Source organism: Carassius carassius, unplaced genomic scaffold, assembly GCF_963082965.1.
Source record: "Carassius carassius unplaced genomic scaffold, fCarCar2.1 SCAFFOLD_61, whole genome shotgun sequence".
NCBI classification, from domain to species: Eukaryota; Metazoa; Chordata; class Actinopteri; order Cypriniformes; family Cyprinidae; genus Carassius; species Carassius carassius.
In genome coordinates, this window is record NW_026775074.1 from 51,946 (window position 1) to 112,893 (window position 60,948).

Consider the following 60,948-nt stretch of genomic DNA (forward strand, 5'->3'; position numbering starts at 1 on the left):
ACTCCAGAGAAGCTTTCTGTGCTGCTTTGGGTGGGACTGGGCCAAATACCTGGCGCTAGGTTGCAAAAGAAGGTTTTCGACAAAATCCCAAATACCCAAAAATTCTGTCAGAGCGACGAGCCAATCTGAGACCTGCGTCTGGTTCGGCTCGAGCCAAGGATTCCCATTACATAAGGGTACTACCATCCCCCAGCGTTTTTAGGTCCCCCAGACTTACCAAAGCCGAGATGGGCATCGCCGTGTCCGGCTTCCTGCCCGCTGCGTCTTAGCGGCATCACTTCTCGGCCTTTTGGCTAAGATCACGTATCTTGTCAGACGGTTTAGACTGCGATCGCCTCTTGGAGGTTTCCTGACTCGAGATCTTTTTATATCTTGAGTCACACAACTTCGAGAGGTACATTGAACTCTGCTGCTTCGGGCTCCAACACGTTTTAAGGTAAGGTCTTTTAATTATTTATTTGGTTATTTATTATTGTATTTATTGTTGTTTTAAGTTTCTAGGCTGTTGGTGCCTCCATCATGTCGGCTGCCCGTGCCGGCGTGCGGAGGCACCACAGCGTGCGCTTTTATTTTAAAGAGGTGAATGGCAAGCTCCTAGGGATGTCACGTCTTGACTTCTCCAGAAAGTCCTTTTTTTTTTGGAGCGTCCATTCAGGTATAAGTTTGAGGGCTCGTGTACGTGGGTTAAGGGGACCTGCGCGCTGACCCCAAAAAATTTTTGACGGACGCGGCGTCGATGTCTGCCGGACCGCGTCGGCCCACGGGAGACCCCTGACCGGCGCAGGAGGATCTGGACCCCCGAGGGGCCCCGCGGAAGCCCACCCAAATTTGAGGCCCCTACATGCCATTCAGCACTTCTCCATAGGGTGGCGCACGGAGCAGTACACCTCAGGTTTAAAACAGTGGCATTTACCCGAATGGGGGGTGTACGATTTTTTTGCCCACGAAACCTATATTTGTCCATTTGACCTTTAAAGTTACAGAATGACCACGGAACCGATGCGGACCCCCGTCGGACCCCCAACCCGGGTCTCACGAACCCATTATTTGTCCATTTGACCATTATATTCACACAATGACTGCGGATCATCTGCAGACCCCTTGCGGACCCCCACCCTGGGTCCCACGAACCCCGTATTTGTCCATTTGACCATTATATTCACACAATGACTGCGGATCATCTGCGGACCACTTGCGGACCCCCACCCTGGGTCCCACGAACCCACTATTTGTCCATTTGACCATTATGTTCACAAAATGACTGCGCATCATCTGCGGACCACTTGCGGACCCCCACCCTGGGTCCCACGAACCCACTATTTGTCCATTTGACCATTATATTCACGGAATGACCACGGATCACATCCGGAACATTTGCGGACATATCCAAAATTGTGGTGAATGTTAACCAAAATGTCACAGATTTTGCCAAGCTGTAACTCTGCCAAAACGGGGCCAAACTGCACCAAACTCGGGTCAGAGTAAGACCTCCAGAAGGCCTACCGAACACCGCTGCCCCCCCATCCATAACACCCCGGGGGGCGAAGTTATTGCCCCACACATTTTTAATAGTCAAATGGAAGGAAGAGACCTAGCAACTTGAAACTCTGGGACTTGATAGCCCTCAAAGGGCCCTCTCTGAAGCCACCTCCCCCAAGTCGATAGACCCCCGGGGGCCAGAGATACGGGCCCGCAAATGCAAAAAGTCCCAAAATTTGACCGGCAATAACTCACCCAAAAAGAGAGGAAAAAACACCAAACTCAGGTCAAAATTAGACCTTTGGGAGCTCTATCCGACTACACCAGCCCCATGTTCCTATGACCCCGGGGGTCCGAGTTACGGCCCCACAAAATGTGAAGTGAAGTGAAGTGAAGTGACATTCAGCCAAGTATGGTGACCCATACTCGGAATTTGTGCTCTGCGTTTAACCCATCCAAAGTGCACACACACAGAGCAGTGAACACACACACACACACTGTGAGCACACACCCGGAGCAGTGGGCAGCCATATATGCTGCGGCGCCCGGGGAGCAGTTGGGGGTTCGATGCCTTGCTCAAGGGCACCTAAGTCATGTTATTGAAGGTGGAGAGAGAACTGTACATGCACTCCCCCCACCCACAATTCCTGCCAGCCCGGGACTCGAACTCACAACCTTTCGATTGGGAGTCCGACTCTCTAACCATTAGGCCACGACTTCCCCAAAATGTGGAATTTGAACCGTTATAACTCAGGAACCGGAACACCCAGGAACTCGAGGGTGGTCGCATACGGTAGGCCCCTCGATCCTCTAGGGATCCCCCGAATTTTAGCCTCGGGGTCCACCGCTTCGCGGAGATATTAGCAAAAAATAGTACCATCCACCCCCCTTATACCTACTCATCCATGCCGGCCAGGGTGCACCCTCCCTGGCTAGAAAAGGCAGCTCGAGGGGGTGGAAGTCGGAAGAAAATTTTTTTATGAGGCCTAGAGAAAACACTTGTACTGTACTCAGGGCACTCAGAGGAATCCGTTTTTGTAAGTTTTATCCCATTATACTGTAGAAATATGCATAGAAAAAATTTTGGATTTTGGTTATTTGGTAACCAAAATGTCACAGACTTTGCCAAGCTGTAACTCCGCCAAAACGGGGCCAAACTGCACCAAACTCGGGTCAGAGTAAGAACTCCAGAAGGCCTACCGAACACCGCTGCCCCCCCCATCCATAACACCCCGGGGGCGGAGTTATGGCCCCCACATTTTTGATAGTCAAATGGAAGGAAGAGACCTAGCGACTTGAAACTTGGTGACTTGATAGCCCTCGAAGGGCCCTCTCTGAAGCCACCTCCCCCAAGTCGATAGACCCCCGGGGGCCAGAGATATGGACCCGCAAATGCAAAATTTGACCGGCCATAACTCACTCGGAAAGAAGGGAAACAACACCAAACTCTGGTCAAAATTAGACCTTTGGGAGCTCTATCCGACGACACCAGCCCCATGTTCCTATGACCCCGGGCGTCCGAGTTACGGCCCCCAAAATGTGGGATTTGAACCGTTATAACTCAGGAACCGGACCACCCAGGAACTCGAGGGTGGTCGCATTTATATAAATGCATTATATAAGAAAAATAAAATAAATAAATAAACATGTTCAGAAAGATTCAGAGCAAACTGATATTAACCTTAACTATAACTATTTACAAAAAAAAAGAAAAAAGAAAAATGGAACAGGCTATCAAAACAAATAAAAAGATAACCTTACTTTTTTATCGTAGAAATAAAAGGAGTAGAACAATTATCATAACAAATATCAAAACAAACAATTTAAATAGCTACATAAATTATTTACGGGGATTTTTTTTTTTATTTCTCCAGTCTCTTTTTTTTCTTGCTGCACCAGCTTTTTAGACGCTATTTCCTGTGGTGATTTAAGTGGGGAGTTCTTCACCATCAGTCTGCGTCTGAGGACCATCTTCATTAATGTGCTTCTTTCCTTATAGAAATAATAAGAAAGGCAAAGTGTTAGTGAACATGTCTACTTGTCACAAACAGTTAAACCAATCCATGGGAAATTGTACTTACTGAAGCAGATTTCCCAGACTTCTGGCCTTCTTCGGCATCGGGAGGGCTGTCGGAGAGCGTTGGGCTGGTGGATGAGGACTTTTCCTCAGCTGGCATCTTGTGGGGTTTTGTCGTCTTTCTTCTCTTGGCACCTTGCTGCCTTGGACTATCAGCTTCCTCACCCACCACAGCTGTATCAAAGAGGCGACGGTGTTCTGCTGCCTGCTTTGCATTAAGGTTGAGGGCATAAAACCTGTCAGCTGTGGTGGTGTCGTGGCACATGAACTGTGCCACTTTGTGCCTATCTTCCGGGCAGTGAGTGTTCTTTGCCTTTTTGGAGAGAGAACAGCATAGGCAAAGAGTTAGAAAAAAACACACCAGAAACTCATAAAGCCGGAACAAGTACAGGAATGCTTACATGGGTGGCGATGGCAGTCCTCACATCAGTAAATGTGGGTGTGCCTGGTAACCCCATGCTCGCCCACGCATCCTGAAAATACTTGTTCAAGTTTTTGCAGGAGCTGGCCTTTGAGGTAAAGAAGAAATAGTTTGCAACTCGTCCCCCTACCAAGTTGGACCGGAGTGAAAGGAATTCCTCAAGCCACCCATACTCCTCCTGGTCCAGGGCCAGCTGGGCTGATCCAAAGGCCTGGTTGGTCTTGTGGGCTGATATCTTTAGAAACAGTGAGAAGTGGCATAAGCTGAGTTTTATTTTAAAGAAAACCATGTGGACAACGAGAGACAGAGAGAAAGAGAACCACTCACATTAATGACAAAGTGGCCTTCTGTAGCTGTCGCACGGGCATCCTCCACCTCTTTAATTGTTACATTTTGGAACACCCCTCCACGGTGACCATAAATGCTGGCCCAGTAAGTGGTGAGGTGTCCATAAAAAGACCATTGGTCCTTTTTCTCAGGACTAGTCTTCAGACGATCTTCACAGAAAAAAAGAGAAGCATAAAGGATCACATTGATCGCCAAATAATGAGAGGAGAAAGGATTCAAAAACTTACCCAGAATCTCAGAAAAAATTTTTTTGGCAGAGTCCCGGCAAGCTCGCAGTGTGGCTTTAGGGATCAGGCGGGCCTCCTTGGCTTGTTTTACAGCCAGCTCGTGGACTGCCATGCTGCGCTTTACTGGGCGGGTCAAGTTCTGGATTTCCCTCCTAATCCCAATGAAAGCCACACGGGAGAGCCGGCATGTGGGCGGCGGGGTCTCATTAAGATATTTGAGGAACTGTGCCACATTTTTTAGGTAATGGTGCACAGTTGGCTCTGCAATGTTGCATTTCCTTAAAAAAGACAGCCAGGACCGGACCTTTGCCCTGTTGTCCAAAAACATCAAGCTGGCCAGATTGGTCTGGCCAGCTGACATATATGAAATAAAAATTTTTATTCTAAAAATCTTTGAGGACACATTATTTATTAATTTCGGAGTGGGGTTGATGCCCTCCCAGTGGGCCCTGGACTCCTCAATGAGCTGATCTGCAAAAAGAAAGCACAAGAGAAGGACCAGGTGAGTCAGGTCGATAACTAAGAGGTAAACACTAACAAACATTATTATTATTATTATTATATTAAATTAAATTAAATATATAATAAATTATATATATATATATATATATATATATACATACATAATATGTGTGTGTATATGTATAATTATATTACTATAATTTTCTAGTCTAATAAACTACAAATGGTACTATTTCCTTGGTCACTTATCAGTCTATTTCTCATTTCTCTTGTAGTCTAACAAAACTATAAATGGGGCTATTTCCTTGGTTCACTTACCAGTCTATTTCTAATTCAACTTCTAGTCTAATGAACAACAAATGAGATTATTTCCTTGGTTCACTTACCAGTCTATTTCTCAGGTAACTTCTAGTCTAATAATCTACAAATAGGAGATTTATTAATGAAAGTTATTGTATGGTGTTATCAAAGTGACAAGTGTCATACTCACTTAGGGCTGGCAAGTGGTCCGGAAAGGGGTATGGTGCATCGGAGGAGTGGGCCTTCTTTGAAGGCCCGGCGACCTCCTCCTCGGGTCCTGTGGCTGGCTCTGCCTCAGGCCTGGTGGCTGGCTCTTCATCTAGTCTGTCAACCTGCGACTCTGAGCACTCCTCCTCCCCAGGGCTATTGAGGGCCGATAGCAGACTATGTGTTGCCCGTGCAACCTGCCTAGAGGGGGTGGGATTTGACCGCTTCCTCAGCTGCCGGTACCGCCGTGAGAAGCTCTCCCAGAAGCAATGGATAGGAGAAGCTTGCGCTCCTTCACATTCCGCACCTTGTGAAAGACACGAAGGTGTTGGCTTAGCTGATTATAGCCACGAAAGCACAAGGGACAGTCGTCCAAAGCCATATCTACTTTTGTTAAAACACTAAAGGATGAATAGCAAAAGGATGAAAGCAAGGGACACTGCCCAAGCATTGGTTACTTATATAACTTTTTAGGTCCCATTTGTAGTCTGTTAATACAACTTTGAGTCTAATACATTAGAGAGCACAATTTGCAGTCTATTTCTCATTACACTTCTAGTTTAATAAACTACAAATTTGACTATTCCTTTGATTCACTCACCAGTTTTTTTTCATTCTTTTTCTAGTCTAATAAACTACAAATGGGACTATTCCCTTGGATCACTTACCAGTCTATTTCTCATTCAACTTCTAGTCTAATAAACTACAAATAGTACTATTTCCTTGGTCACCTACCAGTCTATTTCTCATTCATTTTCTAGTCTGATAAACTACAAATATGACTCTTTCCTTGATTCAGTTACCAGTCTATTTTTCATACCACCTCTAGTCTAAGAAACTACAAATGGAACTATTTTCTTGGTCACTTACCAGTCTATTTCTCATTCCACTTTTGTTCTAATAAACTGTAAATTACCTTGGTCCCTTACCAGTCTATTTCCCATTCATTTTCTAGTCTAATGACTAATGACATCCACCCCCCTCGCACCTTTTCATCCATGCCGGCCAGGGTGCACCCTCCCCGGCTAGAGAAGGCAGCTTGAGGGGGGTGGAAGTCGGAAGAAATTTTTTTTTTATGAGGCCTAGAGAAAACACTTGTACTGTACTCAGGGCACTCAGGGAATCCATTTTTGTAAGTTTTATCCCATTATACTGTAGAAATATGCATAGAAAAAAGTCAGACCAGGGGGCCGTCTATCCGACGACACTAGCCCCATGTCCCTATGACCCCGGGGGTCAAAACGGCCAAAACGGGGCCAAACTGCACCAAACTCGGGACGGAGTAAGACCTCCAGAAGGCCTACCGAACACAGCTGTCCCCCCATCCATAACACCCCGGGGGGCGAATTTATGGCCCCCCACATTTTTGATAGTCAAATGGAAGGAAGAGACCTAGCAACTTGAAACTCGGTGACTTGATAGCCCTCAAAGGGCCCTCTCTAAAGCCACCTCCCCCAAGTCGATAGACCCCCGGGAGCCAGAGATATGGACCCGCAAATGCAAAAAGTCCCAAAATTTGACTGGCCATAACTCACTCGAAAAGAGGAGAAACAACACCAAACTCTGGTCAAAATTAGACCTTTGGGAGCTCTATCCGACGACACTAGCCCCATGTCCCTATGACCCTGGGGGTCCGAGTTACGGCCCCCCAAAATGTGGAATTTGAACCATTATAACTCAGGAACTGGACCACCCAGGAACTCGAGGGTGGTTGCATACGGTAGGCCCCTCGACCCTCTAAGGATCCCCCGAATTTCAGCCCCGGGTTCCACCGCTTCGCGGAGATATTAGCAAAAAAATAGTACCATCCACCCCCCTCGTACCTACTCATCCATGCCGGCCAGGGTGCACGCTCCCTGGCTAGAAAAGGCAGCTCGAGGGGGGTGGAAGTCGGAAGAAATTTTTTTATGAGGCCTAGAGAAAACAGTTGTACTGTACTCAGGGCACTCAGAGGAATCCATTTTTGTAAGTTTTATCCCATAGTACTGTAGAATTTGCATAAAAATGAGCGTTGAATTTTGGCACACATGTGCACCACATGTGGTGCGTATCTCACTTTTCATTAAATAGCAACTGTATTTGCAACAAGGAATGAGATCTGCCATGCTGTGGTGTATTGCGAACTTTTTTCCTGATGCGCCCTCCTGTGGTCTTGGACTCTTCCATGAACGATGCACCCACCTGAGGTCTTTCACAGACGAGGTGATGCACCGAATCAGGTGTGTTTGGTTAAAGAGAGTCATCTAAAACCGGCGTTGGGAAGCCCCGGCCCATGAGCTTGGCAGTTTCCAGGCCAGTAACGGAAGGCACCCATCCTTCCTTTCCTGGAGGGGGGCTAACCGTTGGTGTGGACGGTAGAGACGCAAATCATACCTCTGGCTGACCGCCTGGGCCTTCATACTTACCTGGCAGGGGAGACACCATGATCAAGAAGGCGGTTCACCCAGGGCGAGGCTTGCCCATTGCACTCCGGCCATGCTGACCCCTGCGAATTCCCCAAATGCGTGAATCTCGACTGCATAATTTATGGTAGTGGGGGACTGCGTTCGCGCTCTCCCCTGAAATTGTTGGTGAAACAAAGCAGAAGAGGTTTTTTTTGCGTTTTGCGGTTTTTTTTGCGTTTCAGAATGTGGAGTTCTGTCACATGCGAGGTATGTGTTGTGCGCCTGTGAAACAAAGTCAGTTACGCTCTTGAAAAATCGAACCCTGGTGGGTGGTTCAGTTCGAATATAGCACAGACCTTACTTTGAAAGTCGATTGGACTGACTGCAGCCTAGCTGTAGCTGTCTCCATGTTGTTTGGTTGTCCTTTTTCAATTGGTATTAATTTTGTTGTCGCTTACAGCGCCACCGAGTGGCCTGTCGCAGCGCCCTTTTTCACCTTGCTTCTGACTGAGCCCCTGCACAGGTGTGCCGATTTGGGTGAAGGGATCTCATTCCTTGCTGGAGTTATAGCCATTCGAGCCATCTCGGACACGCCACGTTAGCACGTTTTGAGGTCCCCTCGCCAAGGTGAATGGAAATTTCCACTTTTTTGGGATGATTATTGACAGGCAGACTCCAGAGAAGCTTTCTGTGCTGCTTTGGGTGGGACTGGGCCAAATACCTGGCGCTAGGTTGCAAAAGAAGGTTTTCGACAAAATCCCAAATACCCGAAAATTCTGTCAGAGCGACGAGCCAATCTGAGACTTGCGTCTGGTTCGGCTCGAGCCAAGGATTCCCATTACATAAGGGTACTACCATCCCCCAGCGTTTTTAGGTCCCCCAGACTTACCAAAGCCGAGATGGGCATCGCCGTGTCCGGCTTCCTGCCCGCTGCGTCTTAGCGGCATCGCTTCTCGGCCTTTTGGCTAAGATCACGTATCTTGTCAGACGGTTTAGACTGCGATCGCCTCTTGGAGGTTTCCTGACTCGAGATCTTTTTATATCTTGAGTCACACAACTTCGAGAGGTACATTGAACTCTGCTGCTTCGGGCTCCAACACGTTTTAAGGTAAGGTCTTTTAATTATTTATTTGGTTATTTATTATTGTATTTATTGTTGTTTTAAGTTTCTAGGCTGTTGGTGCCTCCATCATGTCGGCTGCCCGTGCCGGCGTGCGGAGGCACCACAGCGTGCGCTTTTATTTTAAAGAGGTGAATGGCAAGCTCCTAGGAATGTCACGTCTTGACTTCTCCAGAAAGTCCTTTTTTTTTTGGAGCGTCCATTCAGGTATAAGTTTGAGGGCTCGTGTACGTGGGTTAAGGGGACCTGCGCGCTGACCCCAAAAAATTTTTGACGGACGCGGCGTCGATGTCTGCCGGACCGCGCCGGCCCACGGGAGACCCCTGACCGGAGCAGGTGGATCTGGACCCCCGAGGGGCCCCGCGGAAGCCCACCCAAATTTGAGGCCCCTACATGCCATTCAGCACTTCTCCATAGGGTGGCGCACGGAGCAGTACACCTCAGGTTTAAAACAGTGGCATTTACCCGAATGGGGGGTGTACGATTTTTTTGCCCACGAAACCCATATTTGTCCATTTGACCTTTAAAGTTACAGAATGACCACGGAACCGATGCGGACCCCCGTCGGACCCCCAACCCGGGTCCCACGAACCCATTATTTGTCCATTTGACCATTATATTCACACAATGACTGCGGATCATCTGCAGACCCCTTGCGGACCCCCACCCTGGGTCCCACGAACCCTGTATTTGTCCATTTGACCATTATATTCACACAATGACTGCGGATCATCTGCGGACCACTTGCGGACCCCCACCCTGGGTCCCACGAACCCACTATTTGTCCATTTGACCATTATGTTCACACAATGACTGCGGATCATCTGCGGACCACTTGCGGACCCCCACCCTGGGTCCCACGAACCCACTATTTGTTCATTTGACCATTATATTCACGGAATGACCACGGATAACATCCGGAACATTTGCGGACATATCCAAAATTGTGGTGAATGTTAACCAAAATGTCACAGACTTTGCCAAGCTGTAACTCTGCCAAAACGGGGCCAAACTGCACCAAACTCGGGTCAGAGTAAGACCTCCAGAAGGCCTACCGAACACCGCTGCCCCCCATCCATAACACCCCGGGGGGCGAAGTTATTGCCCCACACATTTTTAATAGTCAAATGGAAGGAAGAGACCTAGCAACTTGAATCTCGGTGACTTGATAGCCCTCAAAGGGCCCTCTCTGAAGCCACCTCCCCCAAGTCGATAGACCCCCGGGGGCCAGAGATACGGGCCCGCAAATGCAAAAAGTCCCAAAATTTGACCGGCAATAACTCACCCAAAAAGAGAGGAAAAAACACCAAACTCAGGTCAAAATTAGACCTTTGGGAGCTCTATCCGACTACACCAGCCCCATGTTCCTATGACCCCGGGGGTCCGAGTTACGGCCCCACAAAATGTGGAATTTGAACCGTTATAACTCAGGAACCGGAACACCCAGGAACTCGAGGGTGGTCGCATACGGTAGGCCCCTCGATCCTCTAGGGATCCCCCGAATTTTAGCCTCGGGGTCCACCGCTTCGCGGAGATATTAGCAAAAAATAGTACCATCCACCCCCCTCATACCTACTCATCCATGCCGGCCAGGGTGCACCCTCCCTGGCTAGAAAAGGCAGCTCGAGGGGGTGGAAGTCGGAAAAAAATTTTTTTTATGAGGCCTAGAGAAAACACTTGTACTGTACTCAGGGCACTCAGAGGAATCCGTTTTTGTAAGTTTTATCCCATTATACTGTAGAAATATGCATAGAAAAAATGTTGGATTTTGGTTATTTGGTAACCAAAATGTCACAGATTTTGCCAAGCTGTAACTCCGCCAAAACGGGTCCAAACTGCACCAAACTCGGGTCAGAGTAAGAACTCCAGAAGGCCTACCGAACACCGCTGCCCCCCCCATCCATAACACCCCGGGGGCGGAGTTATGGCCCCCCACATTTTTGATAGTCAAATGGAAGGAAGAGACCTAGCGACTTGAAACTTGGTGACTTGATAGCCCTCGAAGGGCCCTCTCTGAAGCCACCTCCCCCAAGTCGATAGACCCCCGGGGGCCAGAGATATGGACCCGCAAATGCAAAATTTGACCGGCCATAACTCACTCGGAAAGAAGGGAAACAACACCAAACTCTGGTCAAAATTAGACCTTTGGGAGCTCTATCCGACGACACCAGCCCCATGTTCCTATGACCCCGGGCGTCCGAGTTACGGCCCCCAAAATGTGGGATTTGAACCGTTATAACTCAGGAACCGGACCACCCAGGAACTCGAGGGTGGTCGCATTTATATAAATGCATTATATAAGAAAAATAAAATAAATAAATAAACATGTTCAGAAAGATTCAGAGCAAACTGATATTAACCTTAACTATAACTATTTACAAAAAAAAAGAAAAAAGAAAAATGGAACAGGCTATCAAAACAAATAAAAAGATAACCTTACTTTTTTATCGTAGAAATAAAAGGAGTAGAACAATTATCATAACAAATATCAAAACAAACAATTTAAATAGCTACATAAATTATTTACGGGGATTTTTTTTTTTATTTCTCCAGTCTCTTTTTTTACTTGCTGCACCAGCTTTTTAGACGCTATTTCCTGTGGTGATTTAAGTGGGGAGTTCTTCACCATCAGTCTGCGTCTGAGGACCATCTTCATTAATGTGCTTCTTTCCTTATAGAAATAATAAGAAAGGCAAAGTGTTAGTGAACATGTCTACTTGTCACAAACAGTTAAACCAATCCATGGGAAATTGTACTTACTGAAGCAGATTTCCCAGACTTCTGGCCTTCTTCGGCATCGGGAGGGCTGTCGGAGAGCGTTGGGCTGGTGGATGAGGACTTTTCCTCAGCTGGCATCTTGTGGGGTTTTGTCGTCTTTCTTCTCTTGGCACCTTGCTGCCTTGGACTATCAGCTTCCTCACCCACCACAGCTGTATCAAAGAGGCGACGGTGTTCTGCTGCCTGCTTTGCATTAAGGTTGAGGGCATAAAACCTGTCAGCTGTGGTGGTGTCGTGGCACATGAACTGTGCCACTTTGTGCCTATCTTCCGGGCAGTGAGTGTTCTTTGCCTTTTTGGAGAGAGAACAGCATAGGCAAAGAGTTAGAAAAAAACACACCAGAAACTCATAAAGCCGGAACAAGTACAGGAATGCTTACATGGGTGGCGATGGCAGTCCTCACATCAGTAAATGTGGGTGTGCCTGGTAACCCCATGCTCGCCCACGCATCCTGAAAATACTTGTTCAAGTTTTTGCAGGAGCTGGCCTTTGAGGTAAAGAAGAAATAGTTTGCAACTCGTCCCCCTACCAAGTTGGACCGGAGTGAAAGGAATTCCTCAAGCCACCCATACTCCTCCTGGTCCAGGGCCAGCTGGGCTGATCCAAAGGCCTGGTTGGTCTTGTGGGCTGATATCTTTAGAAACAGTGAGAAGTGGCATAAGCTGAGTTTTATTTTAAAGAAAACCATGTGGACAACGAGAGACAGAGAGAAAGAGAACCACTCACATTAATGACAAAGTGGCCTTCTGTAGCTGTCGCACGGGCATCCTCCACCTCTTTAATTGTTACATTTTGGAACACCCCTCCACGGTGACCATAAATGCTGGCCCAGTAAGTGGTGAGGTGTCCATAAAAAGACCATTGGTCCTTTTTCTCAGGACTAGTCTTCAGACGATCTTCACAGAAAAAAAGAGAAGCATAAAGGATCACATTGATCGCCAAATAATGAGAGGAGAAAGGATTCAAAAACTTACCCAGAATCTCAGAAAAAAATTTTTGGCAGAGTCCCGGCAAGCTCGCATTGTGGCTTTAGGGATCAGGCGGGCCTCCTTGGCTTGTTTTACAGCCAGCTCGTGGACTGCCACGCTGCGCTTTACTGGGCGGGTCAAGTTCTGGATTTCCCTCCTAATCCCAATGAAAGCCACACGGGAGAGCCGGCATGTGGGCGGCGGGGTCTCATTAAGATATTTGAGGAACTGTGCCACATTTTTTAGGTAATGGTGCACAGTTGGCTCTGCAATGTTGCATTTCCTTAAAAAAGACAGCCAGGACCGGACCTTTGCCCTGTTGTCCAAAAACATCAAGCTGGCCAGATTGGTCTGGCCAGCTGACATATATGAAATAAAAATTTTTATTCTAAAAATCTTTGAGGACACATTATTTATTAATTTCGGAGTGGGGTTGATGCCCTCCCAGTGGGCCCTGGACTCCTCAATGAGCTGATCTGCAAAAAGAAAGCACAAGAGAAGGACCAGGTGAGTCAGGTCGATAACTAAGAGGTAAACACTAACAAACATTATTATTATTATTATTATATTAAATTAAATTAAATTAAATATATAATAAATTATATATATATATATATATATATATATATATATATATATATATATATATATATATATACGTACATAATATGTGTGTGTATATGTATAATTATATTACTATAATTTTCTAGTCTAATAAACTACAAATGGTACTATTTCCTTGGTCACTTATCAGTCTATTTCTCATTTCTCTTGTAGTCTAACAAACTATAAATGGGGCTATTTCCTTGGTTCACTTACCAGTCTATTTCTAATTCAACTTCTAGTCTAATGAACAACAAATGAGATTATTTCCTTGGTTCACTTACTAGTCTATTTCTCAGGTAACTTCTAGTCTAATAATCTACAAATAGGAGATTTATTAATGAAAGTTATTGTATGGTGTTATCAAAGTGACAAGTGTCATACTCACTTAGGGCTGGCAAGTGGTCCGGAAAGGGGTATGGTGCATCGGAGGAGTGGGCCTTCTTTGAAGGCCCGGCGACCTCCTCCTCGGGTCCTGTGGCTGGCTCTGCCTCAGGCCTGGTGGCTGGCTCTTCATCTAGTCTGTCAACCTGCGACTCTGAGCACTCCTCCTCCCCAGGGCTGTCGAGGGCCGATAGCAGACTATGTGTTGCCCGTGCAACCTGCCTAGAGGGGGTGGGATTTGACCGCTTCCTCAGCTGCCGGTACCGCCGTGAGAAGCTCTCCCAGAAGCAATGGATAGGAGAAGCTTGCGCTCCTTCACATTCCGCACCTTGTGAAAGACACGAAGGTGTTGGCTTAGCTGATTATAGCCACGAAAGCACAAGGGACAGTCGTCCAAAGCCATATCTACTTTTGTTAAAACACTAAAGGATGAATAGCAAAAGGATGAATGCAAGGGACACTGCCCAAGCATTGGTTACTTATATAACTTTTTAGGTCCCATTTGTAGTCTGTTAATACAACTTTGAGTCTAATACATTAGAGAGCACAATTTGCAGTATATTTCTCATTACACTTCTAGTTTAATAAACTACAAATTTGACTATTCCTTTGATTCACTCACCAGTTTTTTTTTCATTCTTTTTCTAGTCTAATAAACTACAAATGGGACTATTCCCTTGGATCACTTACCAGTCTATTTCTCATTCAACTTCTAGTCTAATAAACTACAAATAGTACTATTTCCTTGGTCACCTACCAGTCTATTTCTCATTCATTTTCTAGTCTGATAAACTACAAATATGACTCTTTCCTTGATTCAGTTACCAGTCTATTTTTCATACCACCTCTAGTCTAAGAAACTACAAATGGAACTATTTTCTTGGTCACTTACCAGTCTATTTCTCATTCCACTTTTGTTCTAATAAACTGTAAATTACCTTGGTCCCTTACCAGTCTATTTCCCATTCATTTTCTAGTCTAATGACTAATGACATCCACCCCCCTCGCACCTACTCATCCATGCCGGCCAGGGTGCACCCTCCCCGGCTAGAGAAGGCAGCTTGAGGGGGGTGGAAGTCGGAAGAAATTTTTTTTTTATGAGGCCTAGAGAAAACAGTTGTACTGTACTCAGGGCACTCAGGGAATCCATTTTTGTAAGTTTTATCCCATTATACTGTAGAAATATGCATAGAAAAAAGTCAGACCAGGGGGCCGTCTATCCGACGACACTAGCCCCATGTCCCTATGACCCCGGGGGTCAAAACGGCCAAAACGGGGCCAAACTGCACCAAACTCGGGACGGAGTAAGACCTCCAGAAGGCCTACCGAACACAGCTGTCCCCCCATCCATAACACCCCGGGGGGCGAATTTATGGCCCCCCACATTTTTGATAGTCAAATGGAAGGAAGAGACCTAGCAACTTGAAACTCGGTGACTTGATAGCCCTCAAAGGGCCCTCTCTGAAGCCACCTCCCCCAAGTCGATAGACCCCCGGGAGCCAGAGATATGGACCCGCAAATGCAAAAAGTCCCAAAATTTGACTGGCCATAACTCACTCGAAAAGAGGAGAAACAACACCAAACTCTGGTCAAAATTAGACCTTTGGGAGCTCTATCCGACGACACTAGCCCCATGTCCCTATGACCCTGGGGGTCCGAGTTACGGCCCCCCAAAATGTGGAATTTGAACCATTATAACTCAGGAACTGGACCACCCAGGAACTCGAGGGTGGTTGCATACGGTAGGCCCCTCGACCCTCTAAGGATCCCCCGAATTTCAGCCCCGGGTTCCACCGCTTCGCGGAGATATTAGCAAAAAAATAGTACCATCCACCCCCCTCGTACCTACTCATCCATGCCGGCCAGGGTGCACGCTCCCTGGCTAGAAAAGGCAGCTCGAGGGGGGTGGAAGTCGGAAGAAATTTTTTTATGAGGCCTAGAGAAAACAGTTGTACTGTACTCAGGGCACTCAGAGGAATCCATTTTTGTAAGTTTTATCCCTTACAAAAATGAGCGTTGAATTTTGGCACACATGTGCACCACATGTGGTGCGTATCTCACTTTTCATTAAATAGCAACTGTATTTGCAACAAGGAATGAGATCTGCCATGCTGTGGTGTATTGCGAACTTTTTTCCTGATGCGCCCTCCTGGGGTCTTGGACTCTTCCATGAACGATGCACCCACCTGAGGTCTTTCACAGACGAGGTGATGCACCGAATCAGGTGTGTTTGGTTAAAGAGAGTCATCTAAAACCGGCGTTGGGAAGCCCCGGCCCATGAGCTTGGCAGTTTCCAGGCCAGTAACGGAAGGCACCCATCCTTCCTTTCCTGGAGGGGGGCTAACCGTTGGTGTGGACGGTAGAGACGCAAATCATACCTCTGGCTGACCGCCTGGGCCTTCATACTTACCTGGCAGGGGAGACACCATGATCAAGAAGGCGGTTCACCCAGGGCGAGGCTTGCCCTTTGCACTCCGGCCATGCTGACCCCTGCGAATTCCCCAAATGCGGGAATCTCGACTGCATAATTTATGGTAGTGGGGGACTGCGTTCGCGCTCTCCCCTGAAATTGTTGGTGAAACAAAGCAGAAGAGGTTTTTTTTTGCGTTTTGCGTTTTTTTTTGCGTTTCAGAATGGGGAGTTCTGTCACATGCGAGGTATGTGTTGTGCGCCTGTGAAACAAAGTCAGTTATGCTCAGCCAGTTAGCACAGACCTTACTTTGAAAGTCGATTGGACTGACTGCAGCCTAGCTGTAGCTGTCTCCATGTTGTTTGGTTGTCCTTTTTCAATTGGTATTAGTTTTGTTGTCGCTTACAGCGCCACCGAGTGGCCTGTCGCAGCGCCCTTTTTTTACCTGGCCTCTGACTGAGCCCCTGCACAGGTGTGCCGATTTGGGTGAAGGGATCTCATTCCTTCCTGGAGTTATAGCCATTCGAGCCATCTCAGACACGCCACCTTAGCACGTTTTGAGGTCCCCTCGCCAAGGTGAATGGAAATTTCCACTTTTTTGGGATGATTATTGACAGGCAGACTCCAAAGAAGCTTTCTGTGCTGCTTTGGGTGGGACTGGGCCAAATACCTGGCGCTAGGTTGCAAAAGAAGGTTTTCGACAAAATCCCAAATACCCGAAAATTTTGTCAGAGCGACGAGCCAATCTGAGACCTGCGTCTGGTTCGGCTCGAGCCAAGGATTCCCATGACATAAGGCACGTGGCTCTGCGACGAACCGTTTGGGAATTACGAGCGATGCCGTACTTTCCGTCGCTGCAGTGCCAGCGTCAGGCCGAGCGTGACGAGGCCCGGTGACGTTGCAGACAGGGGAGGGTACTACCATCCCCCAGCGTTTTTAGGTCCCCCAGACTAACCAAAGCCGAGATGGGCATCGCCGTGTCCGGCTTCCTCCCCGCTGCGTCTTAGCGGCATCGCTTCTCGGCCTTTTGGCTAAGATCACGTATCTTGTCGGACGGTTGAGACTGCGATCGCCTCTTGGAGGTTTCCTGACTAGAGATCTTTTTATATCTTGAGTCACACCACTTCGAGAGGTACATTGAACTCTGCTGCTTCGGGCTAAAACAAGTTTTAAGGTAAGGTCTTTTAATTATTTATTTGGTTATTTATTATTGTATTTATTGTTGTTTTAAGTTTTTAGCACCACAGCGTGCGTTTTTTATTCAGGCAGGTTGAGGGGAAGCTCCTTGGAATGTCCCGTATGGACTTTTCCAGCAAGCTGATCCAAAAGACCTTAGCTTTTAGATCTGACGACCTGAATTGTTTGATGACTCTGCCCTTGAACAAAGGATTTGATGTTTAATCAAATTAAACAAACCGCTTCCCTGCTTAATGACTTTTGGCAAAGGTTTGATTCAGTTAACCCTATCAAGTCGATTAACGCGGATACGCGTTTTGAGTCATTTTCTCCTGATAACCCCGAAAAGAACTTAAATTACACTTTCAGTTTTAATCGTACAGATAAGAGCAATACATCAATCGAATCTGTAAAGGGTCTACTTTTTTTTGGATACATACATAATAACAACAAAACTTTGTGCACTTATAAAATAAAGATAACAAACAAGGTGCGCTGTCTGCAGCCTTTGTCTGCGCTGATCTTCTTTTACAAACACGTCATTTAAATGAACTGTAACTCCGTGAATACTCAACGAAAATACATGAGAGAGATATCTATAGAAAGCTTGACATGTCTATTTTTAAACTAAACAAGTGCCGCCGAAAACAGATATTCTGTGATAAAGTAATCCATATGAAAACAACGCGATGTCTGTTTTTCATGTCTCCCTTCATTATATCTAATGTGACCACGCCCCCGCGCTGAACGCGCTATTCAGATTCAAACTGAAGCGCGCAGCTTGAATACGCCCACACAGAAGAAAAAGCAGCCAGACTGTTCAAGTTTTTTTTATTTTACTGTTTGCTTCGCGATGATAGGAATAACACATAATTCACCCCAAAAAGATGTGATGTGGTTGAGGATTTGAGAAATGGATTTCCTCAGAAAAAAAGAATGAAGCACTTTATTCAGCAGAGATCATAAACACGAGTAAGTCTCTTTTTATTTATTTATATACTTGTACTAGTTTTCACATAACGTGTAAACGTTTTACTAGTTAGACTTTTTCCGAACTATAATTCCTGACTAAATATATAATCAAGTGAAACATTATGAAGTTTCAATAACAATATACAACACTATACCCTTCGAAAGCTTGATGTAAATAATATAAATGTAACAAATAGATAACTGTAACAAATGTAAAAACAATGCTTTTCTTTCCATTTATTCCCCCTAAAAACCCAGAAAAATATTCTCAGCTCTTTTCAACATTAATAATAATGATGATAATAATAACAACAAACGTTTTTTTTTTTTTTTGTAGAAAATAAGATTGTTAAAAGGATTTCTGAAGGATTGTGTGACTGGAGTAAGCATGCCAAACAATTTGTTTGAAAGTCAGCTTTGATTGTTTCTAATAAACTGTTTAACTGCTCCCCCAAGTGGATATTAAATTATGTTGTGGGATAATTAAATATATTCTTAATAAACTACAAACATAAAATTATATAGATTTATTTTGTTCTCACATTCTCTCTTGTAACTCCTCACTCACAGTGGCACAGATGACTGAGAGGCTCATCATGCAGCTCATTATGCAGGCCTTTGTCTTCTCAGGTGTAAATCACAATGATATTTATGGTAGTTGACGCCTACTCGCATTTGACTTTTACCAACAAAAAGTGTCTTAGAAAATTTTAAGCAATATATTGTTTTCTGTGAGTGAGTAAACAAGATGATTTTCACATCATTTAGAAAGAAAAATTCTAGGCTACAAGCTCCAGTTCTCAAAAATCCCGGGAACCATTGTTCTTTATGTGTTTTTTTGCCTTATTCAAGCGTTTTAACATTTTTAGTTTTTCACTAACCACGCATAATATTTTTTTTCTCAAAAACACAATCATGTACATACATGCATTTCACATATTATTACAGCCCAGTTTGTGCTGATTACAGTGAGATTAGTCTTTACCCATTTAGATATTTATAAGAAACTGAAAAAAGCACAAATGTCAAGGCATGACAAAACTTCTCCAGGCCCCAAAAATACCCTTAGACTCCAGAGGGTTAAAGCCCAGTTCTCCATGTTCACTGTCGAGAAACTTTCTGATAACACACTTAAAACTGTGATTGTAAGGATGTTCAATGAAACAGTGACTGGAGATGATATTTATGTTTGGTTGGGTAGATTTTGCACTGTTCGAGGCCAGCCTGTCAAAGTGTTAGATGAAGATGGCATTTGGACATGCTTCTGGCGAATTCCCATTAAACAATGGGAAGACGCTGGGGGCTACCAGGGCCTGAAACATCTGCCTTCCATGATTGTGCTCGGAGAGAACAGAGGCTACATACCAAACTCTGCAGGAAGGGTTGCAGGTTTGGTCATCTCGCTGAAGCATGCCAAGAGTTAGTATGTGGGAAGTGTAGAGAAATTGGTCACAGTTTGATGATTGTACCAATGGCAGACGGTGCAATCTTTGTGGAGAAACAAACCACCTCTACAGAGACTGCCCTAAAAGTTTTGCCAACAAGCTCAAAATGGCCGCCCCACATGGGCAACAAACGAATGAACAAAGGAAAGAGGAGGCGGTCCCTGAGGTTTTGGCGGGAATTTCAAATTCCCAGCCGGCCTCAGGGATTGGGCAGGAAGGAGGAAGTGGGACGGCCACAGGGGCGGAGGCAACGGAACAGGAAATGGTCATGGAAGGAGAGGAAAGTGAGGAAAAAAACAATTCCTCACTAGTAACAGTTTCGGATGGGGTGCAGGAATCTACCGGGAGTGAGACAGAGTGTTCACTCCCTAACGCTCAGGTGCAAAAAAGACCTGCGGGGTCTCCTCTGATTGTAACGGAGGAGAAAAAATCTAGGGCAGCATATAAGCTTGATAGTATCGATTCGGTAGATCTGGAGCGCATGTGGCCCCTAGAGTCCCCCAATGAGGTATCCTTTTTGCACATTAAGCTAACAGCATCATCGCCAAAAGAGCCACAAGAGGTTTCCTCTGTGGCCTCTGAAGCGACAGGCATTTGCCCTCCTGATCCCAGCTCGTCTGAGGAAAAGGAAAGGCAAATGCAACAAGATATAACATGATTTTAATCGTATCTTTGTAGTCTTTTTACTGTCTTCTGTTTTAAATGTCTTATACCTTTTTAACCCTACTGCTCATGGCCCTCACCATCTCTACTATCAATGTAAGAAGTGTGAGGTCCACCATTAGAGCACAGAGTATTTTGTCCCTTTTAAAATCTTTTAAGTCAGATTTGTTTTTATTACAAGAGTGTTCTCTGCCCTTTTTAACTAGGTACAAGAAAATGGAGGAGCTATGGTCCGCAGGAGCCTCCATATGGAGCGGATCAAATTTTAACAAAAATGACGGAGTTGCGGTTTTAATTAATAATCCTAACATCTTGGTGAAGGGCAGCACTGTGGTGAGGCAAGGCCGGGCACTTTTAGTAAATCTGACCTTTTTAGACAGGGATTTTAATGTTCTTAATGTATATGGTTTTACGGAAAAGAATGAAAGATATGAGCTTTTAGAAGACTTGCAACCCCACATGCTAGGTAGGGCCCCCCTAATGGTAGCAGGGGATTTTAATTGTGTTTTATCCAAAACAGACAGGAAAAGGGTAGGGGAGGATTTTAGAGTGGACAAAACGTCGGTTTTATTGCAGGGTTTAGTCAGAGATTTTAATTTAGTCGACTGTTTTAAAATTTTGCATCAAAGAGAGGAGGGCTTCACCTGGTTCAGTGGTGATGGTACCAAAGCCTCTCGAATCGACTACGTTTTTACAAGGGACTGCCCGCCGACCGATGCTACATTAACCCTCCTCTTTTTCTCTGATCACATGATGCTGTCTTGCACCCTTTCACTGCCCATGGGTGTGACGGTAGGGGGAGGGCTGTGGAAGCTGAACTGTTCCCTGTTGGAAGACAAGGATATAGTTTTAGAATATAGGGAACAGTTCAGCCAATGGCAGAACCTCCAAGACTTTTACGATACACGTGCACAGTGGTGGGAGATGGTAAAGGACCGGACAAGACAGTTTTTTAGAAAGATAGTGAAAGAAAAGAAGAGTAGGGAAAAGAAACGCATGTTGGGGTTCCAGAAAAGACTACAAAGGTATTTTAATCTTTTAAATAATGGTTTTGATTTTAACGAGGAAATTCAGGAAGTAAAAAAAGAAATGTCAGTTTTAGCCAATATAGAAAGTAAAGGGGTCCTTTTAAGAAGTAAAGAGAGAGAAATAGAAGAAGGCGAAAAGTGTACCAGATATTTTTTTAAGAAAATAATAACAAGGGGTGGGGGGTTAACCAGGGTTAAAACAGGGGATAGGGAGGTTAACACAACAAAAGAGATTTTAGAGGATGTGGAAAAATGTTATGGGGCATTATATAGTTTTAAAAAGGTACACTTTGACACTGCAAAAGAAGTTTTAAATTTTATTGAGGGAAGGGTTGACTGTCAAAATGAGATTTTAACCCAAGATTTTAACATCTTAGAAATCCAAAAAGCTCTTGGAGGTTTTAAGAAGGGGAAGTCCCCAGGAGTGGATGGACTTCCCCTAGAGTTTTATCTAACATTTTGGGACATTTTAGGACAAGAGCTTTTGACAGTTTTTAAAGAGTTTGAGACCCTCGACAGACTTCCAGACAGTTTTAGAATAGGGATAGTTTCTTTACTTCACAAAAAAGGTGACCGGACTGACTTAAAAAACTGGAGACCCATAACACTTTTAAATTTTGATTATAAACTTTTTAGCAAAATTTTAGCAACACGCATGTCAATGGCTTTAGAGGACGTGATTCACCCGGATCAAGCTTGTTCTGTGCCCGGAAGAAAGATAACAGACAGCGTAGTGCTGATCAGAGACGCCATCTGTTATGCGAGAGACAGAAATATTCGGCTAGTAGTCCTAAATTTGGACTTTGAAAAAGCATTTGACCGAGTCTCGCACCAGTACCTTTTTCAGGTACTGCAAAAAATGGGTTTTCCAAAGAGGTTTGTAGCCTGGGTGGGACTGCTGTACAAGGGACTAGTCAGCAAATTCCTTGTAAACGGGCATCTTTCCAAAACTGTGAACATACACAGTGGTGTCCGTCAGGGATGTCCTTTATCTCCTCTCCTGTTTGTGGCTTGTATCGAGCCACTGGCACAGATCTTGAGAAAGGATAAATGGATCAAAGGACTGGACGTTCCTGGGACGGGTGGACTGACAGCGACTTGTGCCTTATACATGGACGATGTTACTCTTTTAACCACAGACATTTTATCTATACGAAGAGCACTGGACTTGACTGACTGGTACGGTCGGGCCTCGGGCGCCAAACTCAATAGAAACAAGTCTGAGGCCCAGCTCTTCGGGCCGTGGGGGGACGTGGACACAGGAGGACTTGATTTGGTTTTTAAAGACAACGATTTTAAAATTTTAGGTGTTAAATTTGATAAAGAGGGTGGAGGACGGGAAAGCTGGACTGACTTGCTAGGGAAAGTTAGGAAAAGACTAGAGTTTTGGGGACTAAGACAGTTGACGATTGAAGGTAAAATTTTAATTTTTAAATCTGTGATTTTACCTCTGATTTTACTTGTTTGTTCTGTTTTTAGCCCCCCTCGGCAGTTCCTGGTGAAACTGGAGAGGGCGGTGTTTTACTTCCTGTGGGGGTCCAAGTGGGAGCGCCTGAAGAGGGAGACAGTCAAGAAAAGGCCAGAGAACGGTGGAAAAGGCCTCCCAGACCCCCACCTGTTTTTAGGCAGCTGCTTCACCGCCCTGCACATCAGTTATGCCATGACCCCATCCAAAGAAAACAAGACGGCTGCAATGGCGCGATTTTGGATGGGGTCTTACCTAAGAACTTTGAAAATTTTACCAGTAGATTTGAAAACCCCAGTGTCTTTTAACTTGCCTAAAGAGTACAGTTTTATAAAAAAGTTTTTAAAGAAATATCTTTTAGAGAGGGAAGATGTCACCATTTTAACTAAACACAAGTCTCTCATTTCTGTTGTGCAGGACCGGGAACCGGTGAGTCCAGTTCTGGGCCTCACACTAAGTGAGGCCAAACAAGTTTGGCGGAATGCGGCTCACCCTGCTCTCCAGAAAAGGCACAAGGACTTATCGTGGATGGTGGCTCATGAGATCCTCCCGGTCAGGGCGGTTATGCACTCCAGAGGCATGGCCAAAAACCCCATCTGCCCTCGGTCCGGCTGCAATTCCCCGGAGACCGTCCACCACCTGCTCTGGGACTGCAGCACTGCGCGGGTCCTGTGGGCCAAGACCGGCCCCCTGTATTTCCCGTGCCTACCAGCAGGTGGGGCCCAGTTCGGGTACCAGCTCGCCATCCTTGGGGTGGGCCGGGGCTTGAAGGACTTGACGGCACAGAAATTTACCTCGCTCTAGCTCACCCTCAACGTCATCAAGGATGCCATCTGGGCCACCAGAAACCTGCTGGTGGGGAAGCGCGTTACGGTAACCCTCCATGCATGCGAGCTAAAGGTAACATCAATGCTGCAGGGGTACCGGACGACGATATTCGGACGGGGGGGCCGGGGTCGCACAGAGAGGGTCCCGGCAGGCACCGACCCTGGCTGCTCGTAGATGCACCCTCACCATTCTGGCTACGGGAACAGTGGGCCAGCGGGCCGGAGGAGAGGGGATCTCCGCTGAGCCCGTAAAGTAGCATCTCATGTCCCTGTTCTGGAGAGTGGGGTGAAGACCGACTTGATAAGGACTCACCCCCGGTCTTGCACAACAGATGTTTTTTTTTATTGGTTTTTATCCAATAAATTGGTTTTTATTGTGTTTTATCAATAAAATTGGTTTTATTAACATGCATATGAGGCTTGTTTGCTTTTTTAAATATGTATTTTACTTTTGAAACCAATCGCACCTTTTAAACACACCCCAAATATGGCCTTTTAAAAACAAGCAAAACACTGTGGTTTTAATCAAATGTTTTTTAACAATGATTGTTTCTTTCATTTTACCATGTGTATTTATTATATATTATATGGCTTGATTTAATGTGTGCTTGAAAAGAAAAATGTGTGTGAAAGTAAAAATGCAAATGGAAAAAATGTAACTCGTGACAATAAAACTTTTTTGAAAGAAAAAAAATCTGTTCTTATCAGTTTAATATCTGATACGTCCACCATCCGGGGACTACATATTAAATGGATTTTTAGATCACGGAGCTGGAGCCGGGGCTTGCTCCGTCCACTCCAAGCATCGGCCTGGTATTGCAGTGTCTCCAGGAACGGTGTGCTTTCCCTTTTTGGGGATTGCCGTTTATTGTGTCGAATAGCAGAACAAGGAATGAGATCTGCCATGCTGTGGTGTATTGCGAACTTTTTTCCTGATGCGCCCTCCTGGGGTCTTGGACTCTTCCACGAACGATGCACCCACCTGAGGTCTTTCACAGACGAGGTGATGCATCGAATCAGGTGTGTTTGGTTAAAGAGAGTCATCTAAAACCGGCGTTGGGAAGCACCGGCCCATGAGCTTGGCAGTTTCCAGGCCAGTAATGGAAGGCACCCGTCCTTCCTTTCCTGGAGGGGGGCTAACCGTTGGTGTGGACGGTAGAGACGCAAATCGTACCTCTGGCTGACCGCCTGGGCCTTCATGCTAACCTGGCAGGGGAGACACCATGATCGAGAAGGCGGTTCACCCAGGGCGAGGCTTGCCCATTGCACTCCGGCCATGCTGACCCCTGCGAATTCCCCAAATGCGGGAATCTCGACTGCATAATTTATGGTAGTGGGGGACTGCGTTCGTAATCTCCCCTGAAATTGTTGGTGAAACAAAGCAGAAGAGGTTTTTTCCAGGTTTTTTTTTTTTTTGCGTTTCAGAATGGGGAGTTCTGTCACATGCGAGGTATGTGTTGTGCGCCTGTGAAACAACGCTTTCACCGATTTTTACGCTCTTGAAAAATCGGACCCTGGTGGGTGGTTCAGTTCGAATATAGCACAGACCTTACTTTGAAAGTCCATTGGACTGACTGCAGCCTAGCTGTAGCTGTCTCCATGTTGTTTGGTTGTCCTTTTTCAATTGATATTAATTTTGTTGTCGCTTACAGCGCCACTGAGTCGCCTGTCGCAGCGCCCTTTTTCACCTTGCTTCTGACTGAGCCCCTGCACAGGTGTGCCGATTTGGGTGAAGGGATCTCATTCCTTCCTGGAGTTATAGCCATTCGAGCCATCTCGAACACGCCACGTTAGCACGTTTTGAGGTCCCCTCGCCAAGGTGAATGGAAATTTCCACTTTTTTGGGATGATTATTGACAGGCAGACTCCAGAGAAGCTTTCTGTGCTGCTTTGGGTGGGACTGGGCCAAATACCTGGCGCTAGGTTGCAAAAGAAGGTTTTCGACAAAATCCCAAATACCCGAAAATTTTGTCAGAGCGACGAGCCAATCTGAGACCTGCGTCTGGTTCGGCTCGAGCCAAGGATTCCCATTACATAAGGCACGTGGCTCTGCGACGAACCGTTTGGGAGTTACGAGCGATGCCGTACTTTCCGTCGCTGCAGTGCCAGCGTCAGGCCGAGCGTGACGAGTCCCGGTGACGTTGCAGACAGGGGAGGGTACTACCATCCCCCAGCATTTTTAGGTCCCCCAGACTTACCAAAGCCGAGATGGGCATCGCCGTGTCCGGCTTCCTGCCCGCTGCGTCTTAGCGGCATCGCTTCTCGGCCTTTTGGCTAAGATCACGTACCTTGTCAGACGGTTTAGACTGCGATCGCCTCTTGGAGGTTTCCTGACTCGAGATCTTTTTATATCTTGAGTCACACAACTTCGAGAGGTACATTGAACTCTGCTGCTTCGGGCTCCAACACGTTTTAAGGTAAGGTCTTTTAATTATTTATTTGGTTATTTATTATTGTATTTATTGTTGTTTTAAGTTTCTAGGCTGTTGGTGCCTCCATCATGTCGGCTGCCCGTGCCGGCGTGCGGAGGCACCACAGCGTGCGCTTTTGTTTTAAAGAGGTGAATGGCAAGCTCCTAGGGATGTCACGTCTTGACTTCTCCAGAAAGTCCTTTTTTTTTGGAGCGTCCATTCAGGTATAAGTTTGAGGGCTCGTGTATGTGGGTTAAGGGGACCTGCGCGCTGACCCCAAAAAATTTTTGACGGACGCGGCGTCGATGTCTGCCGGACCGCGCCGGCCCACGGGAGACCCCTGACCGGCGCAGGAGGATCTGGACCCCCGAGGGGCCCCGCGGAAGCCCACCCAGATTTGAGGCCCCTACATGCCATTCAGCACTTCTCCACAGGGTGGCGCACGGAGCAGTACACCTCAGGTTTAAAACAGTGGCATTTACCCGAATGGGGGGTGTACGATTTTTTTGCCCACGAAACCTATATTTGTCCATTTGACCTTTAAAGTTACAGAATGACCACGGAACCGATGCGGACCCCCGTCGGACCCCCAACCCGGGTCCCACGAACCCATTATTTGTCCATTTGACAATTATATTCACACAATGACTGCGGATCATCTGCAGACCCCTTGCGGACCCCCACCCTGGGTCCCAAGAACCCCGTATATGTCCATTTGACCATTATATTCACACAATGACTGCGGATCATCTGCGGACCACTTGCGGACCCCCACCCTGGGTCCCACGAACCCACTATTTGTCCATTTGACCATTATGTTCACACAATGACTGCGGATCATCTGCGGACCACTTGCGGACCCCCACCCTGGGTCCCACGAACCCACTATTTGTCCATTTGACCATTATATTCACGGAATGACCACGGATCACATCCGGAACATTTGCGGACATATCCAAAATTGTGGTGAATGTTAACCAAAATGTCACAGACTTTGCCAAGCTGTAACTCCGCCAAAACGGGGCCAAACTGCACCAAACTCGGGTCAGAGTAAGAACTCCAGAAGGCCTACCGAACACCGCTGCCCCCCCATCCATAACACCCCGGGGGCGGAGTTATGGCTCCCCACATTTTTGATAGTCAAATGGAAGGAAGAGTTCTAGCGAATTGAAACTTGGTGACTTGATAGCCCTCGAAGGGCCCTCTCTGAAGCCACCTCCCCCAAGTCGATAGACCCCCGGGGGCCAGAGATATGGACCCGCAAATGCAAAAAGTCCCAAAATTTGACCGGCCATAACTCACTCGGAAAGAAGGGAAACAACACCAAACTCTGGTCAAAATTAGACCTTTGGGAGCTCTATCCGACGACACCAGCCCCATGTTCCTATGACCCCGGGCGTCCGAGTTACGGCCCCCCAAAATGTGGGATTTGAACCGTTATAACTCAGGAACCGGACCACCCAGGAACTCGAGGGTGGTCGCATACGGTAGGTAATTTCAGCCCCGGGGTCCACCGCTTCGCGGAGATATTAGCAAGAAAATAGTACCATCCACCCCCCTCGCACCTACTCATCCATGCCGGCCAGGGTGCACCCTCCCCGGCTAGAGAAGGCAGCTCGAGGGGGGTGGAAGTCGGAAGAAAATTTTTTTTATGAGGCCTAGAGAAAACAGTTGTACTGTACTCAGGGCACTCAGAGGAATCAATTTTTGTAAGTTTTATCCCATAATACTGTAGAAATATGCATAGAAAAAACTGTTGGATTTTGGTTAATTTGCACCACAAATGTTGCAAGTCTTGCAGTATATTAAATAGCAATATTTTTTATTGTCAGTCTATTTCTCAAATCACTTCTAGTCTAATGAACTACACATGGGGCTATTTCATTTGTCACTTAACAGTTACTTTATTTGAAATCTTCCTAATTCCAATTTATCCATAATGTATTGTAAAATACGTTTTATAAAACAAGAGTGCACACTTTGCAGTCTATTTCTCATTCCACTTTTAGTCCAAACAACTTCAAATGGGACTATTTCCTTGGTCACTGACCAGTCAATTTCTCATTCCACTCATAGTCTAATGAACTACCTATGGCACTATTTCATGGATCACTTGCCAGTCTATTTCTCATTAATTTTCTAGTCTAATAAACTACATATGGCACTATTTCCTTGATCACTTGCCAGTCTATTTCTCATTCAAAACTTTTAGTCTAATAAACTACAAAAAGTACTATTTCCTTGGTCACTTACCAGTCTATTTCTCATTCCTTTTCTAGTCTAATAAACAATACATTTCACTATATCAGTCTATTTCTCATTCAACTTCTAGTCTAATAATCAGTTTAACTGGTTATGATGATCGGCCTGAATACATTTGAAATAGAAGTGTATTAATGTGAAAACATATGGCACTATTTCATGGATCACTTGCCAGTCTATTTCTCATTCATTTCATAGTCTAATAAACTACATATGGCACTATTTCCTTGATCACTTGCCAGTGTATTTCTTATTCAAACTTTTAGTCTAATAAGCTACAAAAAGTACTATGTCCTTGGTCACTTACCAGACTATTTCTCATTCCTTTTCTAGTCTAATAAACAATACATTTCACTATTTCAGTCTATTTCTCATTCAACTTCTAGTCTAATAATCAGTTTACCTGGTTATGATGATCGGCCTGAATACATTTGAAATAGAAGTGTATTAATGTGAAAACATATGGCACTATTTCATGGATCACTTGCCAGTCTATTTCTCATTCATTTCATAGTCTAATAAACTACATATGGCACTATTTCCTTGATCACTTGCCAGTCTATTTCTTATTCAAAACTTTTAGTCTAATAAACTACAAAAAGTACTGTTTCCTTGGTCACTTACCACCCTTTTTATCATACCTTTTCTAGTCTAATAAACAATACATTTCACTATTTCAGTCTATTTCTCATTCAACTTCTAGTTTAATAATCAGTTTAACTGGTGATGATGATCGGCCTGAATAAATTTGAAATAGAAGTGTATTAATGTGAAAACATATGGCACTATTTCATGGATCACTTGCCAGTCTATTTCTCATTAATTTTATAGTCTAATAAACTACATATGGCACTATTTCCTTGATCCCTTGCCAGTCTATTTCTTATTCAAAACTTTTAGTCTAATAAACTACAAAAAGTACTATTTCCTTGGTCACTTACCAGTCTATTTCTCATTCCTTTTCTAGTCTAATAAACAATACATTTCACTATTTCAGTCTATTTCTCATTCAACTTCTAGTCTAATAATCAGTTTACCTGGTTATGATGATCGGCCTGAATACATTTGAAATAGAAGTGTATTTATGTGAAAACATCCTAATTTCAAGTTATTCAAAATATAGTAAAATATGTTTTTATTAAACATTTTATGTATAGAAATACTATATATTTATTATGTATTCATTACATATACCTTTTTATTTACACACACAATATATAAATATGTTTAAATTATTTTTATTACATGTAATATATATTTGTGTGTGTGTGTGTGTGTGTGTGTGTGTGTGTGTGTGTGTGTGTGTGTGTGAGTGTGTGTGAGTGTGTGTAAAGTAATGACACCTTAATTCAATTTCAAATATTTATTGAACTTTTTGTTTTGCAGACATTGTAAAGTCAAAATCAAAAATGCCTCAAAGTTCTGTACAAAAAAACACAATATATAAAAAGTATAATAGGAAACATGCATTATATAAGAAAAATATAATAAATAAATAAACATGTTCAGAAAGATTCAGAGCAAACTGATATTAACCTTAACTATAACTATTTACAAAAAAAAGAAAAAAGAAAAATGGAACAGGCTATCAAAACAAATAAAAAGATAACCTTACTTTTTTATCGTAGAAATAAAAGGAGTAGAACAATTATCATAAAAAACATCAAAACAAACAATTTAAATAGCTACATAAATTATTTACGGGATTTTTTTTTAAATTTCTCCAGTCTCTTTTTTTACTTGCTGCACCAGCTTTTTAGACGCTATTTCCTGTGGTGATTTAAGTGGGGAGTTCTTCACCATCAGTCTGCGTCTGAGGACCATCTTCATTAATGTGCTTCTTTCCTTATAGAAATAATAAGAAAGGCAAAGTGTTAGTGAACATGTCTACTTGTCACAAACAGTTAAACCAATCCATGGGAAATTGTACTTACTGAAGCAGATTTCCCAGACTTCTGGCCTTCTTCGGCATCGGGAGGGCTGTCGGAGAGCGTTGGGCTGGTGGATGAGGACTTTTCCTCAGCTGGCATCTTGTGGGGTTTTGTCGTCTTTCTTCTCTTTGCACCTTGCTGCCTTGGACTATCAGCTTCCTCACCCACCACAGCTGTATCAAAGAGGCGACGGTGTTCTGCTGCCTGCTTTGCATTAAGGTTGAGGGCATAAAACCTGTCAGCTGTGGTGGTGTCGTGGCACATGAACTGTGCCACTTTGTGCCTATCTTCCGGGCAGTGAGTGTTCTTTGCCTTTTTGGAGAGAGAACAGCATAGACAAAGAGTTAGAAAAAAACACACCAGAAACTCATAAAGCCGGGACAAGTACAGGAATGCTTACATGGGTGGCGATGGCAGTCCTCACATCAGTAAATGTGGGTGTGCCTGGTAACCCCATGCTCGCCCACGCATCCTGATAATACTTGTTCAAGTTTTTGCAGGAGCTGGCCTTTGAGGTAAAGAAGAAGTAGTTTGCAACTCGTCCCCCTACCAAGTTGGACCGGAGTGAAAGGAATTCCTCAAGCCACCCATACTCCTCCTGGTCCAGGGCCAGCTCGGCTGCACCAAAGGCCTGGTTGGTCTTGTGGGCTGATATCTTTAGAAACAGTGAGAAGTGGCATAAGCTGAGTTTTATTTTAAAGAAAACCATGTGGACAACGAGAGACAGAGAGAAAGAGAACCACTCACATTAATGACAAAGTGGCCTTCTGTAGCTGTCGCACGGGCATCCTCCACCTCTTTAATTGTTACATTTTGGAACACCCCTCCACGGTGACCATAAATGCTGGCCCAGTAAGTGGTGAGGTGTCCATAAAAAGACCATTGGTCCTTTTTCTCAGGACTAGTCTTCAGACGATCTTCACAGAAAAAAAGAGAAGCATAAAGGATCACATTGATCGCCAAATAATGAGAGGAGAAACGATTCAAAAACTTACCCAGAATCTCAGAAATAATTTTTTTGGCAGAGTCCCGGCTAGCTCGCAGTGTGGCTTTAGGGATCAGGCGGGCCTCCTTGGCTTGTTTTACAGCCAGCTCGTGGACTGCCACGCTGCGCTTTACTGGGCGGGTCAAGTTCTGGATTTCCCTCCTAATCCCAATGAAAGCCACACGGGAGAGCCGGCATGTGGGCGGCGCGGTCTCATTAAGATATTTGAGGAACTGTGCCACATTTTTTAGGTAATGGTGCACAGTTGGCTCTGCAATGTTGCATTTCTTTAAAAAAGACAGCCAGGACCGGACCTTTGCCCTGTTGTCCAAAAACATCAAGCTGGCCAGATTGGTCTGGCCAGCTGACATATATGAAATAAAATTTTTTATTCTAAAAATCTTTGAGGACACATTATTTATTAATTTCGGAGTGGGGTTGATGCCCTCCCAGTTGGCCCTGGACTCCTCAATGAGCTGATCTGCAAAAAGAAAGCACAAGAGAAGGACCAGGTGAGTCAGGTCGATAACATAGAGGTAAACACTAACAAACATTATTATTATTATTATTATTATTATTAAATTAAATTAAATTAAATTAAATTAAATTAAATTAAATTAAATTAAATTAAATTAAATTAAATTAAATTAAATTAAATTAAATTAAATATATAATAAATTATATATATATATATATATATATATATATATATATATATATATATATATATATATATACATACATAATATGTGTGTGTATATGTATAATTATATTACTATAATTTTCTAGTCTAATAAACTACAAATGGTACTATTTCCTTGGTCACTTATCAGTCTATTTCTCATTTCTCTTGTAGTCTAACAAACTATAAATGGGGCTATTTCCTTGGTTCACTTACCAGTCTATTTCTAATTCAACTTCTAGTCTAATGAACAACAAATGAGATTATTTCCTTGGTTCACTTACCAGTCTATTTCTCAGGTAACTTCTAGTCTAATAATCTACAAATAGGAGATTTATTAATGAAAGTTATTGTATGGTGTTATCAAAGTGACAAGTGTCATACTCACTTAGGGCTGGCACGTGGTCCGGAAAGGGGTATGGTGCATCGGAGGAGTGGGCCTTCTTTGAAGGCCCGGCGACCTCCTCCTCGGGTCCTGTGGCTGGCTCTGCCTCAGGCCTGGTGGCTGGCTCTTCATCTAGTCTGTCAACCTGCGACTCTGAGCACTCCTCCTCCCCAGGGCTGTTGAGGGCCGATAGCAGACTATGTGTTGCCCGTGCAACCTGCCTAGAGGGGGTGGGATTTGACCGCTTCCTCAGCTGCCGGTACCGCCGTGAGAAGCTCTCCCAGAAGCAATGGATAGGAGAAGCTTGCGCTTAGCTGATTATAGCCACGAAAGCACAAGGGACAGTCGTCCAAAGCCATATCTACTTTTGTTAAAACACTAAAGGATGAATAGCAAAAGGATGAATGCAAGGGACACTGCCCAAGCATTGGTTACTTATATAACTTTTTAGGTCCCATTTGTAGTCTGTTAATACAACTTTGAGTCTAATACATTAGAGAGCACAATTTGCAGTCTATTTCTCATTACACTTCTAGTTTAATAAACTACAAATTTGACTATTCCTTTGATTCACTCACCAGTCTATTTTTCATTCTTTTTCTAGTCTAATAAACTACAAATGGGACTATTCCCTTGGATCACTTACCAGTCTATTTCTCATTCAACTTCTAGTCTAATAAACTACAAATAGTACTATTTCCTTGGTCACCTACCAGTCTATTTCTCATTCATTTTCTAGTCTGATAAACTACAAATATGACTATTTCCTTGATTCAGTTACCAGTCTATTTTTCATACCACCTCTAGTCTAAGAAACTACAAATGGAACTATTTTCTTGGTCACTTACCAGTCTATTTCTCATTCCACTTTTAGTCTAATAAACTGTAAATTACCTTGGTCCCTTACCAGTCTATTTCCCATTCATTTTCCCCTCGCACCTACTCATCCATGCCGGCCAGGGTGCACCCTCCCCGGCTAGAGAAGGCAGCTTAAGGGGGGTGGAAGTCGGAAGAAAATTTTTTTTATGAGGCCTAGAGAAAACACTTGTACTGTACTCAGGGCACTCAGGGAATCCATTTTTGTAAGTTTTATCCCATTATACTGTAGAAATATGCATAGAAAAAAGTCAGACCAGGGGGCCGTCTATCCGACGACACTAGCCCCATGTCCCTATGACCCCGGGGGTCAAAATGGCCAAAACGGGGCCAAACTGCACCAAACTCGGGACGGAGTAAGACCTCCAGAAGGCCTACCGAACACCGCTGTCCCCCCATCCATAACACCCCGGGGGGCGAATTTATGGCCCCCCACATTTTTGATAGTCAAATGGAAGGAAGAGACCTAGCAACTTGAAACTCGGTGACTTGATAGCCCTCAAAGGGCCCTGTCTGAAGCCACCTCCCCCAAGTCGATAGACCCCTGGGAGCCAGAGATATGGACCCGCAAATGCAAAAAGTCCCAAAATTTGACCGGCCATAACTCACTCGAAAAGAGGAGAAACAACACCAAACTGGTCAAAATTAGACCTTTGAGAGCTCTATCCGACGACACTAGCCCCATGTCCCTATGACCTTGGGGGTCCGAGTTACGGCCCCCCAAAATGTGGAATTTGAACCATTATAACTCAGGAACTGGACCACCCAGGAACTCGAGGGTGGTCGCATACGGTAGGCCCCTCGACCCTCTAGGGATCCCCCGAATTTGAGCCCCGGGTTCCACCGCTTCGCGGAGATATTAGCAAAAAAATAGTACCATCCACCCCCCTCGTACCTACTCATCCATGCCGGCCAGGGTGCACACTTCCCGGCTAGAGAAGGCAGCTCGAGGGGGGTGGAATTCGGAAGAAAATTTTTTTATGAGGCCTAGAGAAAACAGTTGTACTGTACTCAGGGCACTCAGAGGAATCCATTTTTGTAAGTTTTATCCGATAATACTGTAGAATTTGCATGAAAATGAGCGTTGAATTTTGGCACACATATGCACCACATGTGGTGCGTATCTCACTTTTCATTAAATAGCAACTGTATTTGCAACAAGGAATGAGATCTGCCATGCTGTGGTGTATTGCGAACTTTTTTCCTGATGCGCCCTCCTGGGGTCTTGGACTCTTCCATGAACGATGCACCCACCTGAGGTCTTTCACAGACGAGGTGATGCACCGAATCAGGTGTGTTTGGTTAAAGAGAGTCATCTAAAACCGGCGTTGGGAAGCCCCGGCCCATGAGCTTGGCAGTTTCCAGGCCAGTAACGGAAGGCACCCATCCTTCCTTTCCTGGAGGGGGGCTAACCGTTGGTGTGGACGGTAGAGACGCAAATCATACCTCTGGCTGACCGCCTGGGCCTTCATACTTACCTGGCAGGGGAGACACCATGATCAAGAAGGCGGTTCACCCAGGGCGAGGCTTGCCCATTGCACTCCGGCCATGCTGACCCCTGCGAATTCCCCAAATGCGGGAATCTCGACTGCATAATTTATGGTAGTGGGGGACTGCGTTCGCGCTCTCCCCTGAAATTGTTGGTGAAACAAAGCAGAAGAGGTTTTTTTTGCGTTTTGCGGTTTTTTTTGCGTTTCAGGGGACAGGGGAGTTCTGTCACATGCGAGGTATGTGTTGTGCGCCTGTGAAACAAAGTCAGTTACGCTCTTGAAAAATCGGACCCTGGTGGGTGGTTCAGTTCGAATATAGCACAGACCTTACTTTGAAAGTCGATTGGACTGACTGCAGCCTAGCTGTAGCTGTCTCCATGTTGTTTGGTTGTCCTTTTTCAATTGGTATTAATTTTGTTGTCGCTTACAGCGCCACCGAGTGGCCTGTCGCAGCGCCCTTTTTCACCTTGCTTCTGACTGAGCCCCTGCACAGGTGTGCCGATTTGGGTGAAGGGATCTCATTCCTTCCTGGAGTTATAGCCATTCGAGCCATCTCGGACACGCCACGTTAGCACGTTTTGAGGTCCCCTCGCCAAGGTGAATGGAAATTTCCACTTTTTTGGGATGATTATTGACAGGCAGACTCCAGAGAAGCTTTCTGTGCTGCTTTGGGTGGGACTGGGCCAAATACCTGGCGCTAGGTTGCAAAAGAAGGTTTTCGACAAAATCCCAAATACCCGAAAATTCTGTCAGAGCGACGAGCCAATCTGAGACCTGCGTCTGGTTCGGCTCGAGCCAAGGATTCCCATTACATAAGGGTACTACCATCCCCCAGCGTTTTTAGGTCCCCCAGACTTACCAAAGCCGAGATGGGCATCGCCGTGTCCGGCTTCCTGCCCGCTGCGTTTTAGCGGCATCGCTTCTCGGCCTTTTGGCTAAGATCACGTATCTTGTCAGACGGTTTAGACTGCGATCGCCTCTTGGAGGTTTCCTGACTCGAGATCTTTTTATATCTTGAGTCACTCAACTTCGAGAGGTACATTGAACTCTGCTGCTTCGGGCTCCAACACGTTTTAAGGTAAGGTCTTTTAATTATTTATTTGGTTATTTATTATTGTATTTATTGTTGTTTTAAGTTTCTGGGCTGTTGGTGCCTCCATCATGTCGGCTGCCCGTGCCGGCGTGCGGAGGCACCACAGCGTGCGCTTTTGTTTTAAAGAGGTAAATGGCAAGCTCCTAGGGATGTCACGTCTTGACTTCTCCAGAAAGTCCTTTTTTTTTTGGAGCGTCCATTCAGGTATAAGTTTGAGGGCTCGTGTACGTGGGTTAAGGGGACCTGCGCGCTGACCCCAAAAATTTTTTGACGGACGCGGCGTCGATGTCTGCCGGACCGCGCCGGCCCACGGGAGACCCCTGACCGGCGCAGGAGGATCTGGACCCCCGAGGGGCCCCGCGGAAGCCCACCCAAATTTGAGGCCCCTACATGCCATTCAGCACTTCTCCATAGGGTGGCGCACGGAGCAGTACACCTCAGGTTTAAAACAGTGGCATTTACCCGAATGGGGGGTGTACGATTTTTTTGCCCACGAAACCTATATTTGTCCATTTGACCTTTAAAGTTACAGAATGACCACGGAACCGATGCGGACCCCCGTCGGACCCCCAACCGGGTCCCACGAACCCATTATTTGTCCATTTGACCATTATATTCACACAATGACTGCGGATCATCTGCAGACCCCTTGCGGACCCCCACCCTGGGTCCCACGAACCCCGTATTTGTCCATTTGACCATTATATTCACACAATGACTGCGGATCATCTGCGGACCACTTGCGGACCCCCACCCTGGGTCCCACGAACCCACTATTTGCCAAACTGCACCAAACTCGGGTCAGAGTAAGACCTCCAGAAGGCCTACCGAACACCGCTGCCCCCCCATCCATAACACCCCGGGGGGCGAAGTTATTGCCCCACACATTTTTAATAGTCAAATGGAAGGAAGAGACCTAGCAACTTGAAACTCGGTGATTTGATAGCCCTCAAAGGGCCCTCTCTGAATCCACCTCCCCCAAGTCGATAGACCCCCGGGGGCCAGAGATACGGGCCCGCAAATGCAAAAAGTCCCAAAATTTGACCGGCAATAACTCACCCAAAAAGAGAGGAAAAAACACCAAACTCAGGTCAAAATTAGACCTTTGGGAGCTCTATCCGACTACACCAGCCCCATGTTCCTATGACCCCGGGGGTCCGAGTTACGGCCCCACAAAATGTGGAATTTGAACCGTTATAACTCAGGAACCGGAACACCCAGGAACTCGAGGGTGGTCGCATACGGTAGGCCCCTCGATCCTCTAGGGATCCCCCGAATTTTAGCCCCGGGTTCCACCGCTTCGCGGAGATATTAGCAAAAAAATAGTACCATCCACCCCCCTCGTACCTACTCATCCATGCCGGCCAGGGTGCACGCTCCCTGGCTAGAAAAGGCAGCTCGAGGGGGGTGGAAGTCGGAAGAAATTTTTTTATGAGGCCTAGAGAAAACAGTTGTACTGTACTCAGGGCACTCAGATGAATCCATTTTTGTAAGTTTTATCCCTTACAAAAATGAGCGTTGAATTTTGGCACACATGTGCACCACATGTGGTGCGTATCTCACTTTTCATTAAATAGCAACTGTATTTGCAACAAGGAATGAGATCTGCCATGCTGTGGTGTATTGCGAACTTTTTTCCTGATGCGCCCTCCTGGGGTCTTGGACTCTTCCATGAACGATGCACCCACCTGAGGTCTTTCACAGACGAGGTGATGCACCGAATCAGGTGTGTTTGGTTAAAGAGAGTCATCTAAAACCGGCGTTGGGAAGCCCCGGCCCATGAGCTTGGCAGTTTCCAGGCCAGTAACGGAAGGCACCCATCCTTCCTTTCCTGGAGGGGGGCTAACCGTTGGTGTGGACGGTAGAGACGCAAATCATACCTCTGGCTGACCGCCTGGGCCTTCATACTTACCTGGCAGGGGAGACACCATGATCAAGAAGGCGGTTCACCCAGGGCGAGGCTTGCCCTTTGCACTCCGGCCATGCTGACCCCTGCGAATTCCCCAAATGCGGGAATCTCGACTGCATAATTTATGGTAGTGGGGGACTGCGTTCGCGCTCTCCCCTGAAATTGTTGGTGAAACAAAGCAGAAGAGGTTTTTTTTTGCGTTTTGCGTTTTTTTTTTGCGTTTCAGAATGGGGAGTTCTGTCACATGCGAGGTATGTGTTGTGCGCCTGTGAAACAAAGTCAGTTACGCTCTTGAAAAATCGGACCCTGGTGGGTGGTTCAGTTCGAATATAGCACAGACCTTACTTTGAAAGTCGATTGGACTGACTGCAGCCTAGCTGTAGCTGTCTCCATGTTGTTTGGTTGTCCTTTTTCAATTGGTATTAGTTTTGTTGTCGCTTACAGCGCCACCGAGTGGCCTGTCGCAGCGCCCTTTTTTTACCTGGCCTCTGACTGAGCCCCTGCACAGGTGTGCCGATTTGGGTGAAGGGATCTCATTCCTTCCTGGAGTTATAGCCATTCGAGCCATCTCAGACACGCCACCTTAGCACGTTTTGAGGTCCCCTCGCCAAGGTGAATGGAAATTTCCACTTTTTTGGGATGATTATTGACAGGCAGACTCCAAAGAAGCTTTCTGTGCTGCTTTGGGTGGGACTGGGCCAAATACCTGGCGCTAGGTTGCAAAAGAAGGTTTTCGACAAAATCCCAAATACCCGAAAATTTTGTCAGAGCGACGAGCCAATCTGAGACCTGCGTCTGGTTCGGCTCGAGCCAAGGATTCCCATGACATAAGGCACGTGGCTCTGCGACGAACCGTTTGGGAATTACGAGCGATGCCGTACTTTCCGTCGCTGCAGTGCCAGCGTCAGGCCGAGCGTGACGAGGCCCGGTGACGTTGCAGACAGGGGAGGGTACTACCATCCCCCAGCGTTTTTAGGTCCCCCAGACTTACCAAAGCCGAGATGGGCATCGCCGTGTCCGGCTTCCTCCCCGCTGCGTCTTAGCGGCATCGCTTCTCGGCCTTTTGGCTAAGATCACGTATCTTGTCGGACGGTTGAGACTGCGATCGCCTCTTGGAGGTTTCCTGACTAGAGATCTTTTTATATCTTGAGTCACACAACTTCGAGAGGTACATTGAACTCTGCTGCTTCGGGTTAAAACAAGTTTTAAGGTAAGGTCTTTTAATTATTTATTTGGTTATTTATTATTGTATTTATTGTTGTTTTAAGTTTTTAGCACCACAGCGTGCGTTTTTTATTCAGGCAGGTTGAGGGGAAGCTCCTTGGAATGTCCCGTATGGACTTTTCCAGCAAGCTGATCCAAAAGACCTTAGCTTTTAGATCTGACGACCTGAATTGTTTGATGACTCTGCCCTTGAACAAAGGATTTGATGTTTAATCAAATTAAACAAACCGCTTCCCTGCTTAATGACTTTTGGCAAAGGTTTGATTCAGTTAACCCTATCAAGTCGATTAACGCGGATACGCGTTTTGAGTCATTTTCTCCTGATAACCCCGAAAAGAACTTAAATTACACTTTCAGTTTTAATCGTACAGATAAGAGCAATACATCAATCGAATCTGTAAAGGGTCTACTTTTTTTTGGATACATACATAATAACAACAAAACTTTGTGCACTTATAAAATAAAGATAACAAACAAGGTGCGCTGTCTGCAGCCTTTGTCTGCGCTGATCTTCTTTTACAAACACGTCATTTAAATGAACTGTAACTCCGTGAATACTCAACGAAAATACATGAGAGAGATATCTATAGAAAGCTTGACATGTCTATTTTTAAACTAAACAAGTGCCGCCGAAAACAGATATTCTGTGATAAAGTAATCCATATGAAAACAACGCGATGTCTGTTTTTCATGTCTCCCTTCATTATATCTAATGTGACCACGCCCCCGCGCTGAACGCGCTATTCAGATTCAAACTGAAGCGCGCAGCTTGAATACGCCCACACAGAAGAAAAAGCAGCCAGACTGTTCAAGTTTTTTTTATTTTACTGTTTTCTTCGCGATGATAGGAATAACACATAATTCACCCCAAAAAGATGTGATGTGGTTGAGGATTTGAGAAATGGATTTCCTCAGAAAAAAAGAATGAAGCACTTTATTCAGCAGAGATCATAAACACGAGTAAGTCTCTTTTTATTTATTTATATACTTGTACTAGTTTTCACATAACGTGTAAACGTTTTACTAGTTAGACTTTTTCCGAACTATAATTCCTGACTAAATATATAATCAAGTGAAACATTATGAAGTTTCAATAACAATATACAACACTATACCCTTCGAAAGCTTGATGTAAATAATATAAATGTAACAAATAGATAACTGTAACAAATGTAAAAACAATGCTTTTCTTTCCATTTATTCCCCCTAAAAACCCAGAAAAATATTCTCAGCTCTCTTCAACATTAATAATAATGATGATAATAATAACAACAAACGTTTTTTTTTTTTTTTTTTTTGTAGAAAATAAGATTGTTAAAAGGATTTCTGAAGGATTGTGTGACTGGAGTAAGCATGCCAAACAATTTGTTTGAAAGTCAGCTTTGATTGTTTCTAATAAACTGTTTAACTGCTCCCCCAAGTGGATATTAAATTATGTTGTGGGATAATTAAATATATTCTTAATAAACTACAAACATAAAATTATATAGATTTATTTTGTTCTCACATTCTCTCTTGTAACTCCTCACTCACAGTGGCACAGATGACTGAGAGGCTCATTATGCAGCTCATTATGCAGGCCTTTGTCTTCTCAGGTGTAAATCACAATGATATTCATGGTAGTTGACGCCTACTCGCATTTGACTTTTACCAACAAAAAGTGTCTTAGAAAATTTTAAGCAATATATTGTTTTCTGTGAGTGAGTAAACAAGATGATTTTCACATCATTTAGAAAGAAAAATTCTAGGCTACAAGCTCCAGTTCTCAAAAATCCCGGGAACCATTGTTCTTTATGTGTTTTTTTGCCTTATTCAAGCGTTTTAACATTTTTAGTTTTTCACTAACCACGCATAATATTTTTTTTCTCAAAAACACAATCATGTACATACATGCATTTCACATATTATTACAGCCCAGTTTGTGCTGATTACAGTGAGATTAGTCTTTACCCATTTAGATATTTATAAGAAACTGAAAAAAGCACAAATGTCAAGGCATGACAAAACTTCTCCAGGCCCCAAAAATACCCTTAGACTCCAGAGGGTTAAAGCCCAGTTCTCCATGTTCACTGTCGAGAAACTTTCTGATAACACACTTAAAACTGTGATTGTAAGGATGTTCAATGAAACAGTGACTGGAGATGATATTTATGTTTGGTTGGGTAGATTTTGCACTGTTCGAGGCCAGCCTGTCCAAGTGTTAGATGAAGATGGCATTTGGACATGCTTCTGGCGAATTCCCATTAAACAATGGGAAGACGCTGGGGGCTACCAGGGCCTGAAACATCTGCCTTCCATGATTGTGCTCGGAGAGAACAGAGGCTACATACCAAACTCTGCAGGAAGGGTTGCAGGTTTGGTCATCTCGCTGAAGCATGCCAAGAGTTAGTATGTGGGAAGTGTAGAGAAATTGGTCACAGTTTGATGATTGTACCAATGGCAGACGGTGTAATCTTTGTGGAGAAACAAACCACCTCTACAGAGACTGCCCTAAAAGTTTTGCCAACAAGCTCAAAATGGCCGCCCCACATGGGCAACAAACGAATGAACAAAGGAAAGAGGAGGCGGTCCCTGAGGTTTTGGCGGGAATTTCAAATTCCCAGCCGGCCTCAGGGATTGGGCAGGAAGGAGGAAGTGGGACGGCCACAGGGGCGGAGGCAACGGAACAGGAAATGGTCATGGAAGGAGAGGAAAGTGAGGAAAAAAACAATTCCTCACTAGTAACAGTTTCGGATGGGGTGCAGGAATCTACCGGGAGTGAGACAGAGTGTTCACTCCCTAACGCTCAGGTGCAAAAAAGACCTGCGGGGTCTCCTCTGATTGTAACGGAGGAGAAAAAATCTAGGGCAGCATATAAGCTTGATAGTATCGATTCGGTAGATCTGGAGCGCAAGTGGCCCCTAGAGTCCCCCAATGAGGTATCCTTTTTGCACATTAAGCTTACAGCATCATCGCCAAAAGAGCCACAAGAGGTTTCCTCTGTGGCCTCTGAAGCGACAGGCATTTGCCCTCCTGATCCCAGCTCGTCTGAGGAAAAGGAAAGGCAAATGCAACAAGATATAACATGATTTTAATCGTATCTTTGTAGTCTTTTTACTGTCTTCTGTTTTAAATGTCTTATACCTTTTTAACCCTACTGCTCATGGCCCTCACCATCTCTACTATCAATGTAAGAAGTGTGAGGTCCACCATTAGAGCACAGAGTATTTTGTCCCTTTTAAAATCTTTTAAGTCAGATTTGTTTTTATTACAAGAGTGTTCTCTGCCCTTTTTAACTAGGTACAAGAAAATGGAGGAGCTATGGTCCGCAGGAGCCTCCATATGGAGCGGATCAAATTTTAACAAAAATGACGGAGTTGCGGTTTTAATTAATAATCCTAACATCTTGGTGAAGGGCAGCACTGTGGTGAGGCAAGGCCGGGCACTTTTAGTAAATCTGACCTTTTTAGACAGGGATTTTAATGTTCTTAATGTATATGGTTTTACGGAAAAGAATGAAAGATATGAGCTTTTAGAAGACTTGCAACCCCACATGCTAGGTAGGGCCCCCCTAATGGTAGCAGGGGATTTTAATTGTGTTTTATCCAAAACAGACAGGAAAAGGGTTGGGGAGGATTTTAGAGTGGACAAAACGTCGGTTTTATTGCAGGGTTTAGTCAGAGATTTTAATTTAGTCGACTGTTTTAAAATTTTGCATCAAAGAGAGGAGGGCTTCACCTGGTTCAGTGGTGATGGTACCAAAGCCTCTCGAATCGACTACGTTTTTACAAGGGACTGCCCGCCGACCGATGCTACATTAACCCCCCTCTTTTTCTCTGATCACATGATGCTGTCTTGCACCCTTTCACTGCCCATGGGTGTGACGGTAGGGGGAGGGCTGTGGAAGCTGAACTGTTCCCTGTTGGAAGACAAGGATATAGTTTTAGAATATAGGGAACAGTTCAGCCAGTGGCAGAACCTCCAAGACTTTTACGATACACGTGCACAGTGGTGGGAGATGGTAAAGGACCGGACAAGACAGTTTTTTAGAAAGATAGGGAAAGAAAAGAAGAGTAGGGAAAAGAAACGCATGTTGGGGTTCCAGAAAAGACTACAAAGGTATTTTAATCTTTTAAATAATGGTTTTGATTTTAACGAGGAAATTCAGGAAGTAAAAAAAGAAATGTCAGTTTTAGCCAATATAGAAAGTAAAGGGGTCCTTTTAAGAAGTAAAGAGAGAGAAATAGAAGAAGGCGAAAAGTGTACCAGATATTTTTTTAAGAAAATAATAACAAGGGGTGGGGGGTTAACCAGGGTTAAAACAGGGGATAGGGAGGTTAACACAACAAAAGAGATTTTAGAGGATGTGGAAAAATTTTATGGGGCATTATATAGTTTTAAAAAGGTACACTTTGACACTGCAAAAGAAGTTTTAAATTTTATTGAGGAAAGGGTTGACTGTCAAAATGAGATTTTAACCCAAGATTTTAACATCTTAGAAATCCAAAAAGCTCTTGGAGGTTTTAAGAAGGGGAAGTCCCCAGGAGTGGATGGACTTCCCCTAGAGTTTTATCTAACATTTTGGGACATTTTAGGACAAGAGCTTTTGACAGTTTTTAAAGAGTTTGAGACCCTCGACAGACTTCCAGACAGTTTTAGAATAGGGATAGTTTCTTTACTTCACAAAAAAGGTGACCGGACTGACTTAAAAAACTGGAGACCCATAACACTTTTAAATTTTGATTATAAACTTTTTAGCAAAATTTTAGCAACACGCATGTCAATGGCTTTAGAGGACGTGATTCACCCGGATCAAGCTTGTTCTGTGCCCGGAAGAAAGATAACAGACAGCCTAGTGCTGATCAGAGACGCCATCTGTTATGCGAGAGACAGAAATATTCGGCTAGTAGTCCTAAATTTAGACTTTGAAAAAGCATTTGACCGAGTCTCGCACCAGTACCTTTTTCAGGTACTGCAAAAAATGGGTTTTCCAAAGAGGTTTGTAGCCTGGGTGGGACTGCTGTACAAGGGACTAGTCAGCAAATTCCTTGTAAACGGGCATCTTTCCAAAACTGTGAACATACACAGTGGTGTCCGTCAGGGATGTCCTTTATCTCCTCTCCTGTTTGTGGCTTGTATCGAGCCACTGGCACAGATCTTGAGAAAGGATAAATGGATCAAAGGACTGGACGTTCCTGGGACGGGTGGACTGACATCGACTTGTGCCTTATACATGGACGATGTTACTCTTTTAACCACAGACATTTTATCTATACGAAGAGCACTGGACTTGACTGACTGGTACGGTCGGGCCTCGGGCGCCAAACTCAATAGAAACAAGTCTGAGGCCCAGCTCTTCGGGCCGTGGGGGGACGTGGACACAGGAGGACTTGATTTGGTTTTTAAAGACAACGATTTTAAAATTTTAGGTGTTAAATTTGATAAAGAGGGTGGAGGACGGGAAAGCTGGACTGACTTGCTAGGGAAAGTTAGGAAAAGACTAGAGTTTTGGGGACTAAGACAGTTGACGATTGAAGGTAAAATTTTAATTTTTAAATCTGTGATTTTACCTCTGATTTTACTTGTTTGTTCTGTTTTTAGCCCCCCTCGGCAGTTCCTGGTGAAACTGGAGAGGGCGGTGTTTTACTTCCTGTGGGGGTCCAAGTGGGAGCGCCTGAAGAGGGAGACAGTCAAGAAAAGGCCAGAGAACGGTGGAAAAGGCCTCCCAGACCCCCACCTGTTTTTAGGCAGCTGCTTCACCGCCCTGCACATCAGTTATGCCATGACCCCATCCAAAGAAAACAAGACGGCTGCAATGGCGCGATTTTGGATGGGGTCTTACCTAAGAACTTTGAAAATTTTACCAGTAGATTTGAAAACCCCAGTGTCTTTTAACTTGCCTAAAGAGTACAGTTTTATAAAAAAGTTTTTAAAGAAATACCTTTTAGAGAGGGAAGATTTCACCATTTTAACTAAACACAAGTCTCTCATTTCTGTTGTGCAGGACCGGGAACCGGTGAGTCCAGTTCCGGGCCTCACACTAAGTGAGGCCAAACAAGTTTGGCGGAATGCGGCTCACCCTGCTCTCCAGAAAAGGCACAAGGACTTATCGTGGATGGTGGCTCATGAGATCCTCCCGGTCAGGGCGGTTATGCACTCCAGAGGCATGGCCAAAAACCCCATCTGCCCTCGGTCCGGCTGCAATTCCCCGGAGACCGTCCACCACCTGCTCTGGGACTGCAGCACTGCGCGGGTCCTGTGGGCCAAGACCGGCCCCCTGTATTTCCCGTGCCTACCAGCAGGTGGGGCCCAGTTCGGGTACCAGCTCGCCATTCCTTGGGGTGGGCCGGGGCTTGAAGGACTTGACGGCACAGAAATTTACCTCGCTCTAGCTCACCCTCAACGTCATCAAGGATGCCATCTGGGCCACCAGAAACCTGCTGGTGGGGAAGCGCGTTACGGTAACCCTCCATGCATGCGAGCTAAAGGTAACATCAATGCTGCAGGGGTACCGGACGACGATATTCGGACGGGGGGGCCGGGGTCGCACAGAGAGGGTCCCGGCAGGCACCGACCCTGGCTGCCCGTAGATGCACCCTCACCATTCTGGCTACGGGAACAGCGGGCCAGCGGGCCGGAGGAGAGGGGATCTCCGCTGAGCCCGTAAAGTAGCATCTCATGTCCCTGTTCTGGAGAGTGGGGTGAAGACCGACTTGATAAGGACTCACCCCCGGTCTTGCACAACAGATGTTTTTTTTTATTGGTTTTTATCCAATAAATTGGTTTTTATTGTGTTTTATCAATAAAATTGGTTTTATTAACATGCATATGAGGCTTGTTTGCTTTTTTAAATATGTATTTTACTTTTGAAACCAATCGCACCTTTTAAACACACCCCAAATATGGCCTTTTAAAAACAAGCAAAACACTGTGGTTTTAATCAAATGTTTTTTAACAATGATTGTTTCTTTCATTTTACCATGTGTATTTATTATATATTATATGGCTTGTTTTAATGTGTGCTTGAAAAGAAAAATGTGTGTGAAAGTAAAAATGCAAATGGAAAAAATGTAACTCGTGACAATAAAACTTTTTTGAAAGAAAAAAAATCTGTTCTTATCAGTTTAATATCTGATACGTCCCCCATCCGGGGACTACATATTAAATGGATTTTTAGATCACGGAGCTGGAGCCGGGGCTTGCTCCGTCCACTCCAAGCATCGGCCTGGTATTGCAGTGTCTCCAGGAACGGTGTGCTTTCCCTTTTTGGGGATTGCCGTTTATTGTGTCGAATAGCAGAACAAGGAATGAGATCTGCCATGCTGTGGTGTATTGCGAACTTTTTTCCTGATGCGCCCTCCTGGGGTCTTGGACTCTTCCACGAACGATGCACCCACCTGAGGTCTTTCACAGACGAGGTGATGCATCGAATCAGGTGTGTTTGGTTAAAGAGAGTCATCTAAAACCGGCGTTGGGAAGCACCGGCCCATGAGCTTGGCAGTTTCCAGGCCAGTAATGGAAGGCACCCGTCCTTCCTTTCCTGGAGGGGGGCTAACCGTTGGTGTGGACGGTAGAGACGCAAATCGTACCTCTGGCTGACCGCCTGGGCCTTCATACTAACCTGGCAGGGGAGACACCATGATCAAGAAGGCGGTTCACCCAGGGCGAGGCTTGCCCATTGCACTCCGGCCATGCTGACCCCTGCGAATTCCCCAAATGCGGGAATCTCGACTGCATAATTTATGGTAGTGGGGGACTGCGTTCGTGCTCTCCCCTGAAATTGTTGGTGAAACAAAGCAGAAGAGGTTTTTTCCAGGTTTTTTTTTTTTTTGCGTTTCAGAATGGGGAGTTCTGTCACATGCGAGGTATGTGTTGTGTGCCTGTGAAACAACGCTTTCACCGATTTTTACGCTCTTGAAAAATCGGACCCTGGTGGGTGGTTCAGTTCGAATATAGCACAGACCTTACTTTGAAAGTCCATTGGACTGACTGCAGCCTAGCTGTAGCTGTCTCCATGTTGTTTGGTTGTCCTTTTTCAATTGGTATTAATTTTGTTGTCGCTTACAGCGCCACCGAGTGGCCTGTCGCAGCGCCCTTTTTCACCTTGCTTCTGACTGAGCCCCTGCACAGGTGTGCCGATTTGGGTGAAGGGATCTCATTCCTTCCTGGAGTTATAGCCATTCGAGCCATCTCGGACACGCCACGTTAGCACGTTTTGAGGTCCCCTCGCCAAGGTGAATGGAAATTTCCACTTTTTTGGGATGATTATTGACAGGCAGACTCCAGAGAAGCTTTCTGTGCTGCTTTGGGTGGGACTGGGCCAAATACCTGGTGCTAGGTTGCAAAAGAAGGTTTTCGACAAAATCCCAAATACCCGAAAATTTTGTCAGAGCGACGAGCCAATCTGAGACCTGCGTCTGGTTCGGCTCGAGCCAAGGATTCCCATTACATAAGGCACGTGGCTCTGCGACGAACCGTTTGGGAGTTACGAGCGATGCCGTACTTTCCGTCGCTGCAGTGCCAGCGTCAGGCCGAGCGTGACGAGTCCCGGTGACGTTGCAGACAGGGGAGGGTACTACCATCCCCCAGCATTTTTAGGTCCCCCAGACTTACCAAAGCCGAGATGGGCATCGCCGTGTCCGGCTTCCTGCCCGCTGCGTCTTAGCGGCATCGCTTCTCGGCCTTTTGGCTAAGATCACGTACCTTGTCAGACGGTTTAGACTGCGATCGCCTCTTGGAGGTTTCCTGGCTCGAGATCTTTTTATATCTTGAGTCACACAACTTCGAGAGGTACATTGAACTCTGCTGCTTCGGGCTCCAACACGTTTTAAGGTAAGGTCTTTTAATTATTTATTTGGTTATTTATTATTGTATTTATTGTTGTTTTAAGTTTCTAGGCTGTTGGTGCCTCCATCATGTCGGCTGCCCGTGCCGGCGTGCGGAGGCACCACAGCGTGCGCTTTTGTTTTAAAGAGGTGAATGGCAAGCTCCTAGGGATGTCACGTCTTGACTTCTCCAGAAAGTCCTTTTTTTTTGGAGCGTCCATTCAGGTATAAGTTTGAGGGCTCGTGTACGTGGGTTAAGGGGACCTGCGCGCTGACCCCAAAAAATTTTTGACGGACGCGGCGTCGATGTCTGCTGGACCGCGCCGGCCCACGGGAGACCCCTGACCGGCGCAGGAGGATATGGACCCCCGAGGGGCCCCGCGGAAGCCCACCCAGATTTGAGGCCCCTACATGCCATTCAGCACTTCTCCACAGGGTGGCGCACGGAGCAGTACACCTCAGGTTTAAAACAGTGGCATTTACCCGAATGGGGGGTGTACGATTTTTTTGCCCACGAAACCTATATTTGTCCATTTGACCTTTAAAGTTACAGAATGACCACGGAACCGATGCGGACCCCCGTCGGACCCCCAACCCGGGTCCCACGAACCCATTATTTGTCCATTTGACCATTATATTCACACAATGACTGCGGATCATCTGCAGACCCCTTGCGGACCCCCACCCTGGGTCCCACGAACCCCGTATATGTCCATTTGACCATTATATTCACACAATGACTGCGGATCATCTGCGGACCACTTGCGGACCCCCACCCTGGGTCCCACGAACCCACTATTTGTCCATTTGACCATTATGTTCACACAATGACTGCGGATCATCTGCGGACCACTTGCGGACCCCCACCCTGGGTCCCACGAACCCACTATTTGTCCATTTGACCATTATATTCACGGAATGACCACGGATCACATCCGGAACATTTGCGGACATATCCAAAATTGTGGTGAATGTTAACCAAAATGTCACAGACTTTGCCAAGCTGTAACTCCGCCAAAACGGGGCCAAACTGCACCAAACTCGGGTCAGAGTAAGAACTCCAGAAGGCCTACCGAACACCGCTGCCCCCCCATCCATAACACCCCGGGGGCGGAGTTATGGCTCCCCACATTTTTGATAGTCAAATGGAAGGAAGAGTTCTAGCGACTTGAAACTTGGTGACTTGATAGCCCTCGAAGGGCCCTCTCTGAAGCCACCTCCCCCAAGTCGATAGACCCCCGGGGGCCAGAGATATGGACCCGCAAATGCAAAAAGTCCCAAAATTTGACCGGCCATAACTCACTCGGAAAGAAGGGAAACAACACCAAACTCTGGTCAAAATTAGACCTTTGGGAGCTCTATCCGACGACACCAGCCCCATGTTCCTATGACCCCGGGCGTCCGAGTTACGGCCCCCCAAAATGTGGGATTTGAACCGTTATAACTCAGGAACCGGACCACCCAGGAACTCGAGGGTGGTCGCATACGGTAGGTAATTTCAGCCCCGGGGTCCACCGCTTCGCGGAGATATTAGCAAGAAAATAGTACCATCCACCCCCCTCGCACCTACTCATCCATGCCGGCCAGGGTGCACCCTCCCCGGCTAGAGAAGGCAGCTCGAGGGGGGTGGAAGTCGGAAGAAATTTTTTTTTATGAGGCCTAGAGAAAACAGTTGTACTGTACTCAGGGCACTCAGAGGAATCCATTTTTGTAAGTTTTATCCCATAATACTGTAGAAATATGCATAGAAAAAACTGTCGGATTTTGGTTAATTTGCACCACAAATGTTGCAAGTCTTGCAGTATATTAAATAGCAATATTTTTTATTGTCAGTCTATTTCTCAAATCACTTCTAGTCTAATGAACTACACATGGGGCTATTTCATTTGTCACTTAACAGTTACTTTATTTGAAATCTTCCTAATTCCAATTTATCCATAATGTATTGTAAAATACGTTTTATAAAACAAGAGTGCACACTTTGCAGTGTATTTCTCATTCCACTTTTAGTTCAAACAACTTGAAATGGGACTATTTCCTTGGTCACTGACCAGTCAATTTCTCATTCCACTCATAGTCTAATGAACTACCTATGGCACTATTTCATGGATCACTTGCCAGTCTATTTCTCATTAATTTTCTAGTCTAATAAACTACATATGGCACTATTTCCTTGATCACTTGCCAGTGTATTTCTTATTCAAACTTTTAGTCTAATAAGCTACAAAAAGTACTATGTCCTTGGTCACTTACCAGACTATTTCTCATTCCTTTTCTAGTCTAATAAACAATACATTTCACTATTTCAGTCTATTTCTCATTCAACTTCTAGTCTAATAATCAGTTTACCTGGTTATGATGATCGGCCTGAATACATTTGAAATAGAAGTGTATTAATGTGAAAACATATGGCACTATTTCATGGATCACTTGCCAGTCTATTTCTCATTCATTTCATATTCTAATAAACTACATATGGCACTATTTCCTTGATCACTTGCCAGTCTATTTCTTATTCAAAACTTTTAGTCTAATAAACTACAAAAAGTACTGTTTCCTTGGTCACTTACCAGTCTATTTCTCATTCCTTTTCTAGTCTAATAAACAATACATTTCACTATTTCAGTCTATTTCTCATTCAACTTCTAGTTTAATAATCAGTTTAACTGGTGATGATGATCGGCCTGAATAAATTTGAAATAGAAGTGTATTAATGTGAAAACATATGGCACTATTTCATGGATCACTTGCCAGTCTATTTCTCATTAATTTTATAGTCTAATAAACTACATATGGCACTATTTCCTTGATCCCTTGCCAGTCTATTTCTTATTCAAAACTTTTAGTCTAATAAACTACAAAAAGTACTATTTCCTTGGTCACTTACCAGTCTATTTCTCATTCCTTTTCTAGTCTAATAAACAATACATTTCACTATTTCAGTCTATTTCTCATTCAACTTCTAGTCTAATAATCAGTTTAACTGGTTATGATGATCGGCCTGAATACATTTGAAATAGAAGTGTATTTATGTGAAAACATCCTAATTTCAAGTTATTCAAAATATAGTAAAATATGTTTTTATTAAACATTTTATGTATAGAAATACTATATATTTATTATGTATTCATTACATATACCTTTTTATTTACACACACAATATATAAATGTTTAAATTATTTTTATTACATGTAATATATATTTGTGTGTGTGTGTGTGTGTGTGTGTGTGTGTGTGTGTGTGAGTGTGTGTGAGTGTGTGTAAAGTAATGACACCTTAATTCAATTTCAAATATTTATTGAACTTTTTGTTTTGCAGACATTGTAAAGTCAAAATCAAAAATGCCTCAAAGTTCTGTACAAAAAAACACAATATATAAAAAGTATAATAGGAAACATGCATTATATAAGAAAAATAAAATAAATAAATAAACATGTTCAGAAAGATTCAGAGCAAACTGATATTAACCTTAACTATAACTATTTACAAAAAAAAGAAAAAAGAAAAATGGAACAGGCTATCAAAACAAATAAAAAGATAACCTTACTTTTTTATCGTAGAAATAAAAGGAGTAGAACAATTATCATAAAAAACATCAAAACAAACAATTTAAATAGCTACATAAATTATTTACGGGATTTTTTTTTAAATTTCTCCAGTCTCTTTTTTTACTTGCTGCACCAGCTTTTTAGACGCTATTTCCTGTGGTGATTTAAGTGGGGAGTTCTTCACCATCAGTCTGCGTCTGAGGACCATCTTCATTAATGTGCTTCTTTCCTTATAGAAATAATAAGAAAGGCAGAGTGTTAGTGAACATGTCTACTTGTCACAAACAGTTAAACCAATCCATGGGAAATTGTACTTACTGAAGCAGATTTCCCAGACTTCTGGCCTTCTTCGGCATCGGGAGGGCTGTCGGAGAGCGTTGGGCTGGTGGATGAGGACTTTTCCTCAGCTGGCATCTTGTGGGGTTTTGTCGTCTTTCTTCTCTTGGCACCTTGCTGCCTTGGACTATCAGCTTCCTCACCCACCACAGCTGTATCAAAGAGGCGACGGTGTTCTGCTGCCTGCTTTGCATTAAGGTTGAGGGCATAAAACCTGTCAGCTGTGGTGGTGTCGTGGCACATGAACTGTGCCACTTTGTGCCTATCTTCCGGGCAGTGAGTGTTCTTTGCCTTTTTGGAGAGAGAACAGCATAGGCAAAGAGTTAGAAAAAAACACACCAGAAACTCATAAAGCCGGGACAAGTACAGGAATGCTTACATGGGTGGCGATGGCAGTCCTCACATCAGTAAATGTGGGTGTGCCTGGTAACCCCATGCTCGCCCACGCATCCTGAAAATACTTGTTCAAGTTTTTGCAGGAGCTGGCCTTTGAGGTAAAGAAGAAGTAGTTTGCAACTCGTCCCCCTACCAAGTTGGACCGGAGTGAAAGGAATTCCTCAAACCACCCATACTCCTCCTGGTCCAGGGCCAGCTCGGCTGCACCAAAGGCCTGGTTGGTCTTGTGGGCTGATATCTTTAGAAACAGTGAGAAGTGGCATAAGCTGAGTTTTATTTTAAAGAAAACCATGTGGACAACGAGAGACAGAGAGAAAGAGAACCACTCACATTAATGACAAAGTGGCCTTCTGTAGCTGTCGCACGGGCATCTTCCACCTCTTTAATTGTTACATTTTGGAACACCCCTCCACGGTGACCATAAATGCTGGCCCAGTAAGTGGTGAGGTGTCCATAAAAAGACCATTGGTCCTTTTTCTCAGGACTAGTCTTCAGACGATCTTCACAGAAAAAAAGAGAAGCATAAAGGATCACATTGATCGCCAAATAATGAGAGGAGAAAGGATTCAAAAACTTACCCAGAATCTCAGAAATAATTTTTTTGGCAGAGTCCCGGCAAGCTCGCAGTGTGGCTTTAGGGATCAGGCGGGCCTCCTTGGCTTGTTTTACAGCCAGCTCGTGGACTGCCACGCTGCGCTTTACTGGGCGGGTCAAGTTCTGGATTTCCCTCCTAATCCCAATGAAAGCCACACGGGAGAGCCGGCATGTGGGCGGCGGGGTCTCATTAAGATATTTGAGGAACTGTGCCACATTTTTTAGGTAATGGTGCACAGTTGGCTCTGCAATGTTGCATTTCTTTAAAAAAGACAGCCAGGACCGGACCTTTGCCCTGTTGTCCAAAAACATCAAGCTGGCCAGATTGGTCTGGCCAGCTGACATATATGAAATAAAAAATTTTATTCTAAAAATCTTTGAGGACACATTATTTATTAATTTCGGAGTGGGGTTGATGCCCTCCCAGTGGGCCCTGGACTCCTCAATGAGCTGATCTGCAAAAAGAAAGCACAAGAGAAGGACCAGGTGAGTCAGGTCGATAACATAGAGGTAAACACTAACAAACATTATTATTATTATTATTATTATTATTATTAAATTAAATTAAATTAAATTAAATTAAATTAAATTAAATTAAATTAAATTATAATTTATATATATATATATATTTATATATATATACATACATAATATGTGTGTGTATATGTATAATTATATTACTATAATTTTCTAGTCTAATAAACTACAAATGGTACTATTTCCTTGGTCACTTATCAGTCTATTTCTCATTTCTCTTGTAGTCTAACAAACTATAAATGGGGCTATTTCCTTGGTTCACTTACCAGTCTATTTCTAATTCAACTTCTAGTCTAATGAACAACAAATGAGATTATTTCCTTGGTTCACTTACCAGTCTATTTCTCAGGTAACTTCTAGTCTAATAATCTACAAATAGGAGATTTATTAATGAAAGTTATTGTATGGTGTTATCAAAGTGACAAGTGTCATACTCACTTAGGGCTGGCACGTGGTCCGGAAAGGGGTATGGTGCATCGGAGGAGTGGGCCTTCTTTGAAGGCCCGGCGACCTCCTCCTCGGGTCCTGTGGCTGGCTCTGCCTCAGGCCTGGTGGCTGGCTCTTCATCTAGTCTGTCAACCTGCGACTCTGAGCACTCCTCCTCCCCAGGGCTGTTGAGGGCCGATAGCAGACTATGTGTTGCCCGTGCAACCTGCCTAGAGGGGGTGGGATTTGACCGCTTCCTCAGCTGCCGGTACCGCCGTGAGAAGCTCTCCCAGAAGCAATGGATAGGAGAAGCTTGCGCTTAGCTGATTATAGCCACGAAAGCACAAGGGACAGTCGTCCAAAGCCATATCTACTTTTGTTAAAACACTAAAGGATGAATAGCAAAAGGATGAATGCAAGGGACACTGCCCAAGCATTGGTTACTTATATAACTTTTTAGGTCCCATTTGTAGTCTGTTAATACAACTTTGAGTCTAATACATTAGAGAGCACAATTTGCAGTCTATTTCTCATTACACTTCTAGTTTAATAAACTACAAATTTGACTATTCCTTTGATTCACTCACCAGTCTATTTTTCATTCTTTTTCTAGTCTAATAAACTACAAATGGGACTATTCCCTTGGATCACTTACCAGTCTATTTCTCATTCAACTTCTAGTCTAATAAACTACAAATAGTACTATTTCCTTGGTCACCTACCAGTCTATTTCTCATTCATTTTCTAGTCTGATAAACTACAAATATGACTATTTCCTTGATTCAGTTACCAGTCTATTTTTCATACCACCTCTAGTCTAAGAAACTACAAATGGAACTATTTTCTTGGTCACTTACCAGTCTATTTCTCATTCCACTTTTAGTCTAATAAACTGTAAATTACCTTGGTCCCTTACCAGTCTATTTCCCATTCATTTTCCCCTCACACCTACTCATCCATGCCGGCCAGGGTGCACCCTCCCCGGCTAGAGAAGGCAGCTTAAGGGGGGTGGAAGTCGGAAGAAAATTTTTTTTATGAGGCCTAGAGAAAACACTTGTACTGTACTCAGGGCACTCAGGGAATCCATTTTTGTAAGTTTTATCCCATTATACTGTAGAAATATGCATAGAAAAAAGTCAGACCAGGGGGCCGTCTATCCGATGACACTAGCCCCATGTCCCTATGACCCCGGGGGTCAAAATGGCCAAAACGGGGCCAAACTGCACAAAACTCGGGACGGAGTAAGACCTCCAGAAGGCCTACCGAACACCGCTGTCCCCCCATCCATAACACCCCGGGGGGCGAATTTATGGCCCCCCACATTTTTGATAGTCAAATGGAAGGAAGAGACCTAGCAACTTGAAACTCGGTGACTTGATAGCCCTCAAAGGGCCCTGTCTGAAGCCACCTCCCCCAAGTCGATAGACCCCCGGGAGCCAGAGGTATGGACCCGCAAATGCAAAAAGTCCCAAAATTTGACCGGCCATAACTCACTCGAAAAGAGGAGAAACAACACCAAAATCTGGACAAAATTAGACCTTTGAGAGCTCTATCCGACGACACTAGCCCCATGTCCCTATGACCCCGGGGGTCCGAGTTACGGCCCCCCAAAATGTGGAATTTGAACCATTATAACTCAGGAACTGGACCACCCAGGAACTCGAGGGTGGTCGCATACGGTAGGCCCCTCGACCCTCTAGGGATCCCCCGAATTTGAGCCCCAGGTTCCACCGCTTCGCGGAGATATTAGCAAAAAAATAGTACCATCCACCCCCCTCGTACCTACTCATCCATGCCGGCCAGGGTGCACACTTCCCGGCTAGAGAAGGCAGCTCGAGGGGGGTGGAAGTCGGAAGAAAATTTTTTTATGAGGCCTAGAGAAAACAGTTGTACTGTACTCAGGGCACTCAGAGGAATCCATTTTTGTAAGTTTTATCCGATAATACTGTAGAATTTGCATGAAAATGAGCGTTGAATTTTGGCACACATATGCACCACATGTGGTGCGTATCTCACTTTTCATTAAATAGCAACTGTATTTGCAACAAGGAATGAGATCTGCCATGCTGTGGTGTATTGCGAACTTTTTTCCTGATGCGCCCTCCTGGGGTCTTGGACTCTTCCATGAACGATGCACCCACCTGAGGTCTTTCACAGACGAGGTGATGCACCGAATCAGGTGTGTTTGGTTAAAGAGAGTCATCTAAAACCGGCGTTGGGAAGCCCCGGCCCATGAGCTTGGCAGTTTCCAGGCCAGTAACGGAAGGCACCCATCCTTCCTTTCCTGGAGGGGGGCTAACCGTTGGTGTGGACGGTAGAGACGCAAATCATACCTCTGGCTGACCGCCTGGGCCTTCATACTTACCTGGCAGGGGAGACACCATGATCAAGAAGGCGGTTCACCCAGGGCGAGGCTTGCCCATTGCACTCCGGCCATGCTGACCCCTGCGAATTCCCCAAATGCGGGAATCTCGACTGCATAATTTATGGTAGTGGGGGACTGCGTTCGCGCTCTCCCCTGAAATTGTTGGTGAAACAAAGCAGAAGAGGTTTTTTTTGCGTTTTGCGTTTTTTTTTGCGTTTCAGGGGACAGGGGAGTTCTGTCACATGCGAGGTATGTGTTGTGCACCTGTGAAACAAAGTCAGTTACGCTCTTGAAAAATCGGACCCTGGTGGGTGGTTCAGTTCGAATATAGCACAGACCTTACTTTGAAAGTCGATTGGACTGACTGCAGCCTAGCTGTAGCTGTCTCCATGTTGTTTGGTTGCCTTTTTCAATTGGTATTAATTTTGTTGTCGCTTACAGCGCCACCGAGTGGCCTGTCGCAGCGCCCTTTTTCACCTTGCTTCTGACTGAGCCCCTGCACAGGTGTGCCGATTTGGGTGAAGGGATCTCATTCCTTCCTGGAGTTATAGCCATTCGAGCCATCTCGGACACGCCACGTTAGCACGTTTTGAGGTCCCCTCGCCAAGGTGAATGGAAATTTCCACTTTTTTGGGATGATTATTGACAGGCAGACTCCAGAGAAGCTTTCTGTGCTGCTTTGGGTGGGACTGGGCCAAATACCTGGCGCTAGGTTGCAAAAGAAGGTTTTCGACAAAATCCCAAATACCCGAAAATTCTCTCAGAGCGACGAGCCAATCTGAGACCTGCGTCTGGTTCGGCTCGAGCCAAGGATTCCCATTACATAAGGGTACTACCATCCCCCAGCGTTTTTAGGTCCCCCAGACTTACCAAAGCCGAGATGGGCATCGCCGTGTCCGGCTTCCTGCCCGCTGCGTCTTAGCGGCATCGCTTCTCGGCCTTTTGGCTAAGATCACGTATCTTGTCAGACGGTTTAGACTGCGATCGCCTCTTGGAGGTTTCCTGACTCGAGATCTTTTTATATCTTGAGTCACACAACTTCGAGAGGTACATTGAACTCTGCTGCTTCGGGCTCCAACACGTTTTAAGGTAAGGTCTTTTAATTATTTATTTGGTTATTTATTATTGTATTTATTGTTGTTTTAAGTTTCTGGGCTGTTGGTGCCTCCATCATGTCGGCTGCCCGTGCCGGCGTGCGGAGGCACCACAGCGTGCGCTTTTGTTTTAAAGAGGTGAATGGCAAGCTCCTAGGGATGTCACGTCTTGACTTCTCCAGAAAGTCCTTTTTTTTTTGGAGCGTCCATTCAGGTATAAGTTTGAGGGCTCGTGTACGTGGGTTAAGGGGACCTGCGCGCTGACCCCAAAATATTTTTGACGGACGCGGCGTCGATGTCTGCCGGACCGCGCTGGCCCACGGGAGACCCCTGACCGGCGCAGGAGGATCTGGACCCCCGAGGGGCCCCGCGGAAGCCCACCCAAATTTGAGGCCCCTACATGCCATTCAGCACTTCTCCATAGGGTGGTGCACGGAGCAGTACACCTCAGGTTTAAAACAGTGGCATTTACCCGAATGGGGGGTGTACGATTTTTTTGCCCACGAAACCTATATTTGTCCATTTGACCTTTAAAGTTACAGAATGACCACGGAACCGATGCGGACCCCCGTCGGACCCCCAACCGGGTCCCACGAACCCATTATTTGTCCATTTGACCATTATATTCACACAATGACTGCGGATCATCTGCAGACCCCTTGCGGACCCCCACCCTGGGTCCCACGAACCCCGTATTTGTCCATTTGACCATTATATTCACACAATGACTGCGGATCATCTGCGGACCACTTGCGGACCCCCACCCTGGGTCCCACGAACCCACTATTTGTCCATTTGACCATTATGTTCACACAATGACTGCGGATCATCTGCGGACCACTTGCGGACCCCCACCCTGGGTCCCACGAACCCACTATTTGCCAAACTGCACCAATCTCGGGTCAGAGTAAGACCTCCAGAAGGCCTACCGAACACCGCTGCCCCCCCCATCCATAACACCCCGGGGGGCGAAGTTATTGCCCCACACATTTTTAATAGTCAAATGGAAGGAAGAGACCTAGCAACTTGAAACTCGGTGACTTGATAGCCCTCAAAGGGCCCTCTCTGAAGCCACCTCCCCCAAGTCGATAGACCCCCGGGGGCCAGAGATACGGGCCCGCAAATGCAAAAAGTCCCAAAATTTGACCGGCAATAACTCACCCAAAAAGAGAGGAAAAAACACCAAACTCAGGTCAAAATTAGACCTTTGGGAGCTCTATCCGACTACACCAGCCCAATGTTCCTATGACCCCGGGGGTCCGAGTTATGGCCCCACAAAATGTGGAATTTGAACCGTTATAACTCAGGAACCGGAACACCCAGGAACTCGAGGGTGGTCGCATACGGTAGGCCCCTCGATCCTCTAGGGATCCCCCGAATTTTAGCCTCGGGGTCCACCGCTTCGCGGAGATATTAGCAAAAAATAGTACCATCCACCCCCCTCATACCTACTCATCCATGCCGGCCAGGGTGCACCCTCCCTGGCTAGAAAAGGCAGCTCGAGAGGGTGGAAGTCGGAAGAAAATTTTTTTATGAGGCCTAGAGAAAACACTTGTACTGTACTCAGGGCACTCAGAGGAATCCGTTTTTGTAAGTTTTATCCCATTATACTGTAGAAATATGCATAGAAAAAATGTTGGATTTTGGTTATTTGGTAACCAAAATGTCACAGAGTTTGCCAAGCTGTAACTCCGCCAAAACGGGGCCAAACTGCACCAAACTCGGGTCAGAGTAAGAACTCCAGAAGGCCTACCGAACACCGCTGCCCCCCCATCCATAACACCCCGGGGGCGGAGTTATGGCCCCCCACATTTTTGATAGTCAAATGGAAGGAGACCTAGCGACTTGAAACTTGGTGACTTGATAGCCCTCGAAGGGCCCTCTCTGAAGCCACCTCCCCCAAGTCGATAGACCCCCGGGGGCCAGAGATATGGACCCGCAAATGCAAAAAGTCCCAAAATTTGACCGGCCATAACTCACTCGGAAAGAAGGGAAACAACACCAAACTCTGGTCAAAATTAGACCTTTGGGAGCTCTATCCGACGACACCAGCCCCATGTTCCTATGACCCCGGGCGTCCGAGTTACGGCCCCCAAAATGTGGGATTTGAACCGTTATAACTCAGGAACCGGACCACCCAGGAACTCGAGGGTGGTCGCATTTATATAAATGCATTATATAAGAAAAATAAAATAAATAAATAAACATGTTCAGAAAGATTCAGAGCAAACTGATATTAACCTTAACTATAACTATTTACAAAAAAAAGAAAAAAGAAAAATGGAACAGGCTATCAAAACAAATAAAAAGATAACCTTACTTTTTTATCGTAGAAATAAAAGGAGTAGAACAATTATCATAAAAAATATCAAAACAAACAATTTAAATAGCTACATAAATTATTTACGGGGATTTTTTTTTTAATTTCTCCAGTCTCTTTTTTTACTTGCTGCACTAGCTTTTTAGACGCTATTTCCTGTGGTGATTTAAGTGGGGAGTTCTTCACCATCAGTCTGCGTCTGAGGACCATCTTCATTAATGTGCTTATTTCCTTATAGAAATAATAAGAAAGGCAAAGTGTTAGTGAACATGTCTACTTGTCACAAACAGTTAAACCAATCCATGGGAAATTGTACTTACTGAAGCAGATTTCCCAGACTTCTGGCCTTCTTCGGCATCGGGAGGGCTGTCAGAGAGCGTTGGGCTGGTGGATGAGGACTTTTCCTCAGCTGGCATCTTGTGGGGTTTTGTCGTCTTTCTTCTCTTGGCACCTTGCTGCCTTGGACTATCAGCTTCCTCACCCACCACAGCTGTATCAAAGAGGCGACGGTGTTCTGCTGCCTGCTTTGCATTAAGGTTGAGGGCATAAAACCTGTCAGCTGTGGTGGTGATGAACTGTGCCACTTTGTGCCTATCTTCCGGGCAGTGAGTGTTCTTTGCCTTTTTGGAGAGAGAACAGCATAGGCAAAGAGTTAGAAAAAAACACACCAGAAACTCATAAAGCCGGGACAAGTACAGGAATGCTTACATGGGTGGCGATGGCAGTCCTCACATCAGTAAATGTGGGTGTGCCTGGTAACCCCATGCTCGCCCACGCATCCTGAAAATACTTGTTCAAGTTTTTGCAGGAGCTGGCCTTTGAGGTAAAGAAGAAATAGTTTGCAACTCGTCCCCCTACCAAGTTGGACCGGAGTGAAAGGAATTCCTCAAGCCACCCATACTCCTCCTGGTCCAGGGCCAGCTGGGCTGCACCAAAGGCCTGGTTGGTCTTGTGGGCTGATATCTTTAGAAACAGTGAGAAGTGGCATAAGCTGAGTTTTATTTTAAAGAAAACCATGTGGACAACGAGAGACAGAGAGAAAGAGAACCACTCACCATAATGACAAAGTGGCCTTCTGTAGCTGTCGCACGGGCATCCTCCACCTCTTTAATTGTTACATTTTGGAACACCCCTCCACGGTGACCATAAATGCTGGCCCAGTAAGTGGTGAGGTGTCCATAAAAAGACCATTGGTCCTTTTTCTCAGGACTAGTCTTCAGACGATCTTCACAGAAAAAAAGAGAAGCATAAAGGATCACATTGATCGCCAAATAATGAGAGGAGAAAGGATTCAAAAACTTACCCAGAATCTCAGAAAAAATTTTTTTGGCAGAGTCCCGGCAAGCTCGCAGTGTGGCTTTAGGGATCAGGCGGGCCTCCTTGGCTTGTTTTACAGCCAGCTCGTGGACTGCCACGCTGCGCTTTACTGGGCGGGTCAAGTTCTGGATTTCCCTCCTAATCCCAATGAAAGCCACACGGGAGAGCCGGCATGTGGGCGGCGGGGTCTCATTAAGATATTTGAGGAACTGTGCCACA

General features: G+C 45.1%; 7 non-coding genes and 2 pseudogenes across 7 annotated transcripts; all 9 read left to right on the plus strand.

Moving 5' to 3' along the window:
- The first annotated feature begins 7,918 nt into the window (after positions 1-7,918).
- LOC132134627 (U1 spliceosomal RNA) lies at positions 7,919-8,082 on the plus strand. Its single transcript, XR_009429682.1, has one exon. It is a non-coding gene; the product is annotated as a U1 spliceosomal RNA (small nuclear RNA).
- An 8,078-nt stretch (positions 8,083-16,160) lies between these two features.
- On the plus strand, positions 16,161-16,324 carry LOC132134748 (U1 spliceosomal RNA). Its single transcript, XR_009429743.1, has one exon. It is a non-coding gene; the product is annotated as a U1 spliceosomal RNA (small nuclear RNA).
- Positions 16,325-24,414: 8,090 nt separating this feature from the next.
- LOC132134721 (U2 spliceosomal RNA) lies at positions 24,415-24,591 on the plus strand (annotated as a pseudogene).
- A 351-nt stretch (positions 24,592-24,942) lies between these two features.
- Positions 24,943-25,104, plus strand: LOC132134664 (U1 spliceosomal RNA). The gene has a single exon (XR_009429718.1). It is a non-coding gene; the product is annotated as a U1 spliceosomal RNA (small nuclear RNA).
- A 9,642-nt stretch (positions 25,105-34,746) lies between these two features.
- On the plus strand, positions 34,747-34,910 carry LOC132134750 (U1 spliceosomal RNA). Its single transcript, XR_009429745.1, has one exon. It is a non-coding gene; the product is annotated as a U1 spliceosomal RNA (small nuclear RNA).
- A 2,853-nt stretch (positions 34,911-37,763) lies between these two features.
- Positions 37,764-37,927, plus strand: LOC132134749 (U1 spliceosomal RNA). Its single transcript, XR_009429744.1, has one exon. It is a non-coding gene; the product is annotated as a U1 spliceosomal RNA (small nuclear RNA).
- Positions 37,928-46,056: 8,129 nt separating this feature from the next.
- Positions 46,057-46,233, plus strand: LOC132134690 (U2 spliceosomal RNA; annotated as a pseudogene).
- Positions 46,234-46,584: 351 nt separating this feature from the next.
- On the plus strand, positions 46,585-46,748 carry LOC132134628 (U1 spliceosomal RNA). The gene has a single exon (XR_009429683.1). It is a non-coding gene; the product is annotated as a U1 spliceosomal RNA (small nuclear RNA).
- Positions 46,749-55,990: 9,242 nt separating this feature from the next.
- Positions 55,991-56,154, plus strand: LOC132134762 (U1 spliceosomal RNA). Its single transcript, XR_009429756.1, has one exon. It is a non-coding gene; the product is annotated as a U1 spliceosomal RNA (small nuclear RNA).
- The last annotated feature ends 4,794 nt before the right edge of the window (positions 56,155-60,948 follow it).